The sequence below is a fragment of the Aegilops tauschii genome, chromosome 6 (assembly GCF_002575655.3).
Source record: "Aegilops tauschii subsp. strangulata cultivar AL8/78 chromosome 6, Aet v6.0, whole genome shotgun sequence".
Taxonomy (NCBI): domain Eukaryota; kingdom Viridiplantae; phylum Streptophyta; class Magnoliopsida; order Poales; family Poaceae; genus Aegilops; species Aegilops tauschii.
The window spans coordinates 36658024-36730112 of NC_053040.3; the positions used below are offsets into that span (position 1 = coordinate 36658024).

The 72089-nt window shown below is 45.6% G+C and overlaps 3 protein-coding genes and 1 non-coding gene across 12 annotated transcripts; 3 read left to right on the top strand and 1 right to left on the bottom strand.

Moving 5' to 3' along the window:
* The first annotated feature begins 15158 nt into the window (after window positions 1–15158).
* LOC120966121 (uncharacterized) lies at window positions 15159–18142 on the top strand. Its single transcript, XM_040391805.3, has 6 exons — window positions 15159–15737; window positions 15820–15914; window positions 16253–16355; window positions 16440–16530; window positions 17410–17510; window positions 17999–18142. Exons 3-6 carry the CDS (start codon window positions 16309–16311, stop codon window positions 18039–18041), a joined length of 282 nt encoding a protein of 93 aa, XP_040247739.1. The 5' UTR covers window positions 15159–15737; window positions 15820–15914; window positions 16253–16308; the 3' UTR covers window positions 18042–18142.
* Window positions 18143–33100: 14958 nt separating this feature from the next.
* On the top strand, window positions 33101–34237 carry LOC141025766 (F-box protein At2g26160-like). Its single transcript, XM_073501688.1, has one exon. It carries the CDS (start codon window positions 33101–33103, stop codon window positions 34235–34237), a length of 1137 nt encoding a protein of 378 aa, XP_073357789.1.
* Window positions 34238–37991: 3754 nt separating this feature from the next.
* Window positions 37992–42538, bottom strand: LOC109732798 (uncharacterized). 4 transcript variants are annotated; one of them, XM_073500925.1, is made up of 10 exons: window positions 42015–42538; window positions 41888–41932; window positions 41146–41232; window positions 40408–40458; window positions 39858–39995; window positions 39656–39775; window positions 39068–39132; window positions 38922–38977; window positions 38742–38845; window positions 37992–38629 (listed from the first exon to the last, which is right to left on the bottom strand). In XM_073500925.1, exons 2-10 carry the CDS (start codon window positions 41903–41905, stop codon window positions 38270–38272), a joined length of 999 nt encoding a protein of 332 aa, XP_073357026.1. In that variant the 5' UTR covers window positions 41906–41932; window positions 42015–42538; the 3' UTR covers window positions 37992–38269. The 4 variants fall into 4 exon arrangements, with proteins under 4 accessions (XP_073357026.1, XP_020147578.1, XP_045085574.1 ...); XM_020291989.4 differs by having other exon boundaries at window positions 38922–39132; XM_045229639.2 differs by lacking the exons at window positions 41888–41932; window positions 42015–42538 and having other exon boundaries at window positions 41146–41521.
* Window positions 42539–47758: 5220 nt separating this feature from the next.
* Window positions 47759–50765, top strand: LOC109732796 (uncharacterized). Of its 6 annotated transcripts, XR_012187084.1 has the most exons (4): window positions 47764–48489; window positions 49291–50059; window positions 50464–50529; window positions 50622–50765. It is a non-coding gene; the product is annotated as an uncharacterized protein (transcript). The 6 variants fall into 6 exon arrangements; XR_012187085.1 differs by adding an exon at window positions 48719–48865 and having other exon boundaries at window positions 47760–48489; window positions 49291–50765; XR_012187082.1 differs by having other exon boundaries at window positions 47763–48489; window positions 49291–50529.
* The last annotated feature ends 21324 nt before the right edge of the window (window positions 50766–72089 follow it).

Consider the following 72089-nt stretch of genomic DNA (forward strand, 5'->3'; position numbering starts at 1 on the left):
AGCAGCAAATGAAGGAGTCTGGATGAAGGAGTTCATATCCGATCTAGGTGTCATACCTAGTGCATCGGGACCAATGAAAATCTTTTGTGACAATACTGGTGCAATTGCCTTAGCAAAGGAATCCAGATTTCACAAGAGAACCAAACACATCAAAAGACGCTTCAATTCCATCCGGGATTTAGTCCAGGTGGGAGACATAGAAATTTGCAAGATACATACGGATCTGAATGTTGCAGACCCGTTGACTAAGCCTCTTCCACGAGCAAAACATGATCAGCACCAAGACTCCATGGGTGTAAGAATCATTACTGTGTAATCAAGATTATTGACTCTAGTGCAAGTGGGAGACTGAAGGAAATATGCCCTAGAGGCAATAATAAAGTATTATTTATTTCCTTATATCATGATAAATGTTTATTATTCATGCTAGAATTGTATTAACCGGAAACATAATACATGTGTGAATACATAGACAAACAGAGTGTCACTAGTATGCCTCTACTTGACTAGCTCGTTAATCAAAGATGGTTATGTTTCCTAGCCATAGACATGAGTTGTCATTTGATTAACGGGATCACCTCATTAGGAGAATGACGTGATTGACTTGACCCATTCCGTTAGCTTAGCACTCGATCGTTTAGTATGTTGCTATTGCTTTCTTCACGACTTATACATGTTCCTATGACTATGAGATTATGCAACTCCCGTTTACCGGAGGAACACTTTGTGTGCTACCAAACGTCACAACGTAACTGGGTGATTATAAAGGTGCTCTACAGGTATCTCCAAAGGTACTTGTTGGGTTGGCGTATTTCGAGATTAGGATTTGTCACTCTGATTGTCGGAGAGGTATCTCTGGGCCCACTCGGTAATGCACATCACTATAAGCCTTGCAAGCATTGTGAATAATGAGTTAGTTGCGGGATGATGTATTATGGAACGAGTAAAGAGACTTGCCGGTAACGAGATTAAACTAGGTATCGAGATACCGACGATCGAATCTCGGGCAAGTAACATACCGATGACAAAGGGAACAACGTATGTTGTTATGCGGTCTGACCGATAAAGATCTTCGTAGAATATGTGGGAACCAATATAAGCATCCAGGTTCCGCTATTGGTTATTGACCGGAGAGGTGTCTCAGTCATGTCTACATAGTTCTCGAACCCGTAGGGTCCGCACGCTTAAAGTTACGATGACAGTTATATTATGAGTTTATATGTTTTGATGTACCGAAGGTTGTTCGGAGTCCCGGATGTGATCACGGACATGACGAGGAGTGTCGAAATGGTCGAGACGTAAAGATTGATATATTGGAAGCCTATGTTTGGACATCGGAAGTGTTCCGGGTGAAATCAGGATTTTTCCGAGTACCGGGAGGTTACCGGAACCCCCCGGTAACTTAATGGGCCTTAGTGGGCCTAGGTGGAAGAGAGGAGAGGAGGCCAGTGCAGGGCCGTGCCCCCTTCCCCCCCCCCCCAGTCCGAATAGGACAAGGAGAAGGGGGCGGCGCCCCCTCTTCCTTCCTCCCCTCCACCTCCTCCACCTTCCACTCCTAGTCCAACATGGAAAGGGGGGGAGTCCTACTCCCGGTAGGAGTAGGACTCCTCCTGGCGCGCCTCTACCTCCTAGGCCGGCGGCCTCCCCCTTGCACCTTTATATACGGGGGCAGGGGGGCACCTCTAGACACACAATTGATATACGATATTTTAGCCGTGTGCGGTGCCCCCCTCCACCATATTACACCTCGATAATATCGTAGCGGAGCTTAGGCGAAGCCCTGCGTCGGTAGAACATCATCATCGTCACCACGCCATCGTGCTGACAAAACTCTCCCTCAACACTCGGCTGGATCGGAGTTCGAGGGACGTCATCGAGCTGAACTTGTGCTGAACTCGGAGGTGACGTGCGTTCGGTACTTGATCGGTCGGATCATGAAGACGTACGACTACATCAACTTGTGTTAACGCTTCCGCTTTCGGTCTACGAGGGTACGTGGACAACACTCTCCCCTCTCGTTACTATGCATCACCATGATCTTGCGTGTGCGTAGGACAATTTTTGAAATTACTACGTTCCCCAACATAAGCATAAACCCATGGACACATATATGATTTTACAACCCATGTTGGTGCACTAGAGCATGTGCATGTAGTTTAGTTTTGAATTGTGCACCTGAAATGGCTAGAAAACTAATTTAATGTATAAAATATTCAAACGAACCCTGAATAATTGCAATTCTCTTACGACACACATATAGTTGCATGTTCACTGCAGATAAAAGGTCTAGCAATTCAAACACCGTCCATTGCCGCTGTGACCCCATTATGTAATTCAAATCAAGATGAAAAATCAAGTAGATTCCACACAGTTTATTATCACCAACCATGTGAGATGCAGCACAAAATATCCTGGAGCACCGTCGGAGTATAGTACGCCTATGGCTTACACGAGAAGGTGCATTGGCTACAGTCCACAGGTGGCGTCTCAAGCACACTAGCTCGCTCCCCAAGTATCATTTCACTGTTCAATCGTCGCCGGTGAAGGATGGGCACGTGGACCCGCATCGTGAGGGAAACTTTGGTGGCCCACTCCGGCGAGAGCGCGGCCGTAGCCGCCATGCGCGTGCTAACAAGGTGCATGAGCGCGGCCGCAATCTGCGACCGGGCGGCTAAGGCAGCCCAAACGGCCGTTGTTGCTTCTCAGGTGGCGGCAGCAACATCTGCCTCGGGGATAGCAACTGGCGAGAGCGGCACATCAGCTGTCTGTTCCGCAGCGGCGGCCTTAGCCCTGATGGAGTCCGCCCACGACCATGTCGAGGCCACCCATGCCCAGCTCGTGGCGGTCACCGCAAAATCGAACGAAGCTTCTCCGACAACGGTCGGCAAACCACGGCCGAAGAGTTGGCAATCGCCGAGAGCATTCGAGCAGCCGTCCGTTCCTCCGCCGCATACCTTGCAACGACGGAGCCCGTCCAAGCCCAGATCGCGGCCGCCCACACCTAGCTCGTGGCAGCCTTTTCCAAAGAGATGGCGGACGCGGATGGCGTGATGCTTGCCGAGTATGGTGCGATGGATGCCATGGAGCCCCTTCCACAGGAGACCGTCGGGCGCGAGCTGGACACGGAGGTGGCGGCGAAAATCGATGAGCACCAGCCGTCGTAGTACTCTTTGTTTTGTTTAATTAAGAGCACCGGTCTTTAATTTGTTAGAGTAATGTTTAGGTCAGCTAGCTCTGTTTAATTGCTGAACTTGCTCGATTAAGAAGTGTGGGTGTGCTGTAGTCTCCTTTATGTACCCAAATTATGCAATGACGTGGATGACCACTGTAACCAGGGAAATTCGAACCAAAATTTTTGGTGTTCAAACTCATCACACACGGGTTAAGCTATCTGAATCATTTGTGATGATCACATATCGTACACAGTTCTGAATAAGGGACCCTGTTTGATGACACTTTGAGCGCCAATTTTTTTGCAGAAGCGATTCCAAATTTTCGGCTTCCACGGAAATATCTACCTCCCCACCACCTCCCCCTTACCAAAAGCCATATTTCCCATGTTTCTGCCTTCCTTTCCAAGTTGAAACCTGCACTCCTTACTTGTGGTGCCGCCTCCTCGCCGGCGACCCTCCTTCACGCTGCTCGGCCTCGTCTATCCAGGCAGGTAATCCACACCCGACCCCCATCCTCCTCCTCCTTCCACATCCCACATGCCCCGACCGCCGGTGCGAGGGCAACACCTTCCACCCAAATCACCGACCCCTCCACCAAATAAGCGCCGCCCTAAGCCATGGTGCACGCAGTATAGCAAGGATCTCAAGGAGCATTTGGCAGGGGAAAAGCAAATCGCGGCCGCACGCATGGATGAGGTCGCGATGGCTGCCATCGTGCCGACCCCCAGATCTTGGAGGAGCACCTTGCCATTTGCTAGCTACACCGGTTAAGCATGCTCAGTTTACCCGTTGCGTGTGCTGCTCTGCCTTTCCTTCATAAATTCTAGTGCATTGTGCTATCTAATTTTACCATGCAACCTGTTGCTCTAGTGTGTATGTTCTATATGTCGTGCAGTGTGGTGCTCACTTATTAACTGTTTTGTTAATTAATTGTCGTCTTCAGTTAACTGTTTGGTTCAATTCTGCACATGTGATGTTCAATTCTTCAGGCTACAATTTTGTATTATCTTCCATGTGAGAAATAAATCAAATTTATTACAAAATACATGAGAAACGAATACAATTGCTATATTTCCAAGTTGTCAAGCATGCTTGGTTTGGTTATACATTGTGCAATGTGGTGCTCAGTTAATGTTTGGTTCATTTGTTGTGGTGTTTAGTTAACTGCTTGGTTCAATTCTGCAATGCGATGTCCAATTGTTGTGGGTAGAATTTTGTATTGTTGTGCATGTGAGGAATAAATCGATTTGGCTGCCCTTAATACATGGGAAACATATACAAGTGCTATATCTCCTAGTTCTTAATCATGCTTGGTTTGGATAAATGGGTTTTCCATGTGGCTTGAATTAATCTGATGAATCTGCAATGTGCTTATTTTTCATCAACATATTTTACTGATAGCATGAGAACCCTTACTTAACCTGATGACTCACTACCTTATATATGTTGCAGGGAAACAATTGGAAGCACTGAGGTTTACAATCAAGGTTAGCATGTGCATGGTCCATTGTCTAATAGCACATTATTGTGCAATTGTAGGAACCATTCTAATATTTAGGTTTTTAACAATTTGGTCTTGCACATGTAGGTCCTGCTGTCAGAGGTTTTGACCCACTATTCGACCCCTTTTGCTTGTGGGGAAATGAGTTGTCCATGAATATCAATCAAGTCAAGAAACTCAGAAAGATTGTTAGGATAAAGAAATTAGCGACAAAAAACAACAAGATCTTTGTCTGCACAATGAAGAAGACATCAGTTCACTACAAGATGGTACTAACTACTATACCTTGCCTTTTTTATTCCTTTGCCCCATTTCCAATATAGAGAAGATATTTATGCACATCCTTGTTTTCAGGCCTGTCCAAAGCAGTTCACTAATGATTACCTCTCAAACCACCTCTATGGTCAGGAGGCGCGGAAGGTTTTCATACAACACCCACGGTCAATATTGAAGTGTTCCTGAAGAGGACGAAGGACGGACGGTCAATCATCCATAGGCACTGCCCTAAAGTTGCAAAGACCTTCAACATGAATGAAGGCTCAATATTCGCCTTCCGCTTCAGCAGTTTTCCAGATGAGATGCATCTGTCTATATACCGTCTATGATGCTAATTTTGAAAGGTTCTACATGTTGCATGTGAACCTTGGTGCTGGTGCGTTTGTGTAATGGGGTAGCTGAGTGCTGAAGCTATATCATGTTGTACTCTGACGTATTTCAATTATGAAATCTTGCTTCCTTAATATGGAAATGAAATATATTATGTGCTTAATATGAATGTCAATTAGATTAATAAATGGATTATTAATAATAGGGCAATTATCCTGCTAATGGAAAATTAGCCTGCTAATTGGGTTTTGCTATTGCAAACAGTTATTGAGAAAATACCGTGGGCGATGACCTCACGCAACACACACAGTTTCTAGGAATAAACCATGTTGGATCAATGAACAATCACACATGACCTTCTCTTGAAAACTGTTTGCGTTAGGCCACCTTGCGCAAACGTTTACCACACAAAACTGTGTGTGATGGATAGCCTTTGCCACACAGTTCCTTCTACGCACCGTGTGTGATGCATTCAATAACGCAAACGATAAAATTGTTAATATAGTGTGCAATGGCAACGCTATCACAAACGATTTAACTGGGAAAATTGTGCCTGATGTACCTGTGAATGGAAACGTTTTCCTTGGAGCGATTGTGTGGGATGTACATAAGAACGGAAACATTTAGCGGGGACTGACTGTGTGGGATGTACTGGCAACCGGAAACAATTTCACCTATATAATTGTATTTTTTAGCTATACTATACGTATTTACATATTTGAGCGCTCGCCGGTCGCACACGACCTCATTTTGCCAAGCGTGTGTGCCAGGAGGGCATATCCCCGACAGTTTCTGGGTCGTGTGAGAAGGACCCCCCTATCACCGTCACTCACTTGGCGATGGTTCCGAACGCCGTCGGGGAAAAGGGTTAAAAACTGTTTGTAGAGCACCTCGTTGTACCAGTTAACCTTCCTCCCTTGTTGTGGATGAAGCGGAAGTTCATTATGATGCTAGTGCTCATCCAAGGCCCTAAGCAACCCGGCAATGACATTGATGTGTACCTAAGGCCATTAGTTGAAGAACCCTTACAGCTATGGAATGGAAAAGGTGTACTTGTGTGGGATGAGCACAAACAGGAAGAATTTGACCTACATGCGTTGTTGTTTGTGACCATCAATGATTGGCCTGCTCTCAGTAACCTTTCAGGACAGACAAACAAGGGATACCGCACATGCACGCACTATTTGGATGATACCGACAGTATATATTTGGATAATTGTAACAAGAATGTGTACCTGGGACATCGTCGATTTCTTCCAAGCAGGCATCCCGTAAGAAAGAAAGGTAAGCATTTCAAAGGTGAGGCGGATCACCGGACGAAGCCTCGCCACCGTACTAGCGATGATGTACATGATATGGTCAAGGATTTGAAGGTAATCTTTGGAAAGGGTCCTAGCGGACAATGTGTTCCGAATGACGCTGACGGACGCGCACCCATGTGGAAGAAGAAATCTATATTTTGGGACCTGCCCTATTGGAAAGACCTAGAGGTCCGCTCTGCAATCGAAATGATGCACCTGACGAAGAATCTTAGCGTGACCCTACTTGGCTTCTTGGGCACGTATGGTAAGACAATACATACACCGCAGGCATGGGAGGACCAGCAACGTATGCACGGAAAAGACGTCATACATCAGGGTCTTGCCAGCTATGCTCTTACCAAAGAAGAGAAGGAAATCTTCTTTGAATGCCTGCTCAGTATGAAGGTCCCGTCTGGCTTCCCGTCGAATATAACGGGAATAAATAAATATGGCAAAGAAAAAGTTCCAGAACCTAAAGTCTCATGACGGCCACATGATTATGACGCAGCTGCTTCCGGTTGCATTGAGGGGGCTTCTACCAAAAAACGTTCGATTAGCCGTTGTGAAGCTATGTGCATTCCTCAATACAATCTCTCAGAAGGTAATCGATCCAGAAATCATACCAAGGTTAGAGAATGATTTGGTGCAATGTCTGGTCAGCTTCGAGTTGGTGTTCCCACCATCCTTCTTCAACATCATGACGCACGTCCTAGTTCACCTATGCGAAGAGATTAACCTTCTGGGTCCTGTATTTCTACACAATATGTTCCCCTTTGAGAGGTTCATGGGAGTCTTAAAGAAATATGTTCATAACCTTGCTAGGCCAGAAGGAAGCATCTCCAAGGGCCATGAAATTGAGGAGGTCATTGAGTTTTGTATTGACTTTATTCCTGACCTTAAGCCGATTGGTGTTCCTGAATCGCGGCATAAGGGCAGACTGGGTGGAAATGGCATGCTAGGACCGGAACAAATAATATGTATGGATGGGCATTCTCTCACTCAAGCACACTACATAGTTCTAAAAAATTCTGTCTTGGTGGCTCCTTATATGGAGGAACACAAGAATATTCTACGCTCCAAACACCCGGAGCAGTCTGACGACTGGAATACACGTGAACAAACGGGCACTTCCGTCGGGTGGTTGCAGAAACATGCCATGCATGACAATGCTGTTGAATATGACCTGTACTTGTTGTCCCAGTTACCATCTTCAAATATAATGACTTTCAAAGGGTACGAGATAAATGGGAATAAATTTTACACGATCACCCAAGATAAGAAGAGCACCAACCAAAATAGTGGTGTCCACTTTGATGCGGCAACCAAGAGGGGAGTGGACACGTATTATGGTTACATAGAGGAGATATGGGAACTTAACTATGGACTTGATTTGAAGGTCCCTTTGTTTCAGTGCAAATGGTTCAATATGACACAAGGCGGGGTAACGGAAGTCCCGTAGTACGAAATGATAACAGTGGATCTCAACAATCTTGCGTACGCAGACGAACCATTCGTCCTAGCCAATGATGTGGCGCAGGTTTTCCATGTGGAGGACATGTCTACCAAGCCGAGAAAAAGAAAAGATAAGGAAGCGAATACATCATACGATGAGCCAAAGCGCCACATAGTTCTTTCAGGGAAAAGAAACATCGTGGGAGTGGATGACAAGATAGACATGTCAGAAGATTATGAAAAGTTTCATGAAATTGCTCCCTTCATAGTGAATATTGACCCGAGCATCCAGTTAAATGATGAAGATTTTCCATGGTTACGGTGTAAAGGGACACACGCAAAGAAAAAGTTTCACACCCAAAGATCCCACTCTGGGATGTGACAGGCTTCACTGTCATCACTTTCATCTCTAGTGAGTTTCCGGACTTATATATCTAGAAACTCCCACTTTGGACAAACCGTAGGGAATCTTTGTAATAGTTATGGTTCTTATGTGTTTTGGTATTTCAAACGTGTACTTTTGTGCTTCAGACAAACGTGTACCTTTTTGACTTCATTTGCTATTTTTCAGCTCATTTACTGATTTTTTTTTGAGCTAAATGACCCTGAAATTGAAAAGCACTACAAATGAACTTTGAAAAGGTTGAAAGTTGGCATGGTATCATCATGTCACCCACATAGCATGTGCAAAAAATTAGAGAGGGTTACGGCAAAAACTGGACGCACTTCGTGTACAAAATGGACAATCTCTTTCGAAATATCAGGATTTCAAACGAAAACTCATCTGTTACGAAGGCATTTCATTTTTTTAACTTATTACAACTCCAGACTTTTTGTGCGTTCAGTATGCACCATTAAAAGCCACGTCATCAACTTTCAACCCTTTCTGACATCATTTGCTATTTTTCATGCATTTACTAATTTTTTTGAGCTAAATGACCCTGAAATTGAAAAGCACTACAAATGAACTTTGAAAAGGTTGAAAGTTGGCATGGTGTCATCATTTCACCCACATAGCATGTGCAAAAAGTAGAGAGGGTTAGGGCAAAAACTGGATGCACTTCGTGTACAAAATGGACAATCTCTTTCGAAGTATCAGGGTTTCGGACAAAAACTCATCTATTACAAAGGCATTTCATTTTTTAAAACTTATTACAAATCTAGACTTTTTGTGCGTTCAGTATGCACCATTCAAAGCCACGTCATCAACTTTCAACCCTCTCTGACATCATTTGCTATTTTTCATGCATTTACTATTTTTTTGAGCTAAATGACCCCGAAATTGAAAAGCACTACGAATGAACTCTGAAAAGGTTTAAAGTTGGCATGGTATCGTCATTTCACCCACATAGCATGTGCAAAACAGTTGAGAGGGTTACGGCAAAAACTGGATGCACTTCGTGTACAAAATGGACAATCTCTTTCGAAGTATCAGGGTTTCGGACGAAAACTCATCTATTACAAAGGCATTTCATTTTTTTCAAACTTATTAAAAATCCAGACTTTTTGTGCGTTTAGTATGCACCATTCAAAGCCATGTCATCAACGTTCAACCCTTTCTGACATCATTTGCTATTTTTCATGCATTTACAGATTTTTTTGAGCTAAATGACCCCGAAATTTAAAAGCACTAAAAATGAACTCTGAAAAGGTTTAAAGTTGGCGTGGTATCATCATTTCACCCACATAGCATGTGCAAAAAAGTTGAGAGGGTTACGGCAAAAACTGGATGCACTTCGTGTACAAAATGGACAATCTCTTTCGAAGTATCAGGGTTTCGGACGAAAACTCATCTGTTACAATGGCATTTCATTTTTTTAAATAACCTAAGTATTACCAAATTGAATATAATGATAAAACACACTAATATTAAACATAAGAAAAAGGAATCACTGAAAAATCTATTTTAAAGTAAAGTTATTCACAAACTAGTGATTCACACAAATTTCAAACAATTCAGATTTAAACTATTCAAATTTGAAAACTACTGGCACTGTCGGTGTACAAAAGTAGGGGCACTCTTTTATACCCCTTTACTTGTGCATGGGCAGTCAGAGCCGCACTTGCGGCCACACTTAGCAGGGCAGAGGAGGGAAGCAGAAGTACAAGGCTACTAGAACAGCGCCAAGACGGAGGCACAAAAGGGCCAAGCAGCGAGATGGGCTTCCCCAGGCAAGAGCCTTGCCGGGGAAGCTTACCCAACGCCAACATCATAGCCACCCTTGAGCCTGAGGTTTCCGACGCCATTTACAACGTTGGAACCAGGGCTTGGGAAGCGCCTGCATGGTGGCATGCAGATCTTTGTGAAGATAGAAGGCCCGCGAGGCCTAGATGAGAACTAGAAGACAAGACAAACAAGGAGGCTCCTTGCCGAGGATGCCCACGAGGCCCCGGCAAGGCTCCTTGATCAAAGACACCTGCAAGGCCCCGGCAAGACTCTTGCCGAGGGCGCTCACAAGGCCCCCGCAAGACCCTTGCCGGGGATAAACGCAAGACCGCGGCAAGGCCTTGCCGCCCCGATGCCGCCCCAGCTCAGCGGCCGAGCTACCAACTAAAGCGAGTTCTCCACGTGGCTCCTAATCCTACTAGTCAAGCACCTGTGTGGTGGCATGCAGATCTTCGTGAAGACCCTACCACCACGCCAGCTCAGCAGCCTGCCAGCCTACATGGCGCTGCATGCCTCGTCGGCCTGGACGCGTGTCGATGCTAGGCGAGGCGGCGACCGCTGGGACGGGCTTCCTTGCCGTCCCCGGTAAAGCAAGAAGGGCACGTCGGCAGCGCATTAAATGTGTTTATCCTACAGTGCCAGGAGATAGACTCGACCACTGTATAGCTTTCCACCTCCTGTGTGCCACTGTGGCAGCCCCTTCGACTATAAAAGGAGGCCCGCAGCATACTGAGATGGGATTCGGATCTTTTGGACGACGCACGTACCGTAGCTAGTTCAAGAGCTCAAAAACACTCAAATATACACCAAAGCAGGACTAGGGTATTACGCATCCTCGCGAGCCGAACCTGGATAAATCTCGCTGTGCTAGCTATTAGACCCGCTCCTTGCACAACTCCGCGCCCGCCAACCGTAGAAGGGATTCCTGTGATCCCATAGGTGCCGTTTCCACCGACAGGCACTAACAGAAAGTTCCTAATTTTTTGTACCTAAAGCAAAAATATTCACAAAGAAACTCTAAATACAGCAAAGAACAACTCACAAATAAATAAAATAAAATAAATAAAGCAAAAAATAAAATAAAAAAGCCCTGAAAACTACTGGCACTAACAGAAAGTTTGTAATTTTTTGTACCTAAAGAAAAAATATTCACGAAGAAACTCTAAATACAGCAAAAAACAACTAACTAATAAATAAAAGAAAATAAATAAAGCAGAAAGGAAAAAAAGCCCGCCTACTGGGCCACAGCGGCCTACATACAACTAGAAACCCAACCTGTAGTTGGGCCAGGATGCAGTCCCGCAAGGCCCAGTAGGCCCATAGGGCACCGCGTCAGTTTAGGAGGAGCTCGAAGGAGAAGCCACGGCTGGGTTTATAAACCAGTGCGGCTGTCCTTCGCTCGGTGAGGTGGGACCAAACTTTGTGCACCGCAGGGTGGCAGCGCACCACCTTTAGTACCGGTTCATGGCTCCAACCGGTACTAAAGGGGGGGTCTTTAGTACCGGTTGCTACCACGAGCCGGTACTGCAGGGGGTGCACTTCCCACCGCTTGGCCTGGCCAAAACAGGCCTTTAGTACCGGTTGGAGCCACCAACCGGTACTAAAGGTCCATCCTATATAAACAACACTTCAATTTTTTGCAGTTTCATCTCCCACTTCCTCTCCTCTGCTTCAACATCGCCACAGCACCGTACGCAGCCCCCGTCGCGCGCCGTCGCCGTCCCCGTCGCCGGCCCCGCCCCTGTCCCCATCGCCGCCCCGGCCCGTCCCCGTCGCCGTCTCGCCGCCGCCCCGTACGCCGCCGCCCCGGTCGCCCCGCTGTGAGCCCTCTGCGCCATGGTCGTGCCCTCGATCATCCGATCGAGCCCGCCCGTACAATACACACACACACACACACATTTTTCTTACTTATTTTCTGTTTTCTGTTTTTTTATAATTTTAGTTATAGAAATGTTATATGAATTAGATTAATGTCAAAGTTTTAGCTAGCTAGATGAATTCGATTAATGTCAAATTATTAATTAGATGATCGAATTAGATATATTAATGTCAAATGTTAGATGAATTAGATAGAAATGTTAGATTAATGTCAAATGTTAGATGAATTAGATGAATTAGCTAGATAGAAATGTTAGATGAATTATTTTTTATACTTTTAATTATAGATGAATTAAATATATTAATGTTAGATGAATTAGTTTTTTATATTTTTGTCAAATGTTAGATGAATTAGCTAGATATATTAATGTTAGATGAATTAATTTTCTATACATTTGCATATAGAATTTGCATATAGAATTTGCATATAGAACTTGTATATAAGAAATCACAATCCAATCATTTAAAAAATGTTACATTTGCATATAGAATTTTTCCTCGACGTGAACGATGCCCGGCCCGCATCCTCGCCGTCGACCCGTTCGCGATGACGTCCTGCTTCAGAGGAGCCATGTCCGGGACTGGGCTCCGTCGGGTTGGCACTGGGAGGTGCTACCTTCAGGGGCCAGCTGCTTGGTGAGGAACCCGGTCCCGGGTCCCGTCGTCGCCCCAGAGCTCCTTTGGTGGCGTTCGCGTGGGCCACTTTCGGTGCGGAGGGAGCCGGCCCTGCCGGAGGTGGGACGTCGCCGTGTCAGGGAGGAGGACGAGCACGTCCGTCGCTACATGGCTGCTATGGACGTCAGGTTCTCCAATACCTGGCAGGTTCTTCGGGGATCTCACCCGAGCTATGATCCTGTGATGGTTCCTTCTCTTTGGGTGTCCACCGCCTGCGCCTCAGGAATCACGAGTGAACTAGATTATTCGATAGTATTCAATCTATATTAGCTAGCTAGTGATGTATTCTATAATATTCGATACGATGTATTCGAGATTATATATATTATTTGATAATATTCGAGATGATGTATTCGAGATTATATTTGATGATGCATATTATCTACTATGATTCAGTTTTATCTTTCGAGATGCATATATATTATCTACTATTATTCGAGATGCATATCAATTATCTACTATTATTCGAGATGCGTACTAAATTGTTTTATATTTCTTCTGGATTAGTTAAATAAAACCTATGGCGGACAATACCGGCAGAGAAGGAGAAGAGGCCCTGTTCAAGATCATACGCTCCCCTCGCCGGGCAGATGATCAGAATGAAGAAGATGACGGCTCCCAATATCTGAACAATATCGAGGAGGGTGATATGATATTCGATCAAGACGACCGAATTCATGAAGTCCAGAACTATGATGATCTTGAAATAGCAAATACCGGCAAGGTATATTTATAGAAGCAAGCATCTGGTGATCATCACGTGTTTTAAATGATTTTGTATATATATATATATATATATATTAACGAATCGATCTTTCTTCTTTCAGCCCTCCGGATCAAGCAAATCGTGTGCAGGCAGCAGGACAGTGCGAGGTCCGGCCAAAAAGTTGAAGGATGGCGTAAAGTACAACATCAATGCCATCAAACCTAATGGCGAACCAAGCGAGTCTAAGAAGAATGCGGGCAAGTTTGTTCGTCAGTGCGGAGTTCTTGTGAAGGACCAAATCCCGATCTCCATTCAAGAATGGAAAAAGCCAGCAAAGGAATGTCCAGATCTTACCTTTGTTGACCAAGGAGCAAAAGATCTTCTTTGGGAATCTCTCATGTCACATTTCACCCTACCAGATCATTTCACAGATGCAGATGTGCAGAAAGTGAAGGACGCTGCTCTTAGGAAGATGGCGGTTGCATTCAACAACCACAAGAAAACTATATGGGCCAAGTACGTCGAAGGAGGAAGAAGACTCCAGAATTCACGGGAACACCGGAGAAGCAAAGAGATCACTGTCCAGCTTTTGTGAAATTCAAGGAATCGGAATTAGCTAAGGAACGGTCAAGAATAAACACGATCAATGCCGCAAAAAAGGAGCATTACCATAAGCTGGGGCTAGGTGGCTACGCGGTGGCCCGACCTAAGTGGGATAGGGCTGAGCAAGAGATGGTGGATGCATGGGTCAGTCCAGTTACATTGAGCTGGCCCCCCAGGTGCAGGACTTGGTTCTATGTGCATGGGGGGCGTTGGACCCAAAGACGGGCCAGGTTTTGCAGAAGGCAAGTCTTAAAGGAGCCGACCTCAAAATACTTGTTGCAATAGAAGAGGCTTGAACGGGGGTGTTCATGCCCAACAGAGAGAACGACGAGCTTACGCACGCCCTGGGAAATCCTGAACACCCGGGAAGAACACGAGCCAAAGGCATTGTTCCGTGGTATGAGGGGTTTGAGGACTGGAACGCCGACTACAGAAGCCGTGCGAGAAAGAAGATGAAGGACGAGAAGAAGAGGAAGCTGGAGGAGGAGCAGAGGAAGCAGGAAGCAGAACGCCTTTAAAGCCTAGAATCAGCGCACGCGGAGTTGGCACTCCAATTCTAGCGGCAGCAGCAACAGATCAACTCACTTAATTAGCCAGGAAAGGGGGTCTCTGCAGCGGCAGCAGCTAGCGGATCCAGCATTGGATAGCATCCTCCCATCCATGCCGAGAAGCAGCGTGGGTTTCGCCCCGGGCTATGAGGCACTGCTGGATAGATACCCTGTGGATGACATCATGGATAACACTAATTGTGAGCTACACTTCAAAATGAAGAACATATCCATGAAGGTGGCGGCACTACTACAAAAACGGCTATAGCTAATATGGACATTAATGACGCACCATGTATGTGGTGTGTCACTACTATATAGCAGTGGCGCACCAGATATGGGTGCGCCATTAGTGGCCATATTACTAATGGCGCACCTGGTGTGGTGCGCCATTACTAATTTTGTCCTGGCCCCACACCCTTCCCCAAACTTAGCAGTGGCGCACCAGGGGAAAGTGCGCCATTACTAGTTTAACTAGTAATGGTGCACCAGTAAGAGATGCGCCATTGCTATCTATATGTATGGCGCACCCCTACTAGTGCGCCATTGCTATCACCCCTTATCCCCTCCCTCTAGTCACGTTCTCTCCCCTCCCCTTCCTCCTGACACACCCACCCACCTCCCTCGACTTCGATCTAGATCGGGAAGCCCCGGCCGCCCGCCTCTTCCTCTCCCTCCCGACCACGGCGAGCCCCCTTCCCCCTCCCTCACACCAGATCCAGGGCATGGAGCCGTGGTGAGCTCCTTCCCCAACCCTCCTCACCGGATCCAGAGGAGAGCTGGTGACCACGTCCTCCGGCGAGGGTGTTACTCCGGAGTGTGGAGGCCGCCGAGCTGCAGGAGGAGGAGCTCTCCGCCACCCCAAGGCCCCAGATCCAGCCGCCACGGCCATAGCCGGGCTTCCAGACCCTCGTCGTCGTTGAGCTGGCCCATGATCGATGAACGGCGGTGGCTCCGGCGGCAAGGCCAAGGTGCCGCAGGCGATGGCGCCGGTGGAGGGTGGTTTCTTCTCCACGTCCACGCGCCGGGAGAGGAAGCAGCCTCTCGTTGTTCTGCACCAAGTTCGGCAATAGGGGACGCGCAGCCGTCCTCCTCCTCCTCTGCATCCATGGCGCTCATCCCGAAAGGTACTGCGCCTCTCCCGCATTAATCCTGCTTCTGAATCGATCTGCACAGCTGATTTTTGCCTATTGCTCTGTTTGCCTGCAGGGGAGGTACCGCTGGAGCTCTAAGGCGGCCTTAAACACCACCGATCTGGTCGGAGGTTGGGCAGATAAGGCCCTGCGTCTCCTGCTCCTTCCCATGTACGTGTTCATCCCAGTCTCTGACTCTCTGTCCAGACTTAACTACATAGCGGCTACCTAGTATGGATATGATTACGAGCTTGCCGGATTGGATTATGTAGCCTACCTCAATGCTTAATTAGTCTGGCGGTTTGTTGCACGCATACATGCATGCATCATGGTAGAGAATTGAAATCACTAGCTCTAGCTACTTCGTGGTTGAATGGTTTCCATTGCAGTGTACGATCAAATTCTGTACATCTAACATTTGATGAACTAGATGCAGCTTGCTTTTGATTCAGATGATTTATATCTGTGTATGATGCGTTAAAAAATATCTCTATACGAGTCCTGCGCAGGTCATCGTTGGAGGAGAGGATGATGGTGAAGCAACAGAGGATGATGGTGCCCGGCCATGGCGAGCGAGGAAGCCCCAAGATTGATAGGTGGCTCCCTCCTGTCGTAAGTTCAGATGTCGCACATCCTGTATGTTCTGCAAATCGGAGAGATCCAGAATGCTTTTCTCATGTATTTTTGTTATCTCAGGTATGGATTTGGGGCGTATTTCAAGCAGGTAATAACCTACTCTGATGCTTTCGCTCTAAGAGAAAAGTGTGCCACCCCTATCCTCAAGCAGGTAATAATTAATCATTTATGAGCTGATGGACAACAATTACTCTATTCTTCCACCACTGCATCACTCGATCAACTGTCATTATGTATCAATTATGTGAATATGTGAAAAAAATCGTCTATGCTCTGCTTTCTTATTTGGAGGAAAACCAGGCAGTGTAGTTATTTTTTATAGTTTATACACATACTGCACTGTTAATTAAAGGTTGTAACCTCACTGTCACGCTAATGGACACAAAAAAGAAGAGTGGTAGTACTATCAATGGTTCAGTCAGCGCCTCAACAGCGCCTGCACTACTTCTGATATTGTTTTTCGGTAGCTTTTTTCTGCACCTTTTTCTTTCAGTTCTTAGTGCTGCTGCCCCATGAACACATTTTTTAATTTGACTGTACATTCAAATGAAGCCTTTGTTAAGTATACACTCCAAAATTTAGTTAACAGTAGCCTAACTGAATTTTCTGTTTCTGAATTTATAAACTCACTTTATATTCAGTTTATAAATTAACAGTAGCTTCAAAATTAAGTATCATTCGCATGGATCAACTATTATTTTATTTTGTGGAGGATAAAGTTCAGATCATGAATAATGGCATTACAAGTGAACTTGGCACAATTACACATGTCCTGAACCTCATAGAATCTGACACTAGCAAGTCTTCATTGGCATGCAAGTACTACTTTTACATTGTCATGACAGGAACAATTAATTTGACATGTATCATTGGTACGGCTAAAACATTCGTTCATGTTTCAACAAATTTGATGAAGACCACTTCATATGTAATTTTCATATATGAATTATCTCCTGTTGCGTTCTAAGATGTTAGTTCTTTCAGTTCTAGCCCTCCTATCTTTAATTCCTCGCTGCTGGACTACCTGCAGGACAACGAGTTCATCTGCGGCAGCTATAGCTGTGAGCAGTCCGTCCGCGACGCGCTCCGCAGCGTCTTCGCCGGGCACAACGAGATCCTCGACGTCTGGAAGTAAGTCGCCGGCCATCTGTTTCCTGATGAATTTTCTTTCTAGCTCAATGTGATCGGATCTAACTAGTACGTTCAGATTTGCTCTTGTTTTCTTTTCAAATAGTACTAGTAGTCTATATTCCAGCTGTGCGACTACCTGTAGCCACTTGAACCGATGAGAATTCTTCAAGCCTACCTATAGCCACTTGAACAGATGTCTATCTCAGATCTGCTCATCTAAAAAATCCAAGTGGAGTAGTATAGTGGTAGTATAGTATAATAATATTATCAAAAGGTAAATGCCCTGATTATTTAGCTCTATCAGATAAATACTCGTCGAAAGTGGGCTCCTATCAAAATTCATTTCCATTATAATCTTACTCATACAATATTCACACCATGTAATTCTGGAAATATATGCTCATATCTAGTTCTGCATAAAAAATGACAGTATTGACATGTTATAAATAGTTTGTTTGTCTTTCTGTTTATTTTGTTACATTTTGCAGGGATAAAGTGAAGAAAAAGAAGAAAAGAATACTAGAAGATTAGTTTTAGGATTTTCTTTTATTTCCTTGCAATTTTCCTTTTATTGGATACTTGTAAAGGCATTGTAATATTCTTACTATAATAAAAATTATGATTCTATTTCATTTTTTTAATTATTTTTCCTTATAGGTTGTTTTCTGTAAATTTGGATTTTTTGTTTGTTTTCCAAATACATTACTAGTGGCGCATTTAAGCCCTTATTAGTGGCGCACCTTCCTTTATTACTAGTGGCGCACCTATAAGGCTATTAGTGGCGCACCTGGAGGGAATACCAGCGGAGCACCTAAGGGTTAGTAGTGGCGCACCATGTGGTGCGCCACTGGTATTTGGATTACCAGTGGCGCATCAAAGGTGCGCCATTACTAACAATTACTAGTGGTGTGTTAATAGTGGCGCACCTATAGTGCTCCATTAATAGCAAAAACTGATGCACCACTAACAACCTTTTTTCTAGTAGTGCAGACGTCGTTGCTTATACAAATCCCCCTGACGCAACCTTCCATTGCAACCCGATCCCAGCTGGCTATGATCGTGTCGTGGTTGATGAAGTGGTGGCACAATATTCAGGGCTAGAGCTTGACATTCCTGGAGGTGACGACGAACACACACTGGGAGAGGCCATACATCGTATCATTCTATGGAGAAAGGATTGCATCATCTTTCCAAGGCCACGGGCACCGCGTCAGCCGGCTCCTCCTCCAAGTCCGGCACCGCGTCACCAGACTCCCGCTCCTCCAAGTCTGCCACCGCGTCAGCACACTCCTGCTCCTCCAAGTCCGGCACCGCGTCAGGCCAGTCCTCCTCCTCCAAGTCCGGCACCGCGTCAGGCCACTCCTCCTTCTCCAAGTCCGGCAACGCGTCAGCCCAGTCCTCCTCCTCCAAATCAGTCACCGCGTCAGCCGTCTCCGCCGCCTCAGCGGGCTCCACCGCCTAAGCAACAGTGGAAGAGAGCCGCCGCAGCTATGGCGGCTAGCGGTACAAGTACAGGAGGCAAGAGATACCAATTTGGTCCAAGCCTCATGCCTCTTCCGAAGAGGCCTTACGACATGACGGACGAGGAAAACGAAGCCGAACGCAGGGCCCAATTGGACGCCCATTTTGGACCGAAACCGCCACGGCCGCCAAAGGAGAAAGTGCCTGAGCGTGTCATTGACCACTTTATTTGTATGGCTAAAGCACTAGCTCCCAAGCCTGTTGACTCAGACTATGAGCGCCAAATCAGGAAGGCATATCAAGCACAACAAAAGAAGGAGTCGAGCTCGAGCTCGAGCCAAGCAGCTGCCAAAAAGTGGGAAAACTGTTCCCCAGCTAGGAGAACAGGCGGTGCAATCGATCCCCCCGCTCATTGTACCAACACACATGAGTACCGGCGGGGCCGATCATCTGGTAATAACCGACGATCATAGAAGGCAGGCTGCAGGGATCGGATGCACTATAGAACAACTCCTAGGGTTCGAGCCCATGGAAACTTATACAGAGCAAGAACTAAAACGGAAATATACCCGCGGCGAACCTTTGGTCAAGCCTGAGGAGGTCAAGAAGCTCTCAACGAGAATGTATGAATTGCATGAATGGTACATGAAAATTGCCAAGACTACCACTCGAGAGTCCCTCATGGTGAATGTCAAGGCAGAGCATTACTTCAATGAGAATGCTCTGTATGTTGAGTTTACAGAACTGTTTCAGTTATTCAATCAAGACGCACTCGACAAAATCTATCATCAGTTGCTATTGTCTGTAAGTGATTTCTTTCTGTAATTTAAGTCTCAAGCTAGCTGTAGTGCTCGTTGATCGTTACCCGTAATTGTCCTCACTATATTCTTATCTATGGTATTATGCAGGATGAAGATCTATGAAATGAAAAAAGCTGGACGCTATGGCATTAGGTTCATTGACCCAAATACCATTAATCAAGAGACATGGTCGCGTCCATGGGATCGAGCAGACATAGAGAAAAGCTTGCTAGAGTTCTTGAAGCGCCTAAATACCAATCGAGATATAATACTTCCTTACAACATCGGGTGAGTCACACTGTCTTGTACTATAAATTTTGTTTTTGCTTACCAACTAGATGTTAATAAGTGTATAGGGTTTAGGGTAGTTGATGAGTGTTATGCACATGCCCACTTAATTTATACATGCAAACGTGTGTGCATGCTGTTTCCACTGGATCTTGTTAATCATTCAAGTTGAAGAAGGAAAAGTTAAAGTATTGGACTCACTACTTAAACTAGTTACTGAGTATGAAATCATGAAGGGGATAGTCAACAGGTAATTTCAATCATTATTGAACTATATGTCGGCCTCTTTAGTTCGTCATTTCCTGATATAAACTAATTAATAACTCCTTTATTCATTTTCTTTGCCGGCGGGCAGGGCTTGGGAAAAGTTCATCAAATAAGTTCCAGGCCAATGGAAACAAAAGCTGTATTGGTATCGATCCAAGGTAATTAATTAAGTAGTACTAGCTAGCTACCATCTCTTTAATTCTAGTTTTAATACCATTAATTATCATGATTGATTAATTATTATCTAATTGAATTCTATTCTCGTAAAGGACATGAAGCGGGCGTCGGGGACTGATTTATGTGCATACTACGTTTGCGAGAACATTCGCATGATGGCGTACGAAAGGAGCATATCTGATAGACAGCTATGGGTAGGTTTGCCACAACACTATTCATAATTGTTCCATCATTATCGATATCTAATCACACAACTAATACATGCATATTGATCTCCTTCTTAAAAGTTCAATGAGGTGCAGGATAAGCTCCTTCCAACGGATCGTACGAGCAATTCAAGAGGAAATAGCGGGATTTTTGCTTGATCAGGTCATAGATCCCAAAGGAGAATACCATTACCCGCTACCGCAGTAATGCCTCCATGTAGGAGAAATTTTATATACCAAATTGTATATATACATGTGTATGTGTGAATGATGGTGCGAGACATTCGATGATATATATGCATAACGTGTACAATATGCAATATCGTAAAATACAGCAAATGAAAAAGAATTAAGAAAACACAAAATTAAAGGAAAAATAAATCATAAACCCAAACCCCCCTAAACCTTTTAGTACCGGTTGGTGTTACCAGCCAGTACTAAAGGTCTCCCAACCCCCGGCGCAGGCTTGTGCCACGTGGTGGCCCTTTAGTGACGTTTCGTGTTGAACCGGGACTAAAGGGGGGACCTTTAGTCCCCACCCCTTAGTGCCGGTTCCAGAACCGGCACTAAAGGGCCTCACGAACCGGTGCTAAATCCCCGTTTTCTACTAGTGCGCCTAACCTTGGAGCTGTTGACCACGAGATCTAGCCCTTTGACTTTCGCCGTACGGGCTTTGACCAGTGGACCTTGTTGGAAATATGCCCTAGAGGCAATAATAAATGGTTATTATTATATTTCTTTGTTCATGATAATTGTCTATTGTTCATGCTATAATTGTGTTATCCGGAAATTGTAATACATGTGTGAATACATAGACCACAACGTGTCCCTAGTAAGCCTCTAGTTGACTAGCTCGTTGATCAACAGATAGTCATGGTTTCCTGACTATGGACATTGGATGTCATTGATAACGGGATCACATCATTAGGAGAATGATGTGATGGACAAGACCCAATCCTAAGCATAGCTCAAAGATCGTGTAGTTCGTTTGCTAGAGCTTTTCCAATGTCAAGTATCTTTTCCTTAGACCATGAGATCGTGTAACTCCCGGATATCGTAGGAGTGCTTTGGGTGTGCCAAACGTCACAACGTAACTGGGTGACTATAAAGGTGCACTATGGGTATCTCTGAAAGTGTCTGTTGGGTTGACACGGATCGAGACTGGGATTTGTCACTCCGTGTGACGGAGAGGTATCTCTGGGCCCACTCGGTAATGCATCATCATAATGAGCTCAATGTGACTAAGGAGTTAGACACGGGATCGTGCATTATGGTACGAGTAAAGAGACTTGCCGGTAACGAGATTGAACAAGGTATTGGGACACCGACGATCGAATCTCGGGCAAGTAACATACCGATTGACACAGGGAATTGTATACGGGATTGATTGAATCCTCGACATCGTGGTTCATCCGATGAGATCATTGTCGAACATGTGGGAGCCAACATGGGTATCCAGATCCCGCTGTTGGTTATTGACCGGAGAGGCGTCTCGGTCATGTCTGCATGTCTCCCGAACCCGTAGGGTCTACACACTTAAGGTTCGGTGACGCTAGGGTTGTAGAGATATGAGTATGCGGAAACCCGAAAGTTGTTCGGAGTCCTGGATGAGATCCCGGACGTCACGAGGAGTTCCGGAATGGTCCGGAGGTGAAGAATTATATATAGGAAGTCCAGTTTCGGCCACCGGGAAAGTTTCGGGGGTTATCGGTATTGTACCGGGACCACCGGAAGGGTCCCGGGGGTCCACCGGGTGGGGCCACCTATCCCGGAGGGCCCCATGGGCTGAAGTGGGAAGGGAACCAGCCCTTAGTGGGCTGGGGCGCCCCCCTTGGGCCTCCCCCTGCGCCTAGGGTTGGAAACCCTAGGGGTGGGGGGGCGCCCCACTTGGCTTGGGGGGGAAGCCCCCCCCCCTTGTAGATGGGATCCAGGGCAGGCGCCCCCCCCTCCCAGGGGGCCTATATATAGTGGGGGAGGGAGGGCAGCAACACACCAGCCCCTGGCGCCTCCCTCTCCCCCTGCAGCACCTCTCCCTCCCGCTTGTGCTTGGCGAAGCCCTGCCGGGATCCCGCTACATCCACCACCACGCCGTCGTGTTGCTGGATCTCCATCAACCTCTCCTTCCCCTTGCTGGATCAAGAAGGAGGAGATGTCGCTCCTCCGTACGTGTGTTGAACGCGGAGGTGCCGTCCGTTCGGCACTCGGTCATCGGTGATTTGGATCACGACGAGTACGACTCCATCAACCCCGTTCATTAGAATGCTTCCGCTCGCGATCTACAAGGGTATGTAGATGCACTCCTTTCCCCTCGTTGCTAGTATACTCCATAGATGGATCTTGGTGATGCGTAGGAAATTTTAAAATTCTGCTACGATCCCCTACAATGGCATCATGAGCCAGGCCTATGCGTAGTTACTATGCACGAGTAGAACACAAAGCTGTTGTGGGCGTAGATGTTGCCAATTCTTCTTGCCGCTACTAGTCTTATCTTGTTTCGGCGGTATTGTGCGATGAAGCGGCCCGGACCGACCTTACACGTACGCTTACGTGAGACAGGTTCCACCGACTGACATGCACTAGATGCATAAGGTGGCTAGCGGGTGTCTGTCTCTCCCACTTTAGTCGGAACGGATTCGATGAAAAGGGTCCTTATGAAGGGTAAATAGAAATTGGCATATCACGTTGTGGTTTTACGTAGGTAAGAAACGTTCTTGCTAGAAACCTATACAAGCCACGTAAAAACTTGCAACAACAATTAGAGGACGTCTAACTTGTTTTTGCAGCATGTGCCTTGTGATGTGATATGGCCAGAAGATGTGATGAATGATATATGTGATGTATGAGATTGATCATATTCTTGTAATAGGAATCACGACTTGCATGTCGATGAGTATGACAACCGGCAGGAGCCATAGGAGTTGTCTTTATTTTTGTATGACCTGCGTGTCATTGAATAACGCCATGTAAATTACTTTACTTTATTGCTAAACGCGTTAGCCATAGAAGTAGAAGTAATCGTTGGCGTGACAACTTCATGAAGACACAATGATGGAGATCATGATGATGGAGATCATGGTGTCATGCCGGTGACGAAGATGATCATGGCGCCCCGAAGATGGAGATCAAAGGAGCAAAATGATATTGGCCATATCATGTCACTATTTGATTGCATGTGATGTTTATCATGTTTTGCATCTTATTTGCTTAGAACGACGGTAGTAAGTAAGATGATCCCTTATAATAATTTCAAGAAAGTGTTCCCCCTAACTGTGCACCATTGCGAAGGTTCGTTGTTTCGAAGCACCACGTGATGATCGGGTGTGATAGATTCTAACGTTCGCATACAACGGGTGTTGACGAGCCTAGCATGTACAGACATGGCCTCGGAACACACGCAATACACTTAGGTTGACTTGACGAGCCTAGCATGTACAGACATGGCCTCGGAACACGGAGGACCAAAAGGTCGAGCATGAGTCGTATAGAAGATACGATCAACATGGAGATGTTCACCGATCTTGACTAGTCCGTCTCACGTGATGATCGGACACGGCCTAGTTAACTCGGATCATGTTTCACTTAGATGACTAGAGGGATGTCTATCTGAGTGGGAGTTCATTGAATAATTTGATTAGATGAACTTAATTATCATGAACTTAGTCTAAAATCTTTACAATATGTCTTGTAGATCAAATGGCCCACGTTGACCTCAACTTCAACGCGTTCCTAGAGAAAACCAAGCTGAAAGATGATGGCAGTAACTATACGGACTGGGTCCGGAACCTGAGGATCATCCTCATAGCTGCCAAGAAAGATTATGTCCTAGAAGCACCGCTAGGTGAAGCACCAATCCCAGAGAACCAAGACGTTATGAACGCTTGGCAATCACGTGCTGATGATTACTCCCTCGTTCAGTGCGGCATGCTTTACAGCTTAGAACCGGGTCTCCAAAAGCGTTTTGAGAAACATGGAGCATATGAGATGTTCGAAGAGCTGAAAATGGTTTTCCAAGCTCATGCCCGGGTCGAGAGATATGAAGTCTCCGACAAGTTCTTCAGCTGTAAAATGGAGGAAAATAGTTCTGTTAGTGAGCACATACTCAGAATGTCTGGGTTACACAACCGCTTGTCTCAGCTGGGAGTTAATCTCCCGGATGACGCGGTCATTGACAGAATCCTCCAGTCGCTTCCACCAAGCTACAAGAGCTTTGTGATGAACTTCAATATGCAGGGGATGGAAAAGACCATTCCTGAGGTATATTCAATGTTGAAATCAGCGGAGGTGGAGATCAAAAAGGAACATCAAGTGTTGATGGTGAATAAAGCCACTAAGTTCAAGAAGGGCAAGGGTAAGAAGAACTTCAAGAAGGACGGCAAGGGAGTTGCTGTGCCCAGTAAGCCAGTTGCCGGGAAGAAGCCAAGGAATGGACCCAAGCCTGAGACTGAGTGCTTTTATTGCAAGGGAAGTGGTCACTGGAAGCGGAACTGCCCCAAATACTTAGCGGACAAGAAGGCCGGCAACACCAAAGGTATATGTGATATACATGTAATTGATGTGTACCTTACCAGTACTCGTAGTAGCTCCTGGATATTTGATTCTGGTGCGGTTGCTCATATTTGTAACTCAAAACAGGAGCTGCGGAATAAGCGGAGACTGGCGAAGGACGAGGTGACGATGCGCGTCGGGAATGGTTCCAAGGTCGATGTGATCGCCGTCGGCACGCTGCCTCTGCATTTACCTACGGGATTAGTTTTAAACCTCAATAATTGTTATTTAGTGCCAGCTTTGAGCATGAACATTGTATCTGGATCTCGTTTAATTCGAGATGGCTACTCATTTAAATCCGAGAATAATGGTTGTTCTATTTATATGAGAGATATGTTTTATGGTCATGCCCCGCTGGTCAATGGTTTATTCCTGATGAATCTCGAACGTGATGTTACACATATTCATAGTGTGAATACCAAAAGATGTAAAGTTGATAACGATAGTCCCACATACTTGTGGCACTGCCGCCTTGGTCACATTGGTGTCAAGCGCATGAAGAAGCTCCATGCAGATGGACTTTTGGAGTCTCTTGATTACGAATCATTTGACACGTGCGAACCATGCCTCATGGGTAAGATGACCAAGACTCCCTTCTCCGGAACAATGGAGCGAGCAACCAACTTATTGGAAATCATACATACCGATGTGTGCGGTCCAATGAGTGTTGAGGCTCGCGGAGGATATCGTTATGTTCTCACTCTCACTGATGACTTAAGTAGATATGGGTATGTCTACCTAATGAAACACAAGTCTGAAACCTTTGAAAAGTTCAAGGAATTTCAGAGTGAGGTTGAGAATCAACGTGACAGAAAAATAAAGTTCCTACGATCAGATCGTGGAGGAGAATATTTAAGTCATGAATTTGGCACACACTTAAGGAAATGTGGAATAGTTTCACAACTCACACCGCCTGGAACACCTCAGCGAAATGGTGTGTCCGAACGTCGTAATCGCACTCTATTGGATATGGTGCGATCTATGATGTCTCTTACCGATCTACCGCTCTCATTTTGGGGCTATGCTTTAGAGACTGCCGCATTCACTTTAAATAGGGCTCCGTCGAAATCTGTTGAGACGACACCGTATGAATTATGGTTTGGGAAGAAACCTAAGCTATCGTTTCTAAAAGTTTGGGGATGCGATGCTTATGTCAAGAAACTTCAACCTGAAAAGCTCGAACCCAAGTCGGAGAAATGCGTCTTCATAGGATACCCTAAGGAAACTATTGGGTATACCTTCTACCTCAGATCCGAAGGCAAGATCTTCGTTGCCAAGAACGGGTCCTTTCTGGAGAAAGAGTTTCTCTCGAAGGAAGTAAGTGGGAGGAAAGTGGAACTTGATGAGGTGATAGTCACCCCTTCCGAACCGAAAAGTAGCGCAGCGCGGGAAGATATTCCTGTGGTGCCTACACCGACTGGGGAGGAAGTTAATGATGATGATCATGAAGCTTCGGATCAAGTTACTGCTGAACTTCGAAGGTCCACAAGGACACGTTCCGCACCAGAGTGGTACGGGAACCCTGTCCTGGAAATCATGTTGTTAGACAACGGTGAACCTTCGAACTATGAAGAAGCGATGGCGGGCCCGGATTCCGACAAATGGCTAGAAGCCATGAAATCCGAGATAGGATCCATGTATGAAAACGAAGTATGGACTTTGACTGACTTGCCCGATGATCGGCGAGCCATAGAAAATAAATGGATCTTTAAGAAGAAGACAGACGCGGATGGTAATGTGACCATCTATAAGGCTCGACTGGTCGCTAAGGGTTATCGACAAGTTCAAGGGGTTGACTACGATGAGACTTTCTCACCCGTAGCGAAGCTGAAGTCTGTCTGAATCATGTTAGCAATTGCTGCATTCTATGATTATGAGATATGGCAAATGGACGTCAAAACGGCATTCCTTAACGGCTTCCTTAAGGAAGAATTGTATATGATGCAGCCGAAAGGTTTTGTCGATCCTAAGAATGCTAACAAAGTATGCAAGCTCCAGCGCTCAATCTATGGGCTGGTGCAAGCATCTCAGAGTTGGAACATTCGCTTTGATGAGATGATCAAAGCGTTTGGGTTTACACAGACTTATGGAGAAGCCTGTGTTTACAAGAAAGTGAGTGGGAGCTCTGTAGCATTTCTCATATTATATGTGGATGACATACTATTGATGGGAAATGATATAGAATTCTTGGAAAGTATAAAGGCCTATTTGAATAAGTGTTTTTCAATGAAGGACCTTGGAGAAGCTGCTTATATATTAGGCATCAAGATCTATAGAGATAGATCAAGACGCCTCATTGGTCTTTCACAGAGTACGTACCTTGACAAGATATTGAAGAAGTTCAATATGGATCAGTCCAAGAAGGGGTTCCTGCCTGTATTGCAAGCTGTGCAATTGAGCACGGCTCAATGCCCGACCACGGCAGAAGATGGAGAAAAGATGAGTGTCATCCCCTATGCCTCGGCCATAGGGTCTATTATGTATGCCATGCTGTGTACCAGACCTGATGTAAACCTTGTCGTAAGTTTGGTAGGAAGGTACCAAAGTAATCCCGACATGGAACACTGGACAGCGGTCAAGAATATCCTGAAGTACCTGAAGAGGACTAAGGATATGTTTCTCGTTTATGGAGGTGACGAAGAGCTCGTCGTAAAGGGTTACGTCGACGCTAGCTTCGACACAGATCTGGATGACTCAAAGTCACAAACCGGATACGTGTATATTTTGAATGGAGGGGCAGTAAGCTGGTGCAGTTGCAAGCAAAGCGTCGTGGCGGGATCTACATGTGAAGCGGAGTACATGGCGGCCTCAGAGGCAACACAGGAAGCAGTCTGGATAAAGGAGTTCATTACCGACCTAGGGGTGATTCCCAATGCGTCGGGCCCGATGACTCTCTTCTGTGACAACACTGGAGCTATTGCCCTTGCCAAGGAGCCCAGGTTTCACAGGAAGACCAGGCATATCAAGCGTCGCTTCAACTCCATTCGTGAAAGTGTTCAAAATGGAGACATAGATATTTGTAAAGTACATACGGACCTGAATGTAGCAGATCCGTTGACTAAACCTCTCCCTAGAGAAAAACATGATCAACACCAGAACGCTATGGGTGTTCGATTCACCACAATGTAACTAGATTATTGACTCTAGTGCAAGTGGGAGACTGTTCGAAATATGCCCTAGAGGCAATAATAAATGGTTATTATTATATTTCTTTGTTCATGATAATTGTCTATTGTTCATGCTATAATTGTGTTATCCGGAAATCGTAATACATGTGTGAATACATAGACCACAACGTGTCCCTAGTAAGCCTCTGGTTGACTAGCTCGTTGATCAACAGATAGTCATGGTTTCCTGACTATGGACATTGGATGTCATTGATAACGGGATCACATCATTAGGAGAATGATGTGATGGACAAGACCCAATCCTAAGCATAGCTCAAAGATCGTGTAGTTCGTTTGCTAGAGCTTTTCCAATGTCAAGTATCTTTTCCTTAGACCATGAGATCGTGTAACTCCCGGATATCGTAGGAGTGCTTTGGGTGTGCCAAACGTTACAACGTAACTGGGTGACTATAAAGGTGCACTACGGGTATCTCTGAAAGTGTCTGTTGGGTTGACACGGATCGAGACTGGGATTTGTCACTCCGTGTGACGGAGAGGTATCTCTGGGCCCACTCGGTAATGCATCATCATAATGAGCTCAGTGTGACTAAGGAGTTAGACACGGGATCATGCATTACGGTACGAGTAAAGAGACTTGCCGGTAACGAGATTGAACAAGGTATACGGGATTGAACAAGGAGTTAGACACGGGATACCGACGATCGAATCTCGGGCAAGTAACATACCGATTGACAAAGGGAATTGTATACGGGATTGATTGAATCCTCGACATCGTGGTTCATCCGATGAGATCATCGTGGAACATGTGGGAGCCAACATGGGTATCCAGATCCCGATGTTGGTTATTGACCGGAGAGGCGTCTCGGTCATGTCTGCATGTCTCCCGAACCCGTAGGGTCTACACACTTAAGGTTCGGTGACGCTAGGGTTGTAGAGATATGAGTATGCGGAAACCCGAAAGTTGTTCGGAGTCCCGGATGAGATCCCGGACGTCACGAGGAGTTCCGGAATGGTCCGGAGGTGAAGAATTATATATAGGAAGTCCAGTTTCGGCCACCGGGAAAGTTTCGGGGGTTATCGGTATTGTACCGGGACCACCGGAAGGGTCCCGGGGGTCCACCGGGTGGGGCCACCTATCCCAGAGGGCCCCATGGGCTGAAGTGGGAAGGGAACCAGCCCTTAGTGGGCTGGGGTGCCCCCTTGGGCCTCCCCCTGCGCCTAGGGTTCGAAACCCTAGGGGTGGGGGCGCCCCACTTGGCTTGGGGGGGAAGCCACCCCCCCTTTCCACTTGGCCGCCGCCCCCCCCCCCCCTTGTAGATGGGATCCAGGGCAGGCGCCCCCCCTCCCAGGGGGCCTATATATAGTGGGGGGAGGGAGGGCAGCAACACACCAGCCCTTGGCGCCTCCCTCTCCCCCTGCAACACCTCTCCCTCCCGCTTGTGCTTGGCGAAGCCCTGCCGGGATCCCGCTACATCCACCACCACGCCGTCGTGCTGCTGGATCTCCATCAACCTCTCCTTCCCCCTTGATGGATCAAGAAGGAGGAGACGTCGCTGCTCCGTACGTGTGTTGAACGCGGAGGTGCCGTCCGTTCGGCACTCGGTCATCGGTGATTTGGATCACGACGAGTACGACTCCACCAACCCCGTTCATTAGAACGCTTCCGCTCGCGATCTACAAGGGTATGTAGATGCACTCCTTTCCCCTCGTTGCTAGTATACTCCATAGATGGATCTTGGTGATGCGTAGGAAATTTTAAAATTCTGCTACGATCCCCTACAGACCTCTCCACCCGGTTGTGGTAGGACAGCCCATAGGAACACTTGGGAGCAACGTCCCGGCCAGACCCACAGCAAGATCCCCTCCGTGTAGACCCGACGCAGCCGTTCCCCCCTCTAGGTGCCGGCGGCCGCTGTCCGTGAGGGGGGCCACACCCTGGAGACGCGTGCTGCCTCTTCAGACATGCCACCACACCGTACGGCATGTATGAGGGCCCGGTGCGACGCTTCGGTGGCATTGCTACCCCCAAGGCCCCAGTCCGGCCTACCCCTGTAGCGGTTGACCACGAGATCTAGCCCTTTGACTTTCCCCGTACGGGCTTTGACCAGTGGACCTCTCCACCCGGTTGTGTTAGGTCAGCCCAGAGGAACACTTGGGAGCAACGTCCCGGCCAAACCCACAGAAAGATCCCCTCCGTGTAGACCCAACACGGCCTTTTCCCCTCTCCAGGTACCGGCGGTGGCGCCGTCCGTGAGGGGGGCCACACCCCGGAGACGCGTGCTGCCACTTCATACGTGCCACCACACCACCCGACATGTATGAGGGCCCGGTGCAACGCTCCGGTGGCATTGCTACCCCCCCCCCCCCAGGGCCCCCGCCCCACCTAACCCTGGAGCGGTTGACCACGAGATCTAGCCCTTTGATTTTCCCCGTACGGGCTTTAACCAGTGGACCTCTCCACCCGGTTGTGTTAAGTCAGCCCATAGGAACAGTTGGGAGCAACGTCCCGGCCAAACCCATAGCCAGATCCCCTCTGTGTAGCCCCGATGCGGTCGTTTCCCCCCTCAAGGTGCCGGCGGCGGCGCCGTCCGTGAGGGGGGCAACACCCCGAAGACGCGTGCTACCTTTTCAGACATGCCACCACACCACCCGACATGTATGAGGGCCCGGTGCGACGCTCCGGTGGCATTGCTACCCCCAGGGCCCCCGCCCCGCCTAACCCTAGAGCGGTTGACCACAAGATCTAGCCCTTTGACTTTCCCCGTACGGGCTTTGACCAGTGGACCTCTTCACCTGATTGTGGTAGGTCAGCCCATAGGAACACTTGGGAACAACGTCCCGGCCAAACCCGCAGCAACATCCCCTCCGTGTAGACCCGAAGCGGCCGTTTCCCCCCTCCAGGTGCCGGCGGCGACGCCGTCAGTGAGGGGGGCCACACCCTGGAGACGCGTGCCGCCTCTTGAGACATGCCACTACACCACCTGGTTGTGGTAGGTCAGCCCATAAAAACACTTGGGAGCAACGTCCCCTCCGTATAGACCCGATGCGGCTGTTTCCCCCCTCCAAGTGCCAGCGGCGGCGCCGTCCGTGTGAGGGGGGCACACCTCAGACGTGGGGGGGGGGGGTCACACTCCGGAGACGCGTGCCAGGCGTTTGCAACCACCACGACACTTCTGTCGGCATAGGCGTTTTTGATTTTAATAAAGTATAAAGACCTATATTCAAAAGAACATGACGGCATATTATTAACGTACTCGAAAAAAATACAAACTACATATATATTCATAATCTATGGAAAAAATTCACCAAATCGATAAATAATGTATGTATGTTTATTTTTACACATGCTACATGTAAGTTAATCAAATAATAATACATAAAAAAAATTAAAAATTATATATGAAAACAAAAAAATAACTATGTCGACGGCACTGCCGTCGCCATAGCTGCGGCCATGGGGTAGATGGTCGGCGCGTCGCGGATCGATGACGTGGCTAGTATGACGACAACAGTCGTCGGCATATATGCTGGTCGGTGCGCTTCGGATGGATGACGTGGCATGCGTATCTATGCAGACGGCCGCCCGTCTCTGCCGTCGGCATAGTTTGAACGTCGTTAGCCGTCCGTCACGAGCGGGGTCGCCGGGCCCACAGCTATGCCGACAGCCCATGTATGTCGACGGCAGCTGTAGGCATACGCGTAGCTAGGCCGACGGCATTTCTGTGCCGACGGGGGCCGTCGGCATAGAGTAAGAGAGCCCGACGGCCTAGGTACGCCGACGGCCTGGACGTGGCTGTCGGCATAGCCCGGAGTAGGCCGACGGGGGCTGTTGGTATATCTTCGGCCGTCGGGGTAGGGCCCTGTTCCGGTAGTGGCGCCTCGCATGTCAGATCGGAGGCGGGTGATCTCGGGTCATCTTCCTGCCCTCTCGCGCGGTGTGGCTAGGGAGGAAGAGGAGCGCAGCGGCTTCCGAGACTGGCGATGGAGAGAAGAGATGCGACGGGGATGGCGGGCCACGGAGGTGAGGAGGTAGGGGCGGCGGCGCCATGGGGGCGACAGGAGGAAGAGAGAGGATTGGCGGAGTGACCATCGGGAGGAAGGGAGACAGGCGCCCTCACCCCATCCACGCTCCAGCCAAATGGCGCCCGACACGTCACGGGCCCGGACACGTGAAATGACGAAACTGCTCTCGACAGGGCACGGTATTATCGGCGGTGGCACGGGATATATGCCCGCTGAAGGAGGCCACGCGCCGCACAGTCCACACTCCCAGCCACAGTCGCTAACCGACGCGCCCCACTAGCGAGTGACCCCACACGTCAGCGAGGCAGCAAAGTAATGCTGGGGTAAGAAAAAACAGTAAGGGAAACCGAATCGAAGCTACTATTCATTGTAGCAGTGTTTTGGTTTGATACAACGGCCGATGTCATCCGGGAGTGAGATCGGATGGTCAAGAATGCATCAAGAAAAAGATCCGACGGTCAGGAATCCCGAGCACTGAGGAGGCTGGGTGGCTCCCGTTGTGCTTGTTTCTCGATACAGCCTGTAACCGCCACGATCGGGTATGGACGATCGAATCTTTTATATACTCTGTTTATTTACAAAGTTAGTTACGATTGTATCGTTGTTGCCTCATAAAAGGATCAACAATTCGCACCTTCGGTTCGCCCAGCCCATCGACAGCGCACCCGCGAGCGCGATCGGTGCACGTACGTGCAATGGCTAGCCAGGAGGAGCAGCCCGACTGGTTGGACCTCCCCTCCGATCTAGTGACGATCATCGCGCGGAGGTCCCGCGACGCCGTCACCGGGCTCGCCGCGTTCCGCTCCGTGTGCCGGGCATGGCGCGCCGCGGCAGGGCCAGCGCCGCGCCTCCTGCTCCCCCGTGTCCGCGCCTCCCACACGGCTGTCTTCCCCTTGTCCCGCGGCTGGTCCCTCGTCGTCGACACCCACGACGCCTCCTGCCACGTCTCGCACCTGGCCACCCGCGCCACGGCGGCCCTGCCCAAGCTCAACGCCGTCCGCGACGGCCCAGGCAGCGACGTCGTCCGGCACGTAAGGTACGTGCACCGCAACGACCTGGACACGGCGCTGTGCAGCAACTGGATCTTCCCGACCTACCTCGATTTCACGGACTACTTGCGCTTCGCCCTCCACCTCCCGCCCGGCGCCCCGGCGGCGGTGGCGACGGGCATGACGGTCATGATGTACCACAAGATGCACGGGCACACGGGCATGCTCTTCTGCCGCCCCGGCGACGCGGCATGGACCAAGGTGGAGAAGCCCCGCCGCATAGGCTACGGCTACTTCGACTTCGCCTACCATGACGGGAAGGTGTTCGGCATGGACATCAACGGCGAGATGGCGGTATTCGACGCCGCCACGCTCGGCGCCCTACAGCTGGTCCCGCGTCCGCCGGACATGCCCAACCTCAGCAGCAAGATGTACGACTCCATCTGCTCTCGGAAGCAAGAGTTGGATTACGTCCACCTCGTCGCGTTGCCGAGCAAGCTGGTCCTCGTCGTGGCAAGGACCACCGTCAAGTCGTCCCGGCCGGTGGCCTTGGATCTCTTCGAGCTGGGCTCTTCTCCGGCGCCTGACGGGCAGCTCGCCTGGCGCAAGGTGGCCGAGGCTGGTAACTACGAATTGTTCGTCGATAGGTACCACGCAACCTTCAGGGAAAATGACGGCGCCAACGGAACTCGGATCTACTACGTCCATGACATGAAGAAGGTTTCTACCGTCGCGGCATACTGCTACAGCATGCAGGAAAACAAGTTGGAATGCGTCTACAGGTCACCGGAGGATGATGGTCCTCCCGACTGCTTAACTAGGCCTAGTTGGTTTGTTCCTTAGCTTGCTAGCTACTTTAATTATGTAATTATTGAGTACTATTAACATGCCCGTGCGTCGCAACCGGAGATATTTTTTCTTCTAAACGGTGCTAAAATTGTTGCCTCATCAATTAATTAAAAGAAAAGAGTTGTCCAGTTAATTAACGGAAAGACGATACAGACTGATCATATGCGAATTACTTACAAAGTATGAAACCCTATGACCGAACATTCGACCGGACAAACGCTCCAAACACGCAATAACCACAAACGCCACACAATCGAAAAGGTACTCTGAACAATAACACCGCAAGTGGAGACAAAGGACACCACCAAATCCACTGTGACAAACCAAACAATGAGGACGATCTAAGAGACTGATTAAGCAGCCAGGGGCATCTATCCGAAGTTGCAGTTGTAAAAAGGGCACAACCAAAATAGACTAGGCATTCTTTATCCACATATATTCACTAATGTCAAGGGTCAAAGAGGTTTACGATTCACCACGAACAAGTAGACATCAGGTTAGATGTGACATAACTATGTCACATCTAGATGTGTCCTAAACAGACCCTTTACAAAATTTGCAGTCACAAAACCAACTTGGGGGGGGGGGGGGGGGGGGGGGGGAGTAATAATGCTAGTAGGCAATAGTACATGAATCTATATTTATATCTATACCAATATAAAAAGATCCAAACCATCTCGACCGTCAAATCATGTTATCTAGCGGTTCAAATCGCTCCAATGTTGAGCATCAAACACGTTTAACGCTCTAATTACCCACCACTGCCATTAGTTATAAACACGTTTTGACTCAACGCTATCCCATGAAATCTGTCATGTTTTAATAACTGTTTTGCCGTTTGCAAAAAATATTATGGCAGAAGCGTGTTAGGTGGTTCAAACACGTGACCTCACGAACGAGATGCAGACGCATTGACCACTAGAATAGGAAGAACATTCGGTAGAACGAGGCTTAAAATAGTTTATATTTTGACGCAAAAAAAATCATTTAGAAAATTCAGGCGAAAAAAATCCGAAAATTCCGAGATTTTCCGAAAACCGGTTTTTTCGGTGCCTATAAAAAAATCGGAATCGAGAAAAAAAAAACCTTGGATACGGCAACAGACCTTTTTTATAATCTTCAGTCAAGCTGCATTTATAGCCTGTTAGGCATTTTTTTCATCAGGATTTATTAACACAGATGTATTTATACTATACTCAAAAACCTACAGGAAATGTGAATCTATGAGAAAAGATGATAAGGAATGCAAGCATATGTGATCCTTTTGGCCCATCGATTATTTATGATTAGAAATTTCAGTACAAAAGATATTATTTGGGCCATTCAGAAATTTGTGCCAAGAGATACCAGGAGATTACACTCCGGTAACCAGAACACACTCACTCAGATCCTCACTCAAACCAATCTTTACTGGACCATCTACCAGCATTCAATTACATGAACCACAACAAAGAAAGAGTATTCAAGTTTTCCACTAAGCACATGAAAGAGGAAGTATTTCATTCTGCTACCACTTAACATGACAGACTCCTCATCTATAAGAATGCAAGGAAGCAGGGCCTGGAGAAATCATCCAGGATGCAGCAATCCATGAAAGGATGATGGGAGGTCGCTAGGTGGGCAATATTTGGTAATTGAGAAATGGTACTAAAAAATAAAGTGATACACTTTGGTATAAGAACAGTTCAGATACCCCAATTTGCATGTACCTGCTCGACCGATACATCACAATAGCATATCTAATAGACTAACCGTTTTTAGTATTGTCTCCATCGTGTCCACCAGGGATGCCTCACAGCTTCAGCCCCCTCGTGTCCACCACCAATGCCTGTTATACAAACATAAGATAAATGACCAATGAGAACCAAAAGAGAAAGCCAAGTCACTATCATGGATTTAAGATTTTTAGCATAAACAAGATACTTAGATCAACTCGGAACTGTAATTTAAAAAGACAAAATAATCTCAACTCATTGATTTTTCATGGTATAAACAAACGCTTGCAATAGGACTCTACTACAAGTGATAAAATATCAATTATTTTGTAAATTTGAAACCAAGTCACTATCATGGATTTAAGATTATTAGCAAGCTCAGCAGAGTTAACAATATTTAAATATTGAAAGATAGAAAAATAACTAGATTTTAAGCTTCAAAATGTACCAATTGAGCTACTTATTCGAAATTTTAGTAGCTTCAAGCTAATTTTTCATATAGTTGGTCAACTTCAAACTGCTATGTACCTCATCTTGAAAAGAACAGAAAACTACACTGCAGCTATATCTATATGTTCTAACATTACCATTATAAAGATACAGCTCTTGCATATTTCAGTAGGCAAGCAAGAGCGAACTTTTTTTCAATTATTAATTTATTACAGAACTAACCAATCTCTGTGTCCATTGCATATATTTTCATATTATGTATATATCATGTTTAACTAATCTGCAGTCAATCCACAGCATCAACAAATTAGTTGGTTCATTTGATTATTTCACGAATGCATAGCAATCGGATAAACCACTCTAGTAAGTTCATATAGTTTTTATTCTTCCTACATAGCACTGAGTTGAAGCAGATAGTTGCAGGTTCAATGATAAATCAATAATACTAGAAACAACATTGTGTAGGTATGAGGAATTTATGTTGAAGACTTGAAGAGGTCATCAAGCAACAATAGGAGCACGTGACATGGTAGTACTTCAAATCGTTACCTTAACAGAGAAAGGATGTGAAAAGCATTATTTAATCAGCCAATTATGAAAAAACAACTCAGCTTTGTTATACTCACAATGTAAAAGGCATGCTACTACCTGGAGTATAGACAGTTTCGAATGGATGATAGTGAGAACCGATGGTGGCCTTGGAGATTTTCTTGAACTGCAATGACTGAAGATGGACCATGAAGACACCAACAACTGTCCAGAGGAACACCAAATTATTTTCCTCCGCATACCCTATCATTTGCGGGGGCTGTTTCTTTGAATTTAGTCCAAGTAACTTGTCCAGTTCAATAATTCTTCTCGGCTCCCATATCACAACACCGTCGCCATCGGTCTCCATACTCCATAGTTGGGCGGTGAAGCCTGACAATAAAAGGAAACCCATCCCACCACTCTCTGCTCGGATGACCGTGACCGCGAATCTGCCCGGGGTATACATGTCCCCTGGCAGTAATTCCAGGGCTAGGCTCTGCCTATCCAAATCAAACCCAAGGGTACTTGGTGGCGACCCCGCCGTAAAAATCGACCAGTGAAGGCAATCCCCAGCCAGCACTGCGGGCTCGCTCGTAAAAACGAAAAAGCCATCGAATGGAAGCGGCGCCGAGATGAGGTCACCCCATAGGCCTGTGTCCGACGAGTAGACGCAGGCGATCGCTCTTCTGGGTTGCTTTCGTTCGCTGCCTACGAGGACCACTTGGAAGTGATCGCCTGCGTCTCTGGCAACGCAACTGTTTTCGGAGAATTTACTCATATTACCCTGCCTGCTTTGTGAAGCTGTTTGAATCACAACAACCTGGCTGGTACTACTTTGTAATGTACTACCTCTGTTTCTTTAAACTGCCAAAATGTCTTACATTTCGAAACAGAGGGTTTTAAACTGCTAAAATGTCTTACATTTATCCAAAAAGACTTTCACCCCAGACTGGTCAATCATTCCAGTGGCATCAGCAGTATGTATCTTTGCCAACACAAGAAAGAATGCACAAGTATCTCTGCTTCATTACTGTATTCATTCATATGTAGGATTTCTGCATGGGAGATCTATTATACACCAGCTGGCAATATAACAAGAAATTCAGTCTGATCACACAAGATTCACTGTATACCAGCCAACAATTCAAACAACAACACAAGTTTTTCTTCCTATCAAAGAAGAACGCACAAGTGTATATGCTATGCCTACCCCAACTTCATCACTCCATGTAGATATCTGGAGGATAATATGCCTACCACTAATCTCGGAAACACTCTCATTCATAGGCAGCAGCCCAACTCAACTTTAATCCAGCGGAATCTATTCACTTCAACTCTGATCAGCATGATCTTCTCTCTGGGAAGCCTGGTGACTTGAACTCTGATCAGCAGGATGTTTTCTCTGGGTAGTCTGTTGACTTGAACCCTGATCAGCAGCATGTTCTCTCTGGGAAGCCTGATGACTTGAACTCTCAGCAGAAGGAGCACGCGGGTAGATGATTTCGTAGTGATTTGCCGAGTACAGCAGGGTCACTCTCGGACGGGGAACTCCAGGACCAGTGTAGATATCTGGATCATATCCTCCTCGGACTCGCTCCACTCTGAGGGGGACCTCAAGCGCTCTGGCCAAGGCCACCATCATAACATGATCCGTAGACCGACAAGCTGGAGCGACGCGCCAAAAGCACCACTGTACGTACAACAACAATAACAGGTTAGGTAAATTGAGTGTCATGTATCCAACAATGGATGCATTGGAAATCAGCACAACGGTAATGTAAGGGAGAATATGCATCACTGACATCTTCCAGATTGTAATTTCCTCTGAGCCCTGGTATAAGCGGTTCATACACCTCCCTGTGCGAGCACATCTGGATAGCTACTACTAATCTGAGGAAAATGATAACTAACCAAGAAAATGTGTCAGAAACATGAATTGTGATGGACAAAAGGAAATATGACTTCAAGGGTGTTTCTCTCACTGTCTAGTGTCGTATCATACTCGCTGAAGAACTCGAGAAGTTTCTCTTTACGGCGGCTAAAAATGGCACATATTATGTCAGTGAGATGGAATGCATTCGGCCACAATACTATGATGGAATTGCAGAAAACCAAGCGAGTCAAAAACCTGCTACTTGATTCTCTGCCATGTCTCTTCCATCTCATTATTTTCTTGATCAGATTCCTAAATGCCTGAAAGGACCAGCGACTCAATAATTCGCAGTTGATAATCATATATCATAGGTTATAATGATACATACAGAATACTGATCAATACCAAGATATAAAAGAACACAGCTAAGACAACTCGCCTGAGAAGTTCATTAAGCATATTACTATAGCATAGTAACAGAACAGTGAGATGGCTATACAATAATAACCAGTAGGTGCGCATTGTTGTAGTGCTCAAACAAGCATAAGATTATGTTATTTCCTCATATATTGCCGTTGTTGCAAGTAAATTTTCTTAAGGCCGTTGTTACAATCAGGTTGTTAACTTTACAATAAACTTGAAATTTGAGTTCCTGCCAACACTGTATAAAACTGTGATGGCATGCCACTACTGTTAAGCAATTGTGCATCTTCTGCAAATGACAAACAAAGATAGTGAGATGCCAGATGCTGATTGAAGTGTACTGTAACCTGAATAGAATCATCATTCCATGCAAGCATGTTTATCCAAGAAAGAACAAGTATGGAGAAGGAAAGAACTTACTTTGCTGCTCCTGCAAAACTCAGAGTTCCATTGAAGATCTCCATGTCGCATAGACATTCTTTCAACAACATGAAGGAGACGGTTTTCCTCATTTGTGTCCTGCCTATCAATAACTTGCTCCTGTTGTACATTCGCGAAAACAGAGAAAGTTAAATAACTAACCCTACATCCGATGATAAGGAAAAGAGGGGAGGACGATTACAAGGTACGAAAATATGAAGCTCCTGTAGAAACACTCCCCATCTCCAATCACCGATCTAGATTCCGAATATGCATCAAGATGGTTCGCCTCGTCAGAATCAAGCCTATGATGTCTTCTGACTTCAGTGATGGGATGCGTCTGCAACGAATGCACAAATACAAGAATTCAAATTACGCTGAGTTGAACATGGAAACAACATATCTAAAAATGTGATGGAAATTTTGTTTTCATTCAAGTATTCTGGTTTCCATGTTCTCTGGAAATGTTTGAAACCGCTAGTATATAATCCCATCATTGATACTGATTGGTTGTTGTTCAGTAAGAAAACGAGAAGATGTCTATTAACACATGATAAACTCAACAGCAGGACAAGTACGATTAAGGTCCCATCAGACTATCACAACCAAGAGTTAATATACAATTTAGTATTTATAAAAGAGAACATAATCCTTCTGAACCACTAATCACGTATTTTGTGATATAGGGCTTTGATCCTGATTTTTCTTGCACCTCCATTTTGAACATTACATCAGGCAAAATGGAAACAAACCTGGTGGTTCACATGTTCCGAACATATTTCCCTTCCTTCTCTACGAAAAATCTATTTGACAGGAAATGAGAAAACGAAGTTACAGACCATACATCATCCTGCCAGTCTTACAATTGTACAGAATCAACAAGATCGAGTATTTGAAAACAAGAAATAAGGGAATGAAAAACTAATGGAATTAACAAACAACCAGTCAATTTTTTTTCCTTTTCCCTGTCAAAAGAAAAAATAATACTGTATAGCAAGACCACAAAACATGTGCATCCAAAGCTTCTTTATTTTTGGCAAATATTTACATGAATTATATTCTGGGGCTTCTGAACCAGTTCCAGGTACCAATCGACAAAATGGTGAAACTTTTCGACCAAATCCTAAAGTGGTCGCCGATTTTGCATGTGAATGGCAAATGATTTACAGTAATTATGTTCAATTATGCAGTCTTGAACTAATGTCTAGATTAAAGTTTCTGATAACAGCATCTGTTTGCAAAGGAAGCTCGTACATTTGACTTCAGGCTCTGTTGCCAAAATATTGCAGTAGGACATGACCTCATGATTTCCCCACATTTTGCAGACAACAGTTTCAACAAGATAGCCATTTGCTTCAAAATACAATGCCAGATTATGGAAAGACCCACGAGCCCAAAAAATCCCAGTTCTACTTTCTATGCACAAAAAATCCCAGTTCATACCACCCAAGAATCACAAGTGAGAAGAGCGGACAAGATTCAGGCCATACCTTGTTCTTGATCTGACTCCAGTTTATACCTAGTTCGTCCTGCTTGGGTTTCACCTTTACTACAACCTTTACTTGCGATAGTTTCTCCTGCTCCACAGAATTAGCATCAAGATCACACATTTTGGATTAGCAAAGGTGAAAAGGCTAACAAGATTGAAATGTTGAGTCATCCAAATCCTTTCTACTCTTGCCAATTATTCATATGAATTGAGTTTTGAGGCTTCAGAGCCAGTTTCAGGCTTTCAGGCAACAGATGATGCATGTCTGGCCAAGTAATCCCGAGCAAACATTCAGATTAACTTCCCCTATAACACCATTGATCTACACTGGAAATTGATACATTTTGGCATCAAGATTTCTTGCCAAAATATGTCAGCAACCACTGCCAATACATGATCCTCGTATCTCCCCACATTTTTCACTTGCAGCAAAATTGCAAAACATGCTATCATACCAAACCAAATAGAAGAATCAATTAGCACAAGCATGGACACCTAAATCTTGAACAGTGGCGAATAATCTCAACAAGATCCTTGCCTACCTCTAAATTTGATAACGCACCGCAAGAAGAACTCGAGTAATAATCAGGAAATGCCTAATCGCCAAACTGTCCCCAACATTTGCCCGAGATTTCGTTTCCACTGTAAATCATCCCCAACCCCAACATTTTAACAGACTCATGACATACCTGTTCCGAGCAAGCAATTCCGAGCAAGCAAAGAAGACCAGATTCATGACATACCTGTTCCGTCCTGTACATCGCCTCTTCCGCGCGCAGCGAGTTGTACTGCTCAAGAGGAAACCAAGAAACGCTCAAGAACGCACTCCAGAGACTCCAAGAACTCCAAGAAACAGCAACAGCACGTCACCTGCTGTTCCCATCGCCTGTTGACGGCCGCCTGCTCTTTCGCTAGCCGCTCGATCAACCGCTGCCCAACCAGGTTGAGGTCCAACTCCAACCGCTGCCCAACCAGGTTGGGGTCCAACGGCCGCGCCGCCGCGTTGGGCTCCTCACTCGTCTCCGCCACCGCCACCGCCACCGCCACCAAGGGGTCGCTCCCGCCTCCCGCGCCCTGCCGTCTGCTGTGGAGGTCGACTCCCTGCCGCCCGCCGCGGAGGTCGACTCCATGCCGCCTAAGGGCCCGGCTCTGAGCGTCGCGGCGATGGCGTTGTCGAGGAGCTGCTGCTGCTCGCGGAGCTCGGAGGAGCTGCTGCTGCTCGTGGAGCTCGGAGGAGAAGGAGTGGTGGCGATTCCCTTGCCCTTCCGGGGGTCGACCACCGTGGCGGGGCTCGACCCATCAGCGCCGCCTCCGGCCTGCTCGAGGTGGAGGGGAGGTGGCGGCGCAGCAGCGCTCGGGGCCCCATCCCCATTGGAGGAGTCCGGTTCGTCGACGCGGTCCTCCTCGACCGGTGGTTGTGAACCGGGTGCGGGTGGCTCCATCGCGGTCGCGGCGGGAGGAGTCGCGTGGCAATTCCGCTAACTCGCGGGGGGCGTGGAGAAGAAACTTGTGGAGGGTGCCGGATGGAAAATGGGAGAAGCTTTCACGGCTATTTATTTGGAAAACCCTGATGGCGGTTTGGTCCTTGGGAGTTTTCTTTTCTGCAACCAACTCCACGTTGAAGCACAAAAAAGAAAAACTCCACGTTGAACCGCATCTATATCTATACATCTATACATACATCTATACAAATATAAAAAGACCCAAAGAGGCAGATCCAACTGTTCTCGGCCATCAAACTAAGTCAAACCAACGACCTAGACTGCTCCAATGGCGAGTGTTCAACGTGTTTAACGTGCAATCAATATCATACCAAATATTGCACTGATCACAGAATTAATACACAAATAATAGCATACTTAATATCCACGTGCGCATTTACTAGTTAGTACAGGGTAGGCACACAGATCCATTTGCAGATACAGCCCACGTGAAATATATATTTTTACAAGAGAGGCATTCGGGGCCCCTAAAAAACAAGAAAGGCATTCGGGGACACATGACCAATCCACCGCCAAAGGGCAGGATATGTGTCAAGTCGTACAAAACATATGTTGCATTCGTGCACTACGTGAGCACCAGGGTAGCCATCGGACGACGCCTCCGTTGACAAAATTCAATCCGCCACTGGTAAGCCGGGCTCGCTGCCTCTGCAAAGAGTAGAGATCGAACAAACAGTATCAAAAAAGGGCAAAAACCAAGAAAAACGAGAAATTAGATTATAAAATCTTGGTTTGCCAAAAGCAGCAACAGAACCGCCAAGAATGCACATGGTGAATAAAGCGTCGTCTTGGCAAACTTGGGCCAGATGCGAACAATCCTTGGAAGACAACAAACGATGAGACAACAGACTCAATGGCACCATGATCCCCATCCTTCCACCCAAGCCAAGTTACCCAAAGAGGGCCTCCAAAATCGGAAGTAGAAGAGGCTAAAAGAAGAAGAACAAATCCAACACTAGAGAGTAGCCTCATAGCCGCGCATGAAAAATAAATAAAGAAGATCATCACTAGGGTGAGACAAGAGAAGTGCCAAGAACATGATATGATCACGTGAACCTCCATCAAACTAGTCCCACACTATATGCAATTGACCCGATGCAAAAATAATCGATTAGAAGCACATGATATCTAATGTTCTGCCAGTGCACAAGGCTAGTTGAAGCATGAATTAGGAAGTGTCGTTTCCCAATTTAATATCGATTCCTCAAGGTATAAGAAGAGTGTTGCTATTGTTGTTTCAACAACGCTTGATATGTCATTTATCTCAAATGTGTCGACTAATGAAGAGTACCTATCAGACTTTAGAGTAGTGATGGTTGTTGAATAGAGGATTAAATTCAAGTAATAAACTTTGTGTGGAAAGTAAATAATGGTGATGAGACTCTATTTTCCTGCAATAAGATCACTATGTGTAACAATTTATAGTAAGCAATACAATTGCCTTCAACTGATAGTATGTTGTTGATCTTTGTCTTAGATGCTCAATAGACAAACCACACATGAATAACTGAACCCCTTCCTTCCGGGTTTGTTCAACGCTTCCCCCTTCAAAAATAATTGCAGTTCTAGGTTTGAAAAAGTCAAACTTCATTAAGTCTATTTTAAAATGTATCAACATCTACAACGCCAAATTTGCTTCACTTTAATCATTATGATATATATTTTTATATATGTATTATATATTTTGTAGATCTTTGGAGTTTTTCCTAACTTTTAAAAGTTTGATTCAGGATAATCCTATAAGTTCAATTATTTTGAAATGAAGGGAGTAATATTGTCCCCCTTCATTGCCATTAGCAATGGTCGGTTTGGTGTCTAAAATCAATATATTGAAACAACACCTTAGGTGATGTCGCTTCTCGTGCTCCTCATATCGCCTTCACTGCTCGTTGATACCAACACCTATCACACGAAAGCTTGAGGAATCGCTATACAATGCGTGCTTAACCACATAGATCTTTAGATCATGTTGCCTAGGCCTTAAATTAGACAACAGACAATAAATATAACAATACAAACATAGTAAAATCCCAATTAAACTTCAAAAGGGATATACTCCCTCCGTTCCTAAATATTTGTCTTTTTAAAGATTTCAAATGGACTACCACATACGGATGTATATAAACATATTTTAAAATGTAGATTCACTCATTTTGCTCCGTATGTAGTTACTTGTTGAAATCTCTAGAAAGACAAATATTTAGGAACGGAGGGAGTATACATTTAGGATGTATCAGACCAGAGGATGGGGTCGGTGGACACGGTTAAGGCCACGACGACATGTCGCGTCGACGCCTCCAAGGAGGTAATGATACACATAGGCGTCGTCGTCCCCCTAACCTCCAATTCCTTGTCCATCCTAGAGAGGAATATGAGGGAGGCATGTTGGATATGGGAAAGTTCACCAAAGGTGCTTCCGTGGTAGGGAGGAGAGCACCATGTCATCACAGATGAGGATCATGATGGCGTTTACTAAATTACCTTGCATACATGGTGGAGTTGGTGAGTGAAGCACTAAGGGAATTGTCACCACCACCTAGCCCACAGTGTGTCAACATGGCCCACCTGACTAGCCTTTGGCACAACCTTTATGCCTCCGCTACAAAGAGGATTATAAACCTCACACCACAAGGAGGAAGGGCAGAGGACAAGTTATCGCGGCCACTACTGGGACAATGCTGAGGGAGGCGACACACGGGGTGGAAGACGATTCTAGGGTTAGTGCTTGGAGAATCACTCTACAAGCTACCAGAGGGGAAGGGGGCTCATGCCCTTATAGATAGTCAACTTATTTCAGCTCCCTATTTTTTAACCGTATGTATTTCTCTTGAAGGAAATCATGCGCCAAAATAACCAAATTACACTAGTACATGTAGCTCTAAAGATCAAATGATGTTGAACTAAAGACATTGTTATAAACACTTTCCCACCTCTATATCAATTCTATTGGTATTACTCGGTAGACCCCAAAACTCTTCCAGTAACCCTGAAACGCTTCTAGTTTCTCTCGAAACTATTTCTAACATTCTCAAAACGGTTTCATGCATATTTTCCCATAACTCTTACTCCACTGACACTCAACAGATCATGATTCCCTTAAGCGTGTGACCCTGTAGGTTCGGTAAAACATAGACATGAATGAAACTCCTTTTCATTCAATGACCAATAGCGGAACCGTGGACATCCATATTGATCCCTATGAATACATGAATTATATTCGAGTGAGGCTTTGGTTATCATATGCTATCATATTTGGTTCTTGATACTTTACATAACCTGAGGTGAGATATATCGGTATCCACTTGACTCATTCTCATGCTCACTATACTGGTCTCCTTGTTACCGGTTTCGTTCTTCTTTCTTGTTGACATGTTCCGGCATCCCTTTGATCTAGTCACCTGTGTTAGGCAATACGATGATGGCTGCACAAAGAGGGCCCTAAGAATATATCTTCATCGTCGAAGGAGCAAATTCCGCTCTTGAGCTATCTAGCCCCTTGCCATACTTTCCGATGAACCTGAAAGTTGTCGTTATGATCACCATGTTACATATAACATTTGAGCAACCCAAAGACCATCGTCCGATATTAAATGACTACGATACTCTCATGGTCTAAGCAACTAAAGCATACATTAACTCTCCATGTAATATCAATAAACTTGTGACGATTACATCTCAAAGTATAACAAACAAGTTGGGTCAATTTAATGTGATCGTTCTTCTAACATCATACCCTCAATGTTGTTTTTGGGACTATCATTACACTTAATGAAATCCCAGGATCAGGAAAACATGATCAACATACAACACTTGAGCTAGTCCTAGAGGCAAGACTAGGAATCAGGTTCTACCGTTTAACATTCCACACGTGCTTATGAGTTTTCCTCTGAATCACATATCCCAGAATCATAGCAGTTACATCATAGAATATTAACTCTTAATTATAAATGTGAAAATAAATAATACAATATTATTGCCTATAGGACATATTTCCAACAATTTTGTCGTAAGGGGAGATGGTAGTGTTTGTGACGTCAAGGGACAGGAGATCCCAAAGCATACAAGTTTGCATAGAAAGCTAGTGCCGAGGAGGCAATTTTTAGGCTTTAGGTCTCCATGGGTGATTCCTTTTTGTTTGTTGGAGTGGAGGAAGATAAGCCCCGTGTAGATGTTGGCGACCATTCTAATACGCATCCTCCAAAGAGGGGCTCCATTTGGTGCTTGCACTGCAGACAATCCACTAGGCTTCCATTCTACAAGAATTCAAATACTAATGCATAGGCCTCCCTGCACACTCCTAGTAGAGTGACAAGGCCATATGTCTCTTCTTGTAAAGTGTTTCTACCTGTAATATGTAGGAAATTCACATGTACATTAGATGCACCATTCTAATTTTTCTAATCTGAAAACATGTCTTACTGTTAATATGATGCCATGACAGTATGTCGCAAGAATAACAAAAACTACCTCATCATTGAACTCTTTATCTCATGTTGCATCTTCATGGTTGAGTTTTTTTTGTGGCAACAGTATTGTGATAGATAAGTCCCTTGTAGACAGTTCCGCACCCACCATTGATCCCCAATCTTTCTAGATCCATGAAATTTGTTTGTCGCATATTTTATCTCCGTGTAGGTGAACTATGTTAAGGAAACAATGCTACTAGAGCCGAATACACCATTCCCATTTGTTTAATGCATCTCTTCAGCTTGTCACCAACATGCACTTTCTTGCGCTGCAATTTTTCTTGTAACAGTTGAATTAGGGAATTCATCTGAAGAGGCTTTTCCCACAGTTCTTATCTTTGCTCATTTGCCTTTTGCAATTCCACTACTAGAAAAATGGCTATAGCCAATATCCCTATTAGTGGCGCACCATGATGGTGGTGCGCCATTGTTATTTTTTTTAGTAGTGGCGCACCTTTAGTCCAATGCGCCATCGCTATTTTTTTCCCGGGTCCACCCCCTTCTCCAGGTTTACCAATGGCGCATCTTTGCCAGCTGCACCATTGCTATTTTAGATAGCAATGGCGCATCTAGCAAATGTGCGCCATTGATAAGCCAGGGGAGGTGGGCATTTTTGTGTAGCAATGGCACACCACCCCTGGTGCTATGTGCTGCACCGACCGGCCCTGATTCGAGAGAATCCAGTCCAACCAAAGCAACACAACACAACACAACGCTTCCTCCTCCTCTCCCCTCGAATCGATCCCCTCCAAACCCGCCGCCGCCGCCATGGACCTCCTATACCCATCCCCACCGGCGTTCTCGTCTCCTCTAGCCTCACCGTCGACCTCCCGCCCCGCCCTGCATCCCATCACCGGCGGCCCCACCCTCTCCCCTCTCCGTCTCTTCCTAGGAGGGAGCGAGGCCTCAGATCCACAGGCCGCGGCAACCACCGCCACCGCGTCCTACTCCTTCCACCCCACCTAGCCGCCCTCCGCCTCCACAGCTCTCCGTCCCTCCCTCCCTCCTCGCGCCCGCAGCCATGTCGACCGAGCTCAGGACCCCTCTCCTTCAAGACCAAAACGAAGGCAGCAGGCCAGGGCGACTTCAGCGCCTCCCTTCTCCTGGACGGCAGTTCAGTCGTGTTGGTCGTGTGCCCCCACAACCAGAGAGGAGGGGAGAGGAGGCGGAGATGCTGCTGCTGCACGGGCTGACGGGGAAGAACAAGCAGGCGTGGAAGGAGGGCAAGATCCGCGGCATGGCGGTGCTGGTCAAGAGCGGCGTGCTCGACCTCGGCGACTTCAACTCATCCGTCCTCGACGGCGTCCACAAGATCCTCGACGGCCAAGGACGATGGCGTCTCCTTCCATCTCGTCAGCGCCACCGCACCCAACCCCCGTAAGCAGACGCCTCCTCTCCCTTCCTCTCACCCCCGCCCTGCATCTCTGAACTCACCACGCCGTCTCCTTCCCTACACCGCGTGCGTTTCAGTTTTCCTCTTGGCCATTGCAATCTGTACTGTTGATTTCAATCCAAAATAAAAGAACAAGCAGTGCAGATTTGGTTCCCTTTCTTTTCTTGCCGGAGCCAATATTTGTAATTTATACAGTTTTTATATTTCCAAAAGGGAGATGCAATCAACGATGGCAGGGGAGTCAGTTTTTCCGGGTCAAGTTTGAGTGGTCGAACGACTCACAGGGCATCACCAGCACCATTCCGAGTTCTTCCTCAAGACGCCCACCCTCGACGGCGTTCTCGCAACAAGAGTTCTCGCGTATGTTTCAGTTTGCCTCTGGCGTTCTCGCGACAATCTGTACTAGCTGCCATCTGTATTGATTTCAGTTTAAAAAAAAGACGATCTGTATTGATTTTGATTCGTTTCCTTTTCTTGGCGGATGCACGACCTGTTTCCTATGTATCTATAGGTACACTTACTATGTTTTCAAAGTTGGCTGGCACAGAGTAAAGTCATCAACCAATGCCATCTTCCAGTCATTCTTTGTTTATCTGAATCACTCACTGTAATTTGTAGTACTTGGAAATTTACTTGTGGCAGTCTGAAGCTTTATTTTAGTAATATACTTGGAGAATTCCAAATTGATTTTGAGAGCAGACCATGTTGATAAACTATAGCACTTCGTCTTGTCGTTCCTACTCAGACCCCCGCTGCTGACCTGCTTCCTTTACTAATCTAATCAGGGATTGAAGGTTGTCAACAAAGAAAGGAAGAAAGAAAGAAAGATCCATTTCTCCATGGAAGGAGGAAGGGACATCTTGATCGCAAGTGACTGACTGGAAGCAACCGAGGGAGGTAAGATGCATGCATATTCAACTTGCTGGTTTTCCAAGTTTTTGTTTGATCAACTTGTGGGTCGACACGGCCGGCGTTGCTGGATGGCATGGCATGTCACGCCCGCGCCTGCAAGTCCTGTGTGTAGCAATTTCGCAACTTAGTGGATCCTTTTAATTTAGGATTTATTCTCCTACTCTCTGAATATTGTTTCCATAAGCTCCATTTTATCTTCAGTTACCTCAACTTGTACAATGTTAAGTGAGTTATCAAAACGGTGAATTACTGTATTTTGTACAATGTTGGTTAACACTTAACTTGACTATTCTTCATTTTGAAACATTAGCCGGCAACCTCTCCGACATGCTGCTCATGACCACCTCCCCAACCAGATGCTGTTGGTAAGCTCTCTCTTCTCCCCCTCCATCTATTTGCTAAGCACACATGTATGCAAGATGGAAATCCATCTATTTAACTTGATTTTGCTGAAAAATGTTTCTTTTTATCCTGTTGGATGTGTAGGCAGTAGAGGAAGTATGGATGTTAATTTTGTTTCACTCAATAAAATCCTTGTGTGTGCTAATTATGCATTGGCAGTAGGCAGTAGACTTAGCCATTTGTTGAGATGAGGACCCTACGGCACAGTGAGCCGCACTGGACGGTGGCGCAATGCATGAGGTACAGAACTTAAACTCCTTCATCGTCACATCAATCACAACGTTTATGTCACTAAATAGTTAATTTCTTAGGAATAGAGCATGTCTCCTTGGGCTAAACTGTAACAAAGTTCAGAATATTAAAGTTTAGATTATTAACCTTAACTTTCATTTATCAAAGATCTGCACACTTTGTTTTGGATCCACACACCTAGGCTCGTCTAATGTGATCGGATCTAGCCAGATTCCTTTTGATGCATCACCTGTTACTCTTTTCGGTGAATTATGTTAGTAGTAATCTTGATTAGCTAGTTGCATGTGTGTTGTTAGCAGGATTAGCGTGGCCGTAGCTTAGGTCAAGCATGTACCTTATGTTTTGTCTCATGTAAAAAGCTTAGGACTATGTTTACTGAGTTCTTCTGACAGGGAACTATGCATCCTGAATGGCATACACTCTTGGCTTCATGAAATGACCCATGTCTATGATTCAAGGTATCTTAGATCTTCGATGTCGGATGCAAATAATTGCTCAATTTCACTTCTCTGCAATGTTCATTCTCACATATTTCTATCATTCTTTGCAGGGATAAAGTAAAGAAAAAGAAGAAAAGATTACTAGAAGATTAGTTTTAGAATTTTCTTTTATTTCCTTGTAAATTTTCTTTTATTGGATACTTGTAAAGACATTGTAATATTCTTACTATAATAAAAATTATGATTCTATTTCATTTTTTGTTTTTAAATTATTTTTCCTTATAGGTTGTTTTCTGTAAATTTGGATTTTTTTTGTTTTCCAAATACATTACTAGTGGGGCATTTCAACCCTTATTAGTGGCGCACCTTCCTTTATTACTAGTGGCGCACCTATAAGGCTATTAGTGGCGCACCTAGAGGGAATACCAGTGGAGCACCTAAGGATTAGTAGTGGTGCACTAGAGGTGCGCCATTAGTATCTGGTATACTAATGACGCACCAGGGGTGCGCCATTAGTATTAATTACTAGTGGCGTGGTACTAGTGGCGCACCAGTAGTGCGCCATTAGTAGGCAAAACTGGTGCGCCACTAGTAGGCCTTTTCCTAGTAGTGTTCGTTGCATATATGGTGGCCCTCTTTTTCGAGGCCAGTCTTTTCTCTTGCCAGTCTTTCATCTACCTCCTTTCTTTCTTTGAGGAATGATTTTCTCTTGCTTGGAACTACAAGAAAACTATTTTCTTGCTTGAGAGACACGTTTACCAAGTAACATAAATTTGTTGTTGGAGAGGCTTTTTCCAAGGTTCTTATCTTTGCTCATTTGCCTTTTGCAATTTGGTGCATATGTGGTGGCCCTCTTTTTCGAGACCAGTCTTTCATCTACCTCCTTTCTTTCTTTGAGGAATGATTTTTCTCTTGCTTGGAACTACAGGAAAACAATTTTCTTGCTTGAGAGACACATTTACCAAGTAACATAAATTTGTTGTTACCCGCAAAAAAGCATAAATTTGTTGTGTTTAGGGGAGAAAGGGTTGGAGATACACACGTACACTCACACACAGAGAAAAGACACACACGCGCACACACATTAGATTAAGGAAACATAATTGATAAATAAAAAGTAGGTGGAGGAGGAGGGGATGGAGGTTGAGGTGGAGGTGGAGGGCGGCAGAGGCTTTCAGATGGCGTCAGTGCTGGCGAAGCACGTCGCCGTGAGGGCCAAATCGCTACAGAGCTGGCGGACGTCATCTCAACGCCGCCATCCTCATAGTCCCTAAGGTGGTTGTGGAGGACCGTACCATCGCATAAATTGATCACCGACTAGCGTGAGGTCGCCTCCAACCATTGCCTACCACCACGAGGTGCGAGACAGAGGAGATGCTTCGCGACCTCAGTGACCCGACGACAATGGTGGCGACGACAACCACCACCTGGTGGGGAGTATGCATGTCGGCACCCACGACCACAAGGCCTTTGGGTCCAATGTCATCGACATCTCCTCTTCCGACAAGTAGTACAATAGTTTATCTAGCTAATCTTGTACAAATTCTAGTAGTTGTGGTACCAATGAATAGATGTAGCACTAATGAATGACATCTACCTATTTGTATAATTAAGCACTGCAATCTATCTAGGTCGAAATTTTTGTGTGGGTGATTTGTGTGTGTGTGGGGGGGGGGGGGGGGGACTGGGAGGAGATGTAGAGGTTTGGAGCACTAACCTTACTCATTGAGATCACAGCCGTAGCAAGTCGGCGAGCACACACAACACGACAACTGCTTGAGGGTTGGCATCGCAAGGGATCTGAGATGTAGGGGTGACCAAGAGTGGGATGAATGAGGGAAATAGATATAAGTGAAGTGATCGCCCACATAGTGAAGGAAATATGCCCTAGAGGCAATAATAAAGTTGTTATTTATATTTCCTTGTATCATGATAAATGTTTATTATTCATGCTAGAATTGTATTAACCGGAAACGTAGTACACGTGTGAATACATAGACAAAACAGAGTGTCCCTAGTATGCCTCTACTTGACTAGCTCATTAATCAAAGATGGTTAAGTTTCCTGACCATAGACATGTGTTGTCATTTGATGAATGGGATCACATCATTAGAGAATGATGTGATGGACAAGACCCATCCGTTATCTTAGCATTATGATCGTTTAGTTTTATTGCTATTGCTTTCTTCATGACTTATACATATTCCTCTGACTATGAGATTATGCAACTCCCGAATACCGGAGGAACACCTTGTGTGCTATCAAACGTCACAAACGTAACTGGGTGATTATAAAGATGCTCTACGTGTGTCTCCGAAGGTGTTTGTTGGGTTGGCATAGATCGAGATTAGGATTTGTCACTCCGAGTATTGGAGAGGTATCTCTGGGCCCTCTCGGTAATGCACATCATGATAAGACTTGCAAGCAATGTGACTAATAAGTTAGTTGCGGGATGATGCATTACGGAATGAGTAACGAGACTTGCCGGTAACGAGATTGAACTAGGTATATATAAGGATACCGACGATCGGATATCGGGCAAGTAACATACTGATGACAAAGGGAATGACGTATGTTGTCATTGTGGTTTGACTGATAAAGATCTTCATAGAGTATGTAGGAACCAATATGAGCATCCAGGTTCCGCTATTGGTTATTGACCGTAGATGTGTCTCGGTCATGTCTACATAGTTCTCTAACTCGTAGGGTCCGCACGCTTAACGTTCGATGACGATTTTTATTATGAGTTATGTGTTTTGGTGACCGAAGATTATTCGGAGTCCCTGATGAGATCACGAACATGACGAGGAGTCTCAAAATAGTCGAGAGGTAAAGATTGATATATTGGAAGGTAGTATTCGGACACCGGAAGGGTTCCGGAGTGTATCGGGTACATACCGGAGTACTGGCGGGGTTACCGGAACCCCTCGGGGAAAGATATGGGCCATATGGGCCATAGGAGGGAGGCTAACCAGCCCACAAGGGGCTGGTGCGTCCCCACGTATATAAAGGAGCCGGGGGGGGGGGGGGGGGGGAGGCCGGCCGGCCCTCATAGGCGCGCCAAGGGGGGAGGAATCCTCCTCCTAGTAGGAGTAGGACTCCCCCCTTTCCTAGTCCTACTAGGAGAAAAGGAAGGAGGGGGAAAGAGAAGGAAGGAGGGGGCGCCACCCCTCCCCCTAGTCCAATTCAGACTAGGCCCATGGGGGGAGGACGCACGGCCAGCCCTTGGCAGCCCCTCTCTTTCTTCCCTAGGCCCAATAAGGCCCATTACTTCTCCGATGGTTCCGATAACCCTTCCGGCACTCCGATATTTATCCGGTGACCCCCGGAACTATTCCGGTGTCCGAATATAGTCATCCAATATATCAATCTTTATGTCTCGACCATTTCGAGACTCCTCATCATGTTCGTGATCACATTCGGGACTCCGAACTACCTTTGGTACATCAAAACACATAAACTCATAATACCGATCGTCATCGAATGTTAAGCGTGCGGACCCTACGGGTTCAAGAACTATGTAGACATGATGGAGACTCACTTCTGGTCAATAACCAATAGCGGAACCTGGATGCTCAAATTGGTTCCTACATATTCTACGAAGATGTTTATCGGTCAAACCGCATAACAACATACGTTGTTCCCTGTGTGATCGGTATGTTACTTGCCCGAGATTCGATCGTCGGTATCTCAATACCTAGTTCAGTCTCGTTACCGGCAAGTCTCTTTACTCATTCCGTAATGCATCGTCCCGTAACTAACTCATTAGTCACATTGCTTGCAAGGCTTATAGTGATGTGCATTACCGAGAGGGCCCAGAGATACCTCTCTGACAATCGGAGTGAGAAATCCTAATCTCGATCTATGCCAACTCAACAAACACCATCAGAGACACCTGTAGAGCATCTTTATAATCACCCAGTTACGTTGTGATGTTTGATAGCACACTAAGTGTTCCTCCAGTATTCGGGAGTTGCATAATCTCATAGTCATAGGAACATGTATAAGTCATGAAGAAAGCAATAGCAACAAACTAAACGATCATCGTGCTAAGCTAACAGATGGGTCATGTCAATCACATCATTCTCTAATGATGTGATCCCGTTAATCAAATGACAACTCATGTCTATGGCTAGGAAACTTAACCAGCTTTGATCAGCGAGCTAGTCAAGTAGAGGCATACTAGGGACACTCTGTTTGTCTATGTATTCACACATGTACTAAGTTTCCGGTTAATACAATTCTAGCATGAATAATAAACATTTATCATGATATAAGGAAATATAAATAACAACTTTATTATTGCCTCTAGGGCATATTTCCTTCCGTCTCCCACTTGCACTAGAGTCAATAATCTAGTTCACATTGCCATGTGATTTAACACCAATAGTCACATCGTCATGTGATTTAACACTCTATAGTTCACATCGCCATGTGACCAATACCCAAAGGGTTTACTAGAGTCAATAATCTAGTTCCCATCGCCATGTGATTAACACCCAAAGAGTACTAAGGTGTGATCATGTTTTGCTTGTGAGAGAAGTTTAGTCAACGGGTCTGCCACATTCAGATCCGTATTTACTTTGCAAATTTCTATGTCTACAATGCTCTGCATGGAGCTACTCTAGCTAATTGCTCTCCCACTTTCAATATGTATCCAGATTGAGACTTAGAGTCATCCGGATCGGTGTCAAAACTTGCATGGACGTAACCTTTTACGACGAACTTTTTGTCACCTCCATAACCGAGAAGCATATCCTTATTCTACTAAGGATAATTTTGACCGATGTCCAGTGATCCACTCCTGGATCACTATTGTACCCTCTTGCCAAACTCATGGTGAGGTACACAATAGGTCTGGTACACAGCATAGCATACTTCATAGAACCTATGACTGAGGCATAGGGAATGAATTTTCATTCTCTTTCTATTTTCTGCCGTGGTCGGGTTTTGAGTCTTTACTCAACTTCATACCTTGCAACACAGCCAAGAACTCCTTCTTTGACAGTTCCATTTTGAACTACTTCAAAATCTTGTCAAGGTATGTACTTATTGAAAAACATTATCAAGCATCTTGAATCTATCTTTATAGATCTTGATGCTCAATATGTAAGCAGCTTCACCGAGGTCTTTCTTTGAAAAAACTCCTTTCAAACACTCCTTTATGCTTTCCAGAAAATTCTACATTATTTCCGATCAACAATATGTCATTCACATAAACTTATCAGAAATTTTGTAGTGCTCCCACTCACTTTCTTGTAAATACAGGCTTCACCACAAGTCTGTATAAAACTATATGCTTTGATTAACTTATCAAAGCGTATATTCCAACTCCGAGATGGTTGCACTAGTCCATAGATGGATCGCTAGAGCTTGCGTACTTTGCTAGCACCTTTAGGATTGACAAAACCTTCTTGTTGTATCATATACAACTCTTCTTTAAGAAATCCATTAAGGAATGCAGTTTTGACATCCATTTGCCAGATTTCATAAAATGTGGCAATTGCTAACATGATTCGGACAAACTTAAGCATCACTATGAGTGAGAAAATCTCATCGTAGTCAACACCTTGAACTTGTCGAAAACTGTTTGCGACAATTCGAGCTTTGTAGATAGTAACACTACTATCAGCGTCCGTCTTCCTCTTGAAAATCCATTTATTCTCTATGGCTTGCCGTTTATTGGGCAAGTCAACCAAAGTCCATACTTTGTTCTCATACATGGATCCCATCTCAGATTTCATGGCCTCAAGCCATTTCGCGGAATCTGGGCTCATCATCGCTTCCTCATAGTTCTTAGGTTCGTCATGGTCAAGTAACATGACGTCCAGAACAGGATTACCGTACCACTCTGGTGCGGATCTTACTCTGGTTGACCTACGAGGTTCGGTAGTAACTTGATCAGAAGCTTCGTGATCATCATCATTAGGTTCCTCACTAATAGGTGTAGGAATTACTGGAACTGATTTCTGTGATGAACTACTTTCCAATAAGGGAGCAGGTACAATTACCTCATCAAGTTCTACTTTCCTCCCACTCACTTCTTTCGAGAGAAACTCCTTCTCTAGAAAGGATCCATTCTTAGCAACGAATATCTTGCCTTCGGATCTGTGATAGAAGGTGTACCCAACAGTTTCTTTTCGGTATCCTATGAAGACGCACTTCTCCTATTTTGGTTTGAGCTTATCAGGCTGAAACATTTTCACATAAGCATCGCAACCCCAAACTTTAAGAAACGACAACTTGGGTTTCTTGCACTACAAAAAAAAGACACTTCCGTGATGATACGTGTTTGTCACAGTAGGTCACGTTTTCTGTCATGCATGTACATCCATGACGATTTTATGACAGAATCAAGATAGTCATACATGCGCTGTCGTAGAAGTGTTCCATGACATTACCAAAATTATCATTGCGGAAGTGTCCACTTCCATGACGATAAATCGCACGTCATAGAAGTGCTTTCGTCAAGGGTGACCCACACGTGGCATCGACCGTAACGGCTCGCCGTCAAGCTATCGGGTCCAGTTTTGGATCCGATAACTCATTAATAGCCCGAACCAATGGGGATTTTCTACGTGTAAAATTCTCATTGGCCGACGGAACCACGTGTCAGCTCCTCGTTGGGACAGATGTCATCCACTCATTGGACAGGAGGCGCCTATGAGACGTCGACACGTGGCACGGCCCAATAGAGGCCCATTCCGGTGAAAAGGCTGGCCCAGCTAAAGGCCCACCATGTTTTTTCAGACATTAGTGGGCTGGCCCGTTAACAGCCAGCCATGTTTTGGGTCAAATTGAGGCCAATATCAGATCAGGCCCGTTCATAGCCTGCCGAGTTTTGGGCCAAATTACGGCCCATATCAGATCAGGCCCGTTAACAGGCCACTGTACCTTTGGGCCCATTGTAAGACAGGTTTGTATTTCAGCCTGTTAAATGCCCATTTACCAGTTCGGCCCGATAATAGTTTCGGCCTGTTAGCGGCCCGTGGACCATCTGGGACGTTGTCGGCCCGGTTTAACTTTAGGCCATTTAACGGCCCACGCAGAAACTGGGCTATTTCTTGTCCGATGTAACTTTAGGCCTCTTAATGGCCCGTAGTCCTCGTGGATAAATTTTAGCCCAACTGGCCTATCGGCCTGTTAATGGCCCGTGTAACAGTTGGACCTAATTACAACCCACGTTGAATCCGGCCTGCTTACAGCCCATTTGATAATGGCCCGTGACACTTTTGGGCCAATGGCCCGCGTGGATACCAGCCTGCTTAAAGCCCATAATTTTATTGGGCCAAACAGGCCCAAGATATATTTTGGCCTGTTAACTGCTCGTCCTATTTGGGCCCAACATGGGCCTTAGGCAGTTTTGGCCTTTATTGGCCTGTGAATTTTTTGGCTCAATGCTAGCACAATCTAGGTTTTAGCCTGTTAACAGCCCATGGTATTCTTTGGCCTAGCTGGCCAGAACTTTACTCCGCCTGTTAAAGGCAGGAAACTACTATAGGTTTAGACCTGCTAATGGCCCAAGATGATTATAGGCCCACGTTTTGGCCCATATGAGTAACGGGCCAGCCTGATGACAGACAACACTGAGATCGACTGAACCTTCCGGCCTAAATTACAGCATACCGACCAAAGAATAAACCTAGACTATACTATAAAGAAATTACGGCATATTACATCCACTGGGAATCAAAGTTCGCTACCGGTGATAATAAAGCGCAACATGACCGCAGATTACATACACTGGGCATCAAAGGTCGCCACCAGTGCATATAAACGCACCGACAAAAGAATATACAAAACTCAGAGCACTTCAGAAGGCACTAGGCCTGGTAAGGTCGGGCCCCGCAAGCAGCCGAACAAGCTGATGAGACCTCAGTTGTGTCAACGATAGATGCTTCATCCCTAGCTGTATGGCACCATAGTGCGCACGGCAGTCCCCTGTCATCTTCATTATATCTTTGACTTCAAGTCGGAGTTGAGCTGAAGCAAGCCTTTCCGCTTTAAGTTGAGACTGAAGAAGTCGAACTAATTGAGGCAGCGACTGCACAGAGGTTGTCTCACACCTGCTGGTGAGTAGCTTCAACTCACTGTCTTCATCAAGACAGGACCTTGGGGTCATCTCGCTGTCCTCAAGATGGTTTGGCTCACTATCTTCCCTAAAGTTCTGCCTGGCATGAGAGATACGACCCTGAAAGAGAAATAAGGAGACACGTAACAAGTTTCACAATTATATAAGCAATAAATGGATATGTTCTGCATAAGGAACATGTTTTTACAACTACAATTTTAAATTGGTAGTTGTTGCAAACATCCAATCAGATGTAAACAGCAAAGTAAACAACAATGGAGGAAATGATGCCTATCCAAATCTATACTAGAACAAAGTTTGAAGGCTTGAGAAGGATGAACTTACATTACATGTTAACACGGGGTGGACAAAGCCCTTCTCCATGTTTATGGAAGGATAATTCAATAAATTCCCCAAAGAAAATTCTTTAAAAGCGTTGCCTTTATTCTACATTTTGCAAAGAGTAAATATAGATCAAATAATATTGGAAGAAACAGAGGATAATGAAGCTCAGGTGCAGACTGATGATACATAATCAAATAGCAATTAATTAAGTACAGTGTTACAAGGCAAAAGGTACTGACAAGAGGAATGCAGACATCAACGTGTGCAGTGGCATTGGCTTTATTCAACATTTTGGTAAGAGTAAATGTAGATATGATAATTTGGAGAAAGTGGAGGGCAGGGCAGATAAGATGCAGAGTAATGCTAGACAATCAACTATCTCGCGATGCAAGTACAGTAATACCACCACCGTCCGTTATTACTTGTCGCTCAAATGGATGTATCTAGCACTATTAAGTTCTAAATACATCCAATTGATCAACAATTAATTCGATACAGAGGGAGTACATGACAACAAGTACTTACATGAGCAATCCAAAACTTCATAACCATTGTGTTAATTCTACATTTAGCTAAGAGTAAATATAGATCTTATAATTTCAAGCAAAGGGAGGATAAAGAAGCGAACATTTACAGTTGATGCTACATAATCAAATAGCAATGAGTGTAAGTATGCTGACAAAGGGCAAGAGGTACTGACAAGAGCAATGCAGAGCCCAGTATTGTCATGAGATCCTATGATCCTTTGAGCAAGGAGATTCATCTGAAATTAGTTTTCATACAAGAGAGAAGGTAAGGCACATGCAGAAATTTAGGAGTTCAAATTTTGAATTGATATCATAGACAGTACCTAACGATGGGCTCTCAGCAGTTCTAATAGGGGTTTGGCCACTGGAGTAGGGGTAAAGTGTGGTACAGTTGGGCCTGTGTTTTCCGTGGCTGCTGATCTATCTGGTTTAACAGGTATCACTACCTTTTCCAAATACCTAGTTTGTACTCCTTGAGGAATGCACTCACCCTCTTCCTTTTGGACATCTATTACGAAAGAACAACATTTGACTGGAACAACATAGTATGACGACACATGGAATAGGTACAGAAAATGGATAGGTATGGCATATACTCATATATGATGCTTAAACTAAGCAGATGGTGTAACAAAGTAGAAGTAATGCAAGAGGTTAGATGCAAAATATGTGCGACCAATACAACCTTGCCAAGTTAGAGCAAACACCTTGATAGGTGAATAAGATAGGCCATCCTCCACCATGCCAAGTTTGTTAGCTAGTGGATTGTTCCGCAATATTCATCTCGTGCGCCCTGATACGTCCATTTTGCATCATGCTTTTATATCGACATTTATTGCATTATGGGCTGTTATTACACGTTATGTCACAATACTTATGCCTTTTCTCTCTTATTTTACAAGGTTTACATGAAGAGGGAGAATGCCGGCAGCTGGAATTCTGGGCTGGAAAAGGAGCAAATATTAGAGACCTATTCTGCACAGCTCCAAAAGTCCTGAAACTTCACGGAGGCAGTTTTTGGAATTAATAAAAAATACTGGCGAAAGAATCAACCAGAGGGGGGCCACCCACCATCCACGAGGGTGGGGGGCGCGCCCTACCCCCCTGGGTGCGCCCCCCTGCCTCGTGGGCCCCCTGGCAGGCCTCCGGTGGCCATCTTCTGCTATGTGAAGTCTTTTACCATGGAAAAAACCAGAAGCAAGCTTTCGGGACGAAACACCGCCGCCACGAGGCGGAACCTTGGCAGAACCAATCTAGGGCTCCGGCGGAGATGTTCTGCCGGGGAAACATCCCTCCGGGAGGGGGAAATCATCGCCATCGTCATCACCATCGATCCTCTCAGTGTGAGGGGGTCAATCTCCATCAACATCTTCACCAGCACCATCTCCTCTCCAACCCTACACTACAAAAAAATACACTTCCGTGATGATACATGTTTGTCACAGTAGGTCGCGTTTTCTGTCATGCATGTACATCCATGACAAATTTATGACAGAATCAAGATAGTCATACCTGTGCTGTCGTAGAAGTGTTCCATGACATTGCCAAAATTATCATCACGGAAGTGTCCACTTCCATGACGATAAATCACGCGTCACAGAAGTGCTTTCGTCAAGGGTGACCGACACGTGGCATCCACCGTAACGGAACGCCGTTAAGCTATCGGGTCGGGTTTTGGATCCGATAACCCGTTAACAGCCCCGACCAATGGGGATTTTCCACGTGTAAAATCATCATTGGCTGGAGGAAACACGTGTCGGCTCATCGTTGGGACAGATGTCATTCACTCATTGGACGGAAGGCGCCTATGATACGTCGACACGTGGCACGGCCCAACAGAGGCCCATTCCTGTGAAAAGGCCGGCCCGTTTGACTTGGTTAAAAGGTGGCGGGCCGGCCCATGGAAAGCCTGTTAATGGCCTGTTCGCATATAGCCCATTTATAGCCCGCTAACCCAAGGCCCGTTACGCCCTATCCGAATTAGGCCCAGTAGCGTCATCTGGGCCATCCAATATGATTCCAGCCCATTTTCACTTCTGGCCCATGTATGGCCCATGACGTCTTTCGGCCCATATGAGGCCCTATGTAACTCTTGGCCTATTAACGGCCCGTGGTGAAACTGGCCCGTAATGAATAGTGTATCACTTTACACCCATTAACGGCCCGTGGTGAAACTGGCCCGTAATGAACAGTGTATCACTTTATACCCATTAACGGCCCGTGGTGAAACTGGCCCGTAATGAACAGTGTATCACTTTATACCCATTAACGGCCCGTTATTCCGTTGGGCCGTTTCCAGCCCATGTTATCTTTCGGCCTTCTCAGAGCCCATTTATTCTTCGGCTCATTTCCGGCATTCGTTTACTTACGGCCTGTTACTGTCATTTTCTGCTTGTGGGCCAAATTCAGCCCGTGGTTACAGTCGGCCCGTTTGTGGTCCGTTAATACGTTGGGCCGTTTTCATAGCGTCATCAAATACGGCCTATTAACGATGGCCCGTTATGGTCGGCCCATGAACGGACGATTCCAACTCTAGCCCGTTTACGGCCATAATGCGGCCTGTTATTGGCCCATGTTTGGCCAATCGATCATACGGCCTTTATAAGGCCCATTGATGATACGGCCCGTAGAAGGCCCATTGTTTCTACGGCCCGTAGAAGGCCCATTGTTTCTACGACCCGTAGAAGGCCTACTGTTTCTACGGCCCGTAGAAGGCCCACTGTTTCTACGGCCCGTAGGAGGCCCAGTGTCACTACAGTAAATATTAGCCCATGGTTATTGTGGCCTAGTTTTAAAAAATAGGTTATTGCAGCCACTAGCAAACCGCAGAAAAAGAACTGCACTGACTACAAGCAAACAAATAAACAAGACAACAAGGAAATAAATAAGCAAGCAACTTATGCTAGGCTATCACGGCTATTACACATATTACATCCACTGGGCATCAAAGTTCGCCACTAGTGCAAATATAGGGAACAAAGCAGCATATAAACGCCGCAGCAAAACAAGTCCAGAACTGAAACCACTTCAGAAGAGTTCAAGAAACAATATCTTGGGTACCCATAATGCTGGCAAGATGCTTAGCAAGCTTATTAACTTTCTCTTGTTTGGCGCTTAAATCCTCCAGCGCTTGCTGTTGCACAAGAAAGTACGCATCTGAATTCTGCAGGGACTTCCTTAGTCCTTCGGCTTCTTGCCGCAACACAGCTGACTGATGCCTTTCAGCTTGTAGCTGAGACTGAAGAAGCCGAAGTGATTCAAAGAGCTTGTGCTAGTGGTACTGGCCAGTAACTCGAACACTACATCAATGCAGGACTGTGGGGTTTTCTCACTGTCTACAAGATCATTTTTATCACCTTTCTTGGAGACGAACAAGGTTGTCTCACTATCTTGAACCTTATCAGCATTACTTTCTCTACCATTGCATAGTGGGGGGCTCTTCTCCAATATTCTGTTTGCATACTACAAGAGAAACAAGCAGACACATCACAGGTTTAGCTTGTAGTATACGAAACTCATTTTGGTAAACCAGTTCAGTAGTAAGGTGGACAGGATAACAGCATGAAACAAACATATATCTATGTACTATGGTCACTGTATTGTCCATATCATTCTAGTTTATGTTCCCTAATCAAGATAGAGACACAGTTCAACTCATATATTTTTAAGACACAGCAACATAGACAGAATATAAGTGTGAGAAACTACACAGCATTGGCAGCACTTGTAATGTGCATCACATGAGAGATAACTGTTTATACAACTTAAACTGAAATCAACATAGAGCAAGAAGTTAGAACAGCGATCCAGTTAAAGAAATAGTTTAAAACATACATGTTGCGCCATTGGAGTTTCAATTGGATCCTTCAAATTCGAAAGTAGTTGGCATGAGTAAATACAGTGATGCAACAGCAAAGGAGTATGGACCATAGCTACAGAATCTGACCTGAGAATAGTTGCTCTTCTGCTTTAAACGTGGAGTTTGGGTTAGCTGTGGTGGTCTTCGTGCTTTTGGCACTGCAGTAGCTTTACAAACTGCTCGTGTGGGGGTACTCTGTGGTGGACATGGTGCTTTGTCAACTATAAGTGGGTTACTATCCGCTGGGGTTGCGGTTAGATGGGTTGTAGCTGGTTCTCTGCCCAACGGTGTAAGTGTGCAATCTGGAAGAGTCTCGATTATGTGTGGTGGGGCTAGTTTGTGGGCCAGTACAACCATGGTTCTATCTGCATCGACGGGTAGCACTGTCTTTTGTGAAGAATGGGTTTTTTCTCCCTTAGATACTGCCATCACCCCCTCCAATTCAAATGGCTGATAAACAAGAAAAGAAATTGAACGTACAGACATTGTATGATAGACAGATGTGGTAATTGACATATATGTTGTCTAACCAAACAGGACAGCATGACACAATTTCACATATATGATGCCTAACTAAACAGGATAGCATGACACAGTTTCAGATATATGATGGATAACTTAACAGGATATAATGGCATAATTCAACATATGATGAGTACCTAAACATGATGACATGATAAAACTATATAATGTCTTTCTAAAATAGGTTGGGATGAAATAATTCACATACATGTTGTCTAAGTATACAGGATGGCATGATATAATTGACATAATTGATTCATATACTAAGCAGCTGGCACTCGCATGTATGATCTCTAAACTAAGCAGGTAGAATTCAATATTGTGCATATGATGTCTAAACTAAGCAATGCAAGACACCATATGCATCATATGAGAAATATAAACATTGCAACTTAGAGCATACACCTCAGGTGGGATATAGGACTGGTCATCTATCTCTGAATCCTCCTCTGAGGAGCTCCCTGTAACCATTGAGATATATGCTTCAACAGGTACCATTCCTGCTCTGAAGACCTTGTTTTCACTCCAGATTTTTCCATAACCGGCTCAAATGGCTGATACACATGAATAGTAGTTCAATATACACAGATTGTCGACAAATGGAATACATAATGAAAAAAAAGATGGCATGAAATAATTCACATATATGATGCCTGGCTCCATAGCGGTGCATAATTCACATATATGATAACTGGTTGAAAAACATGGCATTGCAAAATTCACATATCTGATATAGAAAGCAAACAGGAGGCATTCACACAAAGCATGTCTAATCTAAGCAGATGGCATGGCAATGCAAGACACCATATGCATGATATGAGCAATATAACCCAGCCAAGTTAGAGCATGCACCTCGGGGGGGGGGGATACGACTGGTCATCTCTCTCTGAATCCTCCTCTGAGGAGCTATCTGTAACCAGCAAGAAATCTGCATCGACAGGTAGCACTGACTGCTCAGAAGACCTTGTTTTCACTCCAGATTTTCCCATGACCGACTCAAATGGCCGATGCACAGGAAGAGTAGATGAATGTATAAACATTGTTGACAAATGGAATACATTATGGAAAAAATATGGCACAATACAATTCACATATATGATGACTGGCTAAACAGGATGGCATTGCATGATTCACGTATATGATGCCTGTCTAAAGAAGATGGCATTGCATAATTCCCATATACTCCCTCCGTTCCTAAATATTTGTCTTTTTAGAGATTTCAAATGGACCACCACATACGGATGTATATAGACATATTTTAGAGTGTAGATTCACTCATTTTGTTCCGTATGTAGTCACTTGTTGAAATCTCTAAAAAGACAAATATTTAGGAATGGTGGGAGTATGATATAGAAACCAAACAGGTGGCATTCACACAAAGCAAATCTAAACTAAGCTGATGACATATAAGATGTATAATGTAAGCAATGCAAGGCGCCATATGCATGATATGACCAACATCAGCATGTCAGGTTAGAGCAAACACCTCAGGTGGTAAACAGGCATGGTCGGCTCCTTCTGAATCTCCATCTGAATAGTTATCTTCCTCTGGAATACAATCTGGAAATGCAGGAGGGGGGGGGGGGGCACTTCGCCCACCATGGAGCGGCGTCTGCATGACATTATATTCGCACGCAATGGTCTTCTCTTTTTCTCTACATGTTTATTACGATTGTGTACAATATCTGACATGCATAATAAAAAAATAGTTAGATTTTGTAAGGCCTAAGGGGTGCATGCAAAAATCAAGACTGATGGTAGCAAACGAGTGGATGGATCCAAAACTAATGATAGCGGGTAGATTATAGCTTCAGTTTAAAAAGATAGACAATGGATCATCTATTGTTTGTTGCCCACCCAACATGAACCACATAGAAGACCCTAGATGAACCAGATAGTAGACAGATACTATTCGTTGCTGGCTCGATATGAGACCCATGGGCAATTCAAAACTCAAGATTGAAAGATAAAGTAGCTGGTAATAATAACCGATGTATAATGTAAGCAAACACGAAAGACTGCGACCTCTCTTCCGGAACTGTGTAGTCCTCAGGTTCATCTGCTCAGTCGATGATGGTAATGCAGTTGGCATGGCTGCCGGCAACGGGGAAGATGATCTGAGGCGGCGAAAGGAAGTCTGCAGGGGGGATCTCTGCTGCAGTGAACGCTTCTGTCGATGGTGCAACTCAGGTGGGGTGGATGACGGCACGGCAGGAGCATGACATAACACACAGAGTTTTCTTTGACGCCTATCTGAAAATGAAGTAAATCTGTAAGGTCTCCTTAGAATTGGAGGATTCTATAAACGCAGGGACAGGAAAAACACAGGAATAGGATAGGAATGCACGTGCAAAACAGAGCATTTGGAAACATAGGATTTCAGTCAACCTGGGTGTTTGGCTCACATGAATTGGAAGAACAGAGGAATGGAGAAACAAACTGATGGGACGAGTGTACAACCTCTTTGGCATAGCCTTTTGGACCTCAGCATCATTGGGTTGGACGTGGAGGATGGTGATGATGCTGGTGTGACTGTCGGAGGCGGGGAAGAAGATCCGAGGCCTCTGGAAACGGCGCCGAGGGTACTGCTCCGCGGTGATGGACCGTTCCGTCGTTGGAGCAGCTCCGCTAAGGTGTACGGCGACGAGGCTGAAGCATGACAAGACAGACAACGTTAATCTGAAGTGGGACCCTAATATCATCTGCAATAGATGACATAAAATACATCACCAAAAAGTGCTAGATGTAAAACGCATCAGCCGCGCCACGGCCGCTCCGACAGATGCTCTAAGTACTGTTCACTCTGAACTTAACTGAAGAAAATGAACTTCACAGTCGAAACTGAATTTTACTGTCGAAACTTATTGAACTAGTAACAGAGCATTGCAATAGATGTTTAGGGCGTTCGAGCACTAGTAGCAGAGAAGCAGTGATCTAAATCAGTAGACGCTCGAGCAGGGAACGCACTAGCAGAGAGCAAGTCGTGCAGTAGCACCGCGAGCGAGTGCTAAAGCAGCAACTCCTGTAGCTGCCGGAGGTCGTGCAGCAGCAGCAGCGCAAGCGAGAGCAAGAGCAGAGCAGCAGCACAAACGAAAGCAGGAGCAGTGCAGCAGCGCAACCGACAGCAAGAACAGAGCCACAGCGCGAGCGAGAGCCGGAGCAGCTGCAGCTAGTGCCGTTGTGGAAGTCGCCGCCGAGGAAGCAACGACATGGGGGAGAGACGCCGTGGATGATGTGGCCGGCGACGGCGCCGTCGATGGGGACACGCCATGTCTGCTCGGTATCGAGCACCGGCAGCCACGTGAGATCGAATAAAAGATAAAATGCAGCGGTGAGTGCAGAATCTCCTTGGTGGCGCCGAGTTGGCCTCGGCTTCATCGGAGGAATTGGTGAGGGTGCTGCGGTTCCGGTGCGGCAGGTCAAGACGGCGCTGTGGGGATTGAGGTGGCGCGATAGACGAGGCGAACGTCGGGGAAGCTCCTTGGAGGTGGAGGACGGGGCGGCTGATCCGGCGGGACGACGAGATCGACAACGGATCCTTATCTGGTGCGGTGGATGAGGGACGACGAGCTGTTGTGGTGGACGACGTAGTCGGGGAAGAGTCTCCGGCTGGGCGGCGGTCGGGAGGCCGACGGAGGAGCGTGGGGTTTCGCGGGTTTTGGCGGCCTCGGTGTACGAATGGGGGGGCGAAGGGGGAGGGGGAGGCCAAGCTTAGGGACGCACTTGTCCGAAATGTAGGGTAAGTTACCAGCGTACCCCCACCGGTTTTGACACCGCGACGTGGAGCTTCATTTCCGGCTGAGGGGTAGAAGGGGGATTTCGTGTGTCTGGGCTGCGGGAGCAATTTCGGATGAGGAGGGAGTTCTCGCGCGCGTCCAAATTTCGGGATAACAAGGCGCGGCGCGGGTTGAAGAAGCGGGAGTTTCAAAGCAGGTGAGACAAAAGATACTCGAGCTTGAAAATTTCGGGATAACAAGGTGCGGATTCCTTGTTCGGCAGAACAAACTTAACGTGTAAAAAAACAATTCATGCAAGACACAAGAGAGTCATGTCCCCTTTTACTATATTGCTATAGATGCCATTGAAAAAACTACAAGAAAAATGTAAAAAAAATCGGGAGAACAAGATTACCCTACACAGTACCAAATCGATTCGCACTTCCCTCAACAACAAGAAAAAACAAATCAATTCCCACCAAAGAAAGAGTAATGTCCCTTTTTATATGATTACAGATGCCATGATCTCGAATTTCAATTTTTGAATCCATGTTATGTTGAATTCGAATATATCGTTAGGTGACCTTGCGGTTTATAATTGATGTAGTCGTACATTTTAATCTTCCATCATATATGAACATTTTACTCCACCATGTGCACATATATATTGTCGTCTACCATATGGACTAAATTTGAATACGATTGTTGTAAAGTTATACAATAATTTAAATATTATCTTGATAACAAAAAACATACATATAGCAGTAATCATATTTCACTATGAACTACATGTACCATACGCTCTCCAATTCAAATATTTGTATCCATTATAGCTTGAATTAAAATCATAGTACATTATTGGTCTAGGTAGCGAGATGTTTGGGATAATCAAAACCCTATTTTCATATGTATAATTTTTGGCTGAAATGGGACAAGTTTTGGTATAAGCCTCTTGCAAAACCGGAGATTCTCTCAACAAGCCTCGTGGTCCTGAGAGGGAACGTGTCACCTTTGTGTGCGAAACGATATACGCTGCCTCCCCCCTGATTTTATTTACAGAGGCAACATAGAACTATATGAGTGCCATGTTAAATTTTGGAATTATTTCGGGTTCATTTGGCCTTTTTATACATTAATTGAGTTTCTAGACTTCTAATGTGCATAATCTAAATATGAATTGCATGCACATGCTCCGGTGCACCAAAGTGGGGTGAAAAATCACATGTGTGTCCTTGGTTGAATTTCTAGGTCCCATGGAAGAAATGAGAATGAAATTCAAACATCTGGGCGTCATGACTCGGCCGAGAACATCAAGAAACTTTGATTTTAAATTCATGTAAATCCAAAACTCGCCTGGAAATCATGAAACTTGGCATGGTGTCATGTCATGGCACTAACATGTTGTGGTAAAAAATTGGGCCGATTTGGAAGCTCGTGGTTCTAAGAGGGAACGTGCCACCTTTGAGTGTGAAATGATATACGCTGCCCCCTTGAGTTTCTTAATAAAGGCAACATAGAACTACATTAGTGCCCTGTTAAATTTTGGAATTATTCCGGGTTTGTTTGTCGTTTTTTGTACATTAATTGAGTTTCTGGTCATTTAATGTGCATAAGTCAAATTTGAACTACAAGCACATGCTCTCGTGCACCAAAGTTGGTTGAAAAATCACATTTGTGTCCTCGGGTGAATTTCTAGGTCCCATGCAAGAAATGAGAATAAAATTAAAACACCTGGGCATCGTGGCTCAGCCGAGAACATTGAGAAACTTGGTTTTAAAATTCTTGTAAATCCAAAACACGTCTGAAAATCATGAAACTTGGCATGGATGTCATGTCATGGTACTACCATGTTGTGGTAAAAAAATTGGCCGAATAGGAACAGATTTTGGTATAAGCTTCTTGCAAACCGAAGCTTCTCTCAAGAAGGCTCGTGGTTCTGAGAGGGAACGTGCCACCTTTGAGTGCGAAACGATATACGTTGTCCCCCTTGAGTTTATTTACAAAGGCAACATAGAACTACATGAGTGCCCTGTTAAATTTTGGAATTATTCCAGCTTCGTTTGGCCTTATTTACACACTAATTGAGTTTTTGGTCATTTAATGTGCATAATTCAAATTTGAACTACAAGCACATGCTCCCATGCACCAAAGTTGGTTGAAAAATCACATTTGTGTCCTCGGGTGAGTTTCTACTCCCTCCTTCCATCTATATAGGTCCTAATGCGTTTTTCGAGGCTAACTTTGACCAAACGTTAGAGCAATAATATATGACATGCAACTTACACAAAGCATACCTTCAAATTTGTATGTCAAAGGAGCTTCCAATAATATAATTTTCATAGTATACATCTCATGTGCTATTAATCTTGTCAATAGTCAAAGGCTGTCTTGAAAAACACATTAGGCCCTATATAGATGGAAGGAGGGAGTAGGTCCCATGCAAAAAATGAGAATAAAATTCAAACATCTGGGCATCGTGGCTCGGTCGAGAACATTGAGAAACTTGGTCTTAAAATCATGAAACTTGGCATGGTGTCATGTCATGGTAGTACCATGCCATGGTAAAAAAATTTGGCCGAATAGGAACAAATTTTGGTATAAGCTTCTTGCAAATCAGAGCTTCTCTCAAGAAGGCTCGTGGTTCTGGGAGGGAACGTGTCACCTTTGTGTGCATAATTCAAATTTGAAATACAAGCACATGTTCCAGTGCACCAAAGTTGGTTGAAAAATCACATGTGTGTCCTCGGGTAAATTTCTAGGTTCCATGCAAGAAATGGGAATGAAATTGAAAATTCTGGGCGTCGTGGCTAGGTTGGAAACATTGAGAAACTTAGTGTTTTAATTCCTGTAAATCCAAAACACGCATGAAAATAATGAAACTTGGCTTGGTGCCATGACATGGCACCAACATGCCGTGGTAAATTTGCACTCCGATTTGTGAAGGCGCACACATTAACAATCAACAAAGTCATTTTGGAACAAGTGCTGTCACGTTACAATCGGAAACACAAGTATTATTGAAACCGTGGGCGTTCTACTTACTAGTACCATTTATGTGCCGCCATGTGTCCCCATTTTTTATTAGCTAGGAGGCGCCGTGCAGGGTAGCTATTTGAGTACGAGAGGCGTGCGATCAGACCCCTGCGCGTGCTTATCGGGAGGAGAGCCCTTTGACCTCCATCTGTCGTCCACCTCTCTCCCAAGGTCTCCATTAATGGCGCCCGAGCCTCTGTTTAATGGCGTGGCTATGTCTCACTCGACTGAGATTTAAGGGAAAAAAAAGAAAATCTGAAAGCACAGATCTTGATGTAAGATCCGACGGACCTATATAGCATCTACTGCGACTTATAGCAAGACTGATGAATATATAAGGACGATTAATTTTTTTTTGATCAAAGAAGGGCTTGCCCCTTCCGATTTTCATTACTGAAAACCACCACAATTCACAAGATGTTCAGCACAACTCTAGCCTAACACGAAGGACTAAAAGCAACATCCCAAGAGGCCAACAAAGGCCAAACATCCGCGCTAGAACCCAACATTTCACAACCAACGACACAATCCACATCCTAAACCGATTATTACATCCAAAGAAACCAGGAAACTGACGGAAGCCCAGCAGCAACTAGAAGAACAGCAATGCCAGGGTCGCCACAGCAAGAGTTTTCTTCATTCCAGCCTCGCAACATTGATCTTCCACAGAAAGATAAGGACGATTAATTGTCTTACATAGTTAGAAAGATAATTAAAAAAGCCACATGTGGCTACGCCCGAAATGCACAAGGGCAAAAGAAGAAGGAAGACAAGGATCTGGCTCGCCGATCTCTACTTTCTTGATGCGTTGCTGCAGGCCGCGGGAACTAGTCTCCGTGGCGAGCGGCGATGAGCTCTTTTGTGTCCTCAAGACGCTGCTTGAGAACATCCATGGATTCCTCCACTAGCCTTTGGCGCTCATTGCGGAGCATGTCATTCTCATCCATAAGTTTCTTGACGATGACGCCGGTCCTCTTCAACAAGGCACTAGTCTCGTCCTGCTGGTCTGCACTTCGGACGATCTTCTCCCTCAGCAGGTCGCGCTCGGCCCGGAGCCTCTCATTGCCCTCCCTTAGTTGCCGAATGACACCGGTAGCCTGTTCAAACGAGGCTTTCATGTCGTCCTGCAACCTCGCCCAGCCGGAGATCTGATCCATCTGGCTATGGATGATCGCATGCATGCGCCTGTAACAGTCATCGCCTGCCCGCGAGAAATTTTCCCAGGCCGCCGCGGCGCGACAGGACATCTGTGCTGCATTCATGGCGCGACGGGACATCTCTGCTGCTTCCGCGGCGTGGCCAGACTAGTCTGCTGCATCGACGGCCCGGCGGGACCTCCGTGCTGCTTCAGCGGCGCGGCGGGACATCTGTGCTGCTACATCCGCGCGGCGGGACATGTCGGCTGCTCTCGCAGCGAGGCGGGACATCTCTCGTGCTTCCGCTTCCATGCTCACCTCTCCCTGGTGGCAATCTCTCGACCCAGAACTCACGCTGGCCATGGCAGA

Coding starts and splice junctions, on each gene's coding strand:
- LOC141025766 (XM_073501688.1), top strand. CDS start 33,101: ATGGCTAGCCAGGAGGAGCAGCCCGACTGGTTGGACCTCCCCTCCGAT.
- LOC120966121 (XM_040391805.3), top strand. CDS start 16,309: ATGGCGAGCGAGGAAGCCCCAAGATTGATAGGTGGCTCCCTCCTGTC. Junction 16,531..17,409: donor CCACCCCTATCCTCAAGCAG/GTAATAATTAAT, acceptor GACTACCTGCAG/GACAACGAGTTCATCTGCGG. Junction 17,511..17,998: donor GAGATCCTCGACGTCTGGAA/GTAAGTCGCCGG, acceptor TACATTTTGCAG/GGATAAAGTGAAGAAAAAGA.
- LOC109732798 (XM_045229638.2), bottom strand. CDS start 41,265: ATGTGTGATCTTGATGCTAATTCTGTGGAGCAGGAGAAACTATCGCAA. Junction 39,133..39,655: donor AGTTTTGCAGGAGCAGCAAA/GTAAGTTCTTTC, acceptor TGGTCCTTTCAG/GCATTTAGGAATCTGATCAA. Junction 38,630..38,741: donor GAAATTACAATCTGGAAGAT/GTCAGTGATGCA, acceptor TTGTACGTACAG/TGGTGCTTTTGGCGCGTCGC.